This window comes from Polyodon spathula, chromosome 25 (genome assembly GCF_017654505.1).
Source record: "Polyodon spathula isolate WHYD16114869_AA chromosome 25, ASM1765450v1, whole genome shotgun sequence".
Taxonomy (NCBI): domain Eukaryota; kingdom Metazoa; phylum Chordata; class Actinopteri; order Acipenseriformes; family Polyodontidae; genus Polyodon; species Polyodon spathula.
Window position 1 is genome coordinate 8,772,353 of NC_054558.1, and position 68,435 is coordinate 8,840,787.

At 43.5% G+C, this 68,435-nt stretch overlaps 8 protein-coding genes across 9 annotated transcripts in view; 4 read left to right on the forward strand and 4 right to left on the reverse strand.

Annotated features, from left to right (window-relative positions):
- LOC121299501 (BEN domain-containing protein 6-like) overlaps window positions 1-4,585 on the forward strand; it is a 4,634-nt gene extending 49 nt beyond the window's left edge. Inside the window, exons 2-7 of the mRNA XM_041227247.1 lie at window positions 210-353; window positions 1,329-1,427; window positions 2,399-2,567; window positions 2,742-3,004; window positions 3,107-3,299; window positions 3,847-4,585. Coding sequence (XP_041083181.1) covers window positions 210-353; window positions 1,329-1,427; window positions 2,399-2,567; window positions 2,742-3,004; window positions 3,107-3,299; window positions 3,847-3,974 — 996 coding nt within the window. The 3' untranslated portion in view covers window positions 3,975-4,585. The remainder of the gene's footprint in view (window positions 1-209; window positions 354-1,328; window positions 1,428-2,398; window positions 2,568-2,741; window positions 3,005-3,106; window positions 3,300-3,846) is intronic.
- A 3,068-nt stretch (window positions 4,586-7,653) lies between these two features.
- Window positions 7,654-21,751, forward strand: LOC121299910 (bcl-2 homologous antagonist/killer-like). Its single transcript, XM_041228137.1, has 6 exons — window positions 7,654-7,824; window positions 11,660-11,769; window positions 18,933-19,068; window positions 19,394-19,537; window positions 20,326-20,506; window positions 21,384-21,751. The coding sequence occupies exons 2-6, from the start codon at window positions 11,691-11,693 to the stop codon at window positions 21,486-21,488; spliced, it is 645 nt and encodes a 214-aa protein (XP_041084071.1). The 5' UTR covers window positions 7,654-7,824; window positions 11,660-11,690; the 3' UTR covers window positions 21,489-21,751.
- A 495-nt stretch (window positions 21,752-22,246) lies between these two features.
- Window positions 22,247-30,404, reverse strand: LOC121299909 (UNC5C-like protein). Its single transcript, XM_041228136.1, has 8 exons — window positions 28,884-30,404; window positions 27,589-27,892; window positions 27,034-27,296; window positions 26,639-26,739; window positions 26,481-26,537; window positions 25,978-26,072; window positions 25,298-25,411; window positions 22,247-24,734 (listed from the first exon to the last, which is right to left on the reverse strand). The coding sequence occupies exons 1-8, from the start codon at window positions 29,278-29,280 to the stop codon at window positions 24,410-24,412; spliced, it is 1,656 nt and encodes a 551-aa protein (XP_041084070.1). The 5' UTR covers window positions 29,281-30,404; the 3' UTR covers window positions 22,247-24,409.
- Window positions 30,405-31,313: 909 nt separating this feature from the next.
- Window positions 31,314-34,359, forward strand: LOC121299911 (translocator protein-like). The gene is made up of 4 exons (XM_041228138.1): window positions 31,314-31,413; window positions 31,892-32,066; window positions 33,111-33,249; window positions 33,597-34,359. The coding sequence occupies exons 2-4, from the start codon at window positions 31,894-31,896 to the stop codon at window positions 33,765-33,767; spliced, it is 483 nt and encodes a 160-aa protein (XP_041084072.1). The 5' UTR covers window positions 31,314-31,413; window positions 31,892-31,893; the 3' UTR covers window positions 33,768-34,359.
- Window positions 34,360-35,145: 786 nt separating this feature from the next.
- On the reverse strand, window positions 35,146-37,500 carry LOC121300224 (ubiquinol-cytochrome-c reductase complex assembly factor 2). The gene is made up of 4 exons (XM_041228721.1): window positions 37,292-37,500; window positions 36,005-36,079; window positions 35,776-35,845; window positions 35,146-35,348 (listed from the first exon to the last, which is right to left on the reverse strand). The coding sequence occupies exons 1-4, from the start codon at window positions 37,427-37,429 to the stop codon at window positions 35,251-35,253; spliced, it is 381 nt and encodes a 126-aa protein (XP_041084655.1). The 5' UTR covers window positions 37,430-37,500; the 3' UTR covers window positions 35,146-35,250.
- A 1,985-nt stretch (window positions 37,501-39,485) lies between these two features.
- LOC121300223 (inositol hexakisphosphate kinase 1-like) lies at window positions 39,486-48,155 on the reverse strand. 2 transcript variants are annotated; one of them, XM_041228719.1, is made up of 6 exons: window positions 47,986-48,155; window positions 46,542-46,825; window positions 42,805-43,003; window positions 41,927-42,108; window positions 41,259-41,434; window positions 39,486-40,845 (listed from the first exon to the last, which is right to left on the reverse strand). In XM_041228719.1, the coding sequence occupies exons 2-6, from the start codon at window positions 46,738-46,740 to the stop codon at window positions 40,423-40,425; spliced, it is 1,179 nt and encodes a 392-aa protein (XP_041084653.1). In that variant the 5' UTR covers window positions 46,741-46,825; window positions 47,986-48,155; the 3' UTR covers window positions 39,486-40,422. The 2 variants fall into 2 exon arrangements, with proteins under 2 accessions (XP_041084653.1, XP_041084652.1); XM_041228718.1 differs by having other exon boundaries at window positions 41,927-42,111.
- A 3,799-nt stretch (window positions 48,156-51,954) lies between these two features.
- On the reverse strand, window positions 51,955-60,388 carry LOC121299951 (LEM domain-containing protein 2-like). The gene is made up of 9 exons (XM_041228220.1): window positions 59,673-60,388; window positions 58,268-58,308; window positions 56,271-56,346; window positions 55,701-55,777; window positions 55,438-55,517; window positions 54,958-55,088; window positions 54,438-54,539; window positions 54,231-54,333; window positions 51,955-53,789 (listed from the first exon to the last, which is right to left on the reverse strand). The coding sequence occupies exons 1-9, from the start codon at window positions 60,208-60,210 to the stop codon at window positions 53,642-53,644; spliced, it is 1,296 nt and encodes a 431-aa protein (XP_041084154.1). The 5' UTR covers window positions 60,211-60,388; the 3' UTR covers window positions 51,955-53,641.
- A 1,078-nt stretch (window positions 60,389-61,466) lies between these two features.
- LOC121299950 (sodium- and chloride-dependent GABA transporter 2-like) overlaps window positions 61,467-68,435 on the forward strand; it is a 10,133-nt gene continuing 3,164 nt past the window's right edge. The window contains exons 1-11 of the mRNA XM_041228219.1: window positions 61,467-61,958; window positions 62,629-62,829; window positions 62,941-63,075; window positions 66,004-66,144; window positions 66,429-66,516; window positions 66,620-66,752; window positions 66,888-67,022; window positions 67,222-67,325; window positions 67,617-67,741; window positions 68,008-68,120; window positions 68,266-68,403. Coding sequence (XP_041084153.1) covers window positions 62,634-62,829; window positions 62,941-63,075; window positions 66,004-66,144; window positions 66,429-66,516; window positions 66,620-66,752; window positions 66,888-67,022; window positions 67,222-67,325; window positions 67,617-67,741; window positions 68,008-68,120; window positions 68,266-68,403 — 1,308 coding nt within the window. The 5' untranslated portion in view covers window positions 61,467-61,958; window positions 62,629-62,633. The remainder of the gene's footprint in view (window positions 61,959-62,628; window positions 62,830-62,940; window positions 63,076-66,003; window positions 66,145-66,428; window positions 66,517-66,619; window positions 66,753-66,887; window positions 67,023-67,221; window positions 67,326-67,616; window positions 67,742-68,007; window positions 68,121-68,265; window positions 68,404-68,435) is intronic.

Consider the following 68,435-nt stretch of genomic DNA (forward strand, 5'->3'; position numbering starts at 1 on the left):
CTACAGCACCACTTTGTGCATTGTCTGTACCGCTAAATAATGCCCATTCAGTTTGATTTCAGAGTACCATATTAAATGCTCTGTTTTTTTAAACCGTGTCTATGTAAAGGTGCAAGTGCAGTTGTTTGTGGGTTGTGTTTTACATTGTAGCCGTGCAGAGCCTCTAAGATGCAGGCTGTTGTCACTTTATTTCTGTTCTCTCAATACAGATGAGGGACGAGGAAACGCGTGCCCAACAAGAAGTCACAAAAAACGACTGCCAGGGAAATGCCATCACCCGCCCCGCTCCTGAGGGTGCAGCGAGGACGCCGTTTGCAATGACGTACTCGGACACGGACAGCGAACAAGAGCAGGTCGGGGAAGCTAGTGCTGTTGTGTTTTTTTTTTTTTTGTTAAAAACAAACTATTGGATTGGAGACAGAACTGAATACGCGGCATGTCTGTATATATAAATATGTATGTATATTTTAAACGCACGTCTCCCCCTGCAGTAAATCACTGCAAAGCAGCAGCGCCATTGCAGTATTTTTACAGGGGAGATGGAGCGCACAGTATTTACTGCAGTGCCGACTACAGTATTTGTGAATGTACTGCAGTGTGAAGTAAACGAGCCTTGTGTGTGCACCGGGTCTGGCAAGTCACCGCCTGTCAGCATGTTTATATAGTGTAGTGGGTCTGTTTCACAGAGTGCTGTAGTAAAACTTTAGCGCAGTAGATACACTATCATCACGTTGTAGACAGACTTGGTGTTTTGTTTTAAGTTGAAACTGCGTGTTACATGAATAAAGTAAACAGCTGATAAGGATGCAGTTCTGAACTACAAATTGACCAGTGCATTTAAAGAGAGAGCAATGCCATTATGTGTTTTTTTTTTTTTTTTTTTTTTTTTTTTTTTTTTTTTTTTAATAATTAGAATTGAATTCCTACTTGTTTAGCTCCTGTCACCAGAACACGCTGAGCTAAGTTTAAAATACACTTTACACTGATTTTGTTAATGCTAAACTTTTAAAATGTTAAATTCCACAGTTCCGCACTCAGACCTGTCAGTTTGTTTTTATTAGGTGAGGTAGTTTTCACCTAATAAAAGTCCAGCAGTCCAAAAAACTGGAAAAAGGAGAAAAAAAAACTGTTTAAATAAAAATCTGATTTTAAAACAAATCCTTTTTTAAATTTTTTTTTTTTAAATTTTTTATTAAAGATTGCCAACCCTGCTGTGTGTGGGATGGGGGATGGGGGATGGGGGGAGTTGTGTGTGTCCATTGCTTGTTTTTGTTATTCATACAACAGCTGTGCTTTTCAGCAAATGTTTTGCTTTATTCTGTCTTTAGGAGCAAGTGTTAAAGAAACCAAAACCTGATCTTGCCATGCCAGCCTCCTCTTCTGTGAATATCTTGACCCAGCTGAAGCTGTCTCTGGAGAAGGAGCAGGTACAGTTCACCCTGCCCAGCCCAGCCTGACTCCCGTGGAACAGCGTGGAGCTGTCCAGCCCAGCCTGACTCCCGTGGAACAGGGTGGAGCTGCCCAGCCCAGCCTGACTCCCGTGGAACAGGGGGTGGGTGGCGCTGCCCAGCCATTTGTGGTTTTAGATTTAAACCTCATTAAAATCTACACTCACGCCGACAGGGAACAGAATCTGTAATGGCAGTGTATCACAAAACCACCCGTTACATTCTTCTCCCCTTTAACCTCGGCGATCGACTGCAACCAGTCTGAGATCGGGTCACAGCACCAGTGTAACAGAGCAGAGGCTGGGTGCAGAGCAGCGACCCCACGCACTGCGAGCCAGCGTCTTCACCACGATGCAGAAGAGCTGGCCCCGTCTGCATGCACAGTTTTAGAGCATTAACCGCATCTCACAACACTGCTACACCTGCAAAGAAACACTGTTTGCAATAGGGGTGTAATGATGCAGTACTGTCACAATGCGATAAGTGTCACAATATGCATGTCGCAATACTTCTAGGATCATTTCTTTGAATGAGTTAGGGAGAGTGTGTTCATACCAGCTATAATACAGTACACTTACTCTTCATTCAAGAACCACTTGGACCTTCTGTGTTGTGCTTTTGGTCCATATCACAATACAGATAATACATACCTCTATTACAATAATCATGTAAAGAAAGCATCTCGATTCATCGATGCACCCCTTGTTTGCATAACAATGTTACAATAACGCATGATATTGGAGATAAAAAAGAAAAAAAAAAACAAGCCATTGCAACCAGGAGATCAGAGTCGAAGCATGGTGATTCTCTCGCAAGTCGTCAAACAAGTTCAAGTCTTTACCAAAGTCTTCCATTCAAACATTTTCCTTCGTGTTGCTGGCAGTTGTTGTCACATTCCCGCAGTATCCCGGGTGAGCCTGGAGTGGTGGCTGATGTCATTCTCATTTCAGAAGGAGCAGAACAGCCACCCCGATGGGGAGAGCGAGGGCGAGGACGAGGACCTGCTGCACCACAAATCCAAGGAGGACCTGATCGCTGAGATCAAAATCCTGCGTGCGAAGCTGGCTCGCTCCACCAGGGAGACACGCAGGCTCCGGCAGTCCCTCACCATGCTCCGAGGTGCACCTCGACACGCTGCAGCAGCACAGCAGAGTAGAGGGGAGGGGAGAGCCCAGGATCACTGCAAAGTGTACTAAACTGTGACTCGGACGTAATAGCAGAGGGGTGGCAGCACTTTCCGAACCCTGGTTCCGTCCCTGATGCTGTCTTTATTGTTTGCTGTTTTTATTTTAGTGTTGCCGAAGGCAGTGAAGAAGTTCACGAAGCTGGTGGATAAAGCAGAGGAGCTGCTCAAAGTGCCTCCACCTCCTGGGTCCCAGCACACAGCAGACTCCAGAGCACCCGCTGCTGCTCCCCCCTCGCCCAGCCCCAGCTCCTCCACCAGCAGCCTCTTGTCAAGCCTGTCCCCCACTGGCAGCAGGATCTCCAGCAGCTCTCTCTTCAGCAGCCCGGAGAGCCCCGTGCACGAGGGAGCAGAGCCCCCACAGAAGAAATGGGTCGGTTCACAAGATCTCAACAGTTTCACCGTGCAGTGAGGACTTGTGATGTTTTGGGATTGATTGATTCATTTATGTATTATTTTATGGTTTGTTTTCCAGTTCAAAATCGAGAAATGGCAGATTGACCGCTTCAACAAATCCACGCCTCAGAAGTTTGTAAACGACCTGATGCAGGCGCGCTACACGATGGAGTTCATGGCGACGCACAGCGTGACTGGAGCCAGATCTTCCTCCTCCAAGTTCAGAGAGACCAAGCCTGCCATGAACCGGGCTGAGGTGCAGGAGATCATAGGTGACTGTCTGCCTTGCTTCTGAGAATCATACCTGCTGTATCTAGTGGCCTCTTTAGAATGTACTTCTAATAATACATGTAAATCTATTTCATAAACCGGTGGTATCTAGCACACTCTGAAAACGAGCTGACGCTTGTGTGATATATAAAAGCTGCATCTCCCTGGTATAGTGGGCTGATAGCAGGCGCCTGGTACTGCATGCTTCCACACCACACCTCTATCGCTCCAGGACAATATAACCCCCTTGGCAGAGTCTAGCGCATTCCATCCAGGTTCTACACCTTACCTGTAATGGAAAGTGTTACACCTGTAGTTGTAATAACAAAAGCTTTTGAAAGGAGCTGACAAAGCGAATCCTAGCCAATGCTTTACAGAGCACAGAAACCAGGACCGGAGCGCACAGCTGGAAATGAGACACAGAGAATGGGGAGGGTTACCTAGCCATGTTGTGGAAGGATGAATCATTGCTGTCCTTTTCTTGTTTCAGGGCTGTGTGCATGTGTTGTGCGCGGTTCTCACTGACGTTGTGTGTTTCTTGTTCCGCAGATGTTACCAAACGCTTGTTTCCTGACGTGACCGACACAATCGTGAGAAGAATGATGGGTCAGAAACTCAACAACTGCACCAAGAAGTATCTTTCGACCAGAATCAAAGTAGAAATCGTATCGCCTTAATGTTACAAATCGGTTTTGCTGTTGCTGATTTTTTTTGAAAGAGAGGATGGAGTGAAAATGTAAATTAGTGTTTTTTTTCATTTTCAATTTCTACGATGTGTGTGTTTTATACTGTAGCTGTTTTCGTTCTGATTTAAAAAAAATCGAGCATTAGTGTTCAGAAACTAAAGAGCTTATTAGAGATGGCAGTGAAATTTATTAATCCTCCGTGAGAATAAAAGTAAATTTCTTTAAAACAATATTCTTGAATGTCATTTTGGGGTAACAAAACTGAATTCCCAACACTAACTGGTAACTAACAGAAGAATCATAAATCCATATGATTTTTTATATAGCTGACTAAAAGGCAAAGAGTTAGTATTGCTTTAGTGCGAGAAATTTAACAAAACAGGTCCATTTAAACTGAACAAAGTGCTGCGCTGGAGAGGCCGAGAGTCGGTCCTGTCTAATGAGAAAGATTGTAATATTGAAGAATAGTAAAATAATCAATATGTATTTCTAAACGGCATAAGTTTGATTTAACAACCATTTGTTATTAATCGTTTTAAAAAGCATTTGTGTTATTTCCATAAATAATCACAAGACTAAATGTCAGGAAACAAAATGTGTGTTGTGTTGTTATAACTTGATTCATTTTAATTCATTGACATGTGTTTTAAATAATCCTTTGAATGCTTTGTGCTGTGAACATTTTACCACCTTTAGACTACTGTAACTCAAGCATTCCACTCGGTATGCATTAAGCATGTCCCAGAATGCACAGAATTCCCCACGGAAGGCTTCGGACACGTTGGAGCTCACTTTGAAGTTCTTGGAAACCCAGGAACTGTGGGAGGAGTACACAGGCCACACTGCTGGGAACTGCTGGTGGAAGCAGATGGGTGCTGCTTCCCTAGGATTGGCTGAGGCATTGCGCAGACCTGCTTTATCATTGGCTAAGGAGTAGAAGTCTCCCCTATGACTGGTGGAACGGGGTCTTGATAGCGATTGGTGGAGGAGTGGAGCAGCTTTCCTCTACCAGTGCCATGATAGGTCTATGGGTTGGGGTTGCCATGGTGCGCAAGGCTGCCCCAGAAACTGGGAGGTGAGAGATGTTGATGAGGCTGCTGGTGCCCCACAGGAACGGGGGCTCGGACCCGTGGCATGTGTGATGGTAGCAGCAGGTCTTGTTGCCCCAGACCCTGGCTTCAGAGGCCAAGTGGCTGAAGGCGTAGAGCCACATGGATGCTCCTCTGAGCTTCACAGTCCTCGCTGCTTGCCTTGTCGGGCAGGCTAGAATGTAATCGATGGCTACCTGGGAAAGAAGAGAGCCGACCTCATCGGGTCTTGCTATAGCTTTTTCATTTCTATTTTTTTTTTTTAAACCCTCTCAAAGCGCTCTCCTCTCCATGTTGGTCTACAAGTATAGGGGAACAGTTAGAAAAAATAGGGAATGCAAATCAAAGTGCTGTATTCATAAATAATGACTGTGCTTCTATATTCACTGACATGCTCCCTGCTTTCGAAGGCTTCTTTGTATAAAATAGCCTTTCTCAGCGTTTAATTTGGGGTTCCCTTTTTGCTGACCCATAGCAGTGACCTGGCATATGCTGCACCCCTCCCCTCCCTACCTGTGACAGCAGGAGCCGCAGGTCCTGGCCCTGGCCCGGGGGCTACCTCAGCAGCAGCAGGGGGCCGTAGCCCTTGAAGATGTTCACGAGGGAGCCGAGGTAGTGTGCTCTGGACACCTAGTAAACAAACAGGTTCCCTTCCTCAGAGGTCATGCCTGGAAATGAATGGGAGGAGGCAAGTGGTGACTGCCCAGTCTCGGTCTTGAAAACGTACACTGCCTGGACTGGGGGCAGGCACAAGTCAGAGTGCTGCACCCTGCTGTTACTGCAGTGGTAAAGACACAGCAAAGTGAAAGAAAAGGTTTGGTAAATGTTGTTTAAAAAGCATAGGTAGCAATGGCAAATGTAATTGTGCTAAATGAAAGGTTGAAGCGTGTGGAATGCAATGACTTCTTGTAGTTGCGTGGTGTATCTGCAGGGGAAGAATCACAGTGCAGGAAAGCAGAGTGAACATTCCCCATGCAAAGCCTTATTATGGAGCAGGCAGTTTGCATGCGATTTGCGAATATTCACCATAGGAAATGTGGACATGGGGAAAGGGGCTAGCCAATGCCCTAATTAAAACCGATATTGCCAATATTGATAAATCTTTATTTCATTCAGATCCTATTGATAAAACCTGAAGTAATTAGACAATGTAAGGGGGTCGTTGTCACGTATCAGGACTGTTGCAGGCTGTGTTGTACTTTCAGATCAACACCAGCAGATGGCAGTGTAATGGTGAATACTAGTATGTACAATCTTCACGTGGGCTGTCAGTGTGGGACTACACACACACACACATTAAAACTGCATTTTTTTATAGCGCCGCCATAGCTTTAATTTATAACAGATATAGCTGCGCCATAATTTTGATTTAATTCAGGCATATGCTACATAAAAATATTGTAGTTTCACTCGCCCTGTTTACGAAACAAACCCTAGGAGCTATAGAGGTTTTTGTTAAATTAAATAAAGTTTTGCATGCATGACCGGACGCAGCTTTGCTTCAGAGCACCGGCTCACTGGATTCCGCTCCCAGCGGTTAATGCAACTCGTGGAGGCGCCTCTTACAAAATCCAGTTTTGCATTAAGAGCTTAACTGGGTAATAAAAGCAGTCTTTGTGTCCAGTCTAATCAGCTTATCTGAAAGCAAAGTCCAGATACAATCAAACCTGTTCTGTTTGCGCAAGTGCATCTCCAGTAGACCCTAATGTGTAAAGATATTGCTACTGACCAAATCGGCAATTTTTGTAATAGAATACACAGGTTTGAGTAACGGAGTGGGCTGGAAAAACCCAGCCCCCCCCCCCCCACTCTATAGTGTTGTATGATTAATTTGTACAATAAATTCAGCAACAGTAATTATTTTAAAGTTAGGTTAACATTTATATTTACAAAATTAATAATTCGTGTAAAATATTCAAACTTAATAAACAACATTAGTATTAACAAAATAATAATAAATACAAATACATATTGGTTAAACTCTCGTTAATATTAAGCTTGCTTTGCAGTAGTGTATTATTTTTTGTCTTCAGTTGTTTGTATACGTTATATCCAGTATGCTTTATTGATAAAGCAAGAAGTGAGTTCAGAAGTTGGAAAACAAATGCGCCAAACAAATGTAATACAACTGGAGATCCAGCTGAATTACTGTTTTAAGAGACACCACACCCGAACCCCAGCGTTACAGTGTGGGGGATACGCGGACGCCGGTGTAGGCCTGAAACGAAATATTTCTCACAATTCCCGGATTCAAAGCGCATCCAAAGCTGCAAATAAATCGCCTCATTTCAACACAGTGTTAATGTTTGTATGTGTGCTAGTAAATGTACATGCAATGTATTATAGCAACTGAAAATGGATGTGTTTGAGTGGAGTTTTTGTTTAATAACCGATTTTACCAAATAATAGCAAAACCGAAACCGAAACCGAAACCCACACACACTGAACATTTTATAATCGATATATAATCCTGTAGATGGCGGTGCGCACAGAAGCCCAGCTCAAGCACAGGCTAAACGACCTGTCTTTAAATGCCACGGGGTCGTTGGCTTGGAGCAACGCGTCAGATCAGCATCATCTTTACAAGACTAGCAGGAAGTAATTAGACAGCAATCGGGTTTCAGAAGCAGTTGACAAGAGGTGCCCAGTGAAAACGGGAAAAGCAAAACCGCGGACAGCAATCCTTTGGATCTGGGAAGGATTGTAAAGAAAATCGCGAGGTTGACGAACCATTTTGCGGGGCTCTGTCTGAGGTGGGTGATCTGAGAGCGATCTCGGTTTGGGACGCTTCTTCTTGCCGAGCGGAGCACAGTTAGTTATTTCGGTGCGATTCTGGAAAACGCTGGTGGGTGCACAGCAGCGGTAACACTTACCGATAGCAATGCTTCAAGTCTGCTGTGTTTTACATGACAACCTGCCTTCTGTATGTATTTCTCTGTTAATTTATACACGCTGACATTTTTAATAACTTGTAGAAAAGTGCGGACTGATTTCGCGAGTTCCGGTTCATTCAGTTGAAATGGTCTGTCTGGTGTTTTGTTGCTGACAGCCCTGTGAAGTCAAGCCGGAGATTCCGGGATCAGATTATAAAATCTAAGCTTGCTGTTTTTGTGTTTTGATGCTGTCCAGCTTTGATAACACTGTACATGTCTGACTCAGCCTAGTCGGGGTCGAGGTTTGATATCTTGGTACTGACCTGGCCTGGCCTGGGCTCCGACGCCAACACCGTTCATCAGCGCATTATTTCATTTATAGGCTATTCAATTAACTCTGCGTTAGACGAGTAATATTTGATCTACCTTATGAAGAGGTTGACTATTTATTTATTTATTTATTTATTTGTCTTTTATTGGCGCTTTATATTTTTGTGATCGTGGACACATCTGTATGGCGGAGATGTGATAGGTGTTACAGAAACGTGGTTGTCTGAGAGTGATGGGGACGAATATAATATCTGTGGGTATACACTGTATAGGAAAGACAGGCAGGACAGAAGAGGAGGAGGGGTAGCGCTACACATAAGAAACAGTCTTGAAGCCCAGGTGTTAAACCTGGACAAAGAAAATAAAACCGAATCAATATGGTTCAGAATAACGGACAAAAATTAAAAGGGCATAATAATAGGCGCATGCTATAGACCGCCAGATTCAGACGGTGAGCACAATAATCTATTATACAATGACATTAGAAATGTGTGTAGCAAAGGAGAAGACATACTAATGGGGGATTTCAACTTCCCCCAAATAGAATGGGAAAACCCGGTGGGTAGCACGAAGGATGAAATAGAAATGGTGGAAATGACAAATGACTGCTTCCTAACACAATTTGTCAAGGCACCGACTAGAGGGGAGGCATGCCTTGATTTAGTCTTTTCAAATAAGGAAGATAGAATAACTAAAATAGAGCTCAGAGAACCACTGGCAAACTCAGACCACAACATGGTCTCATTTGAAGTGTTTTTTAAAACCCCAAAAGTAATGACTAAAACTAAGGTTTACAATTTTAGAAAAGCAAACTATGAAGGTATGAAACAGAGACTAACAGAAGTAGATTGGAGTAAAATAGAGAAAACACCCACAGAAGAAGGATGGTTGTTCTTCAAAAATGTAGTACTAGAGGCGCAAAACAATTACATCCCTAAAGTAGACAAATCTAAATGTAAAACTAAATTGCCAAAATGGTTTAATAGATCAATTAAAAAAAATATTCAGCGAAAAAAGGCACTTTACAGAGCATTAAAAAAGGACCAAAAAGAAAGTACACAGAAAGAGTACACGGAACTGCAAACGCAAGTCAAAAAGGAAGTTAGAAAGGCCAAGAGAGAAATAGAAATGAACATTGCTAAGGGGGCTAAAACCAATTCCAAAATGTTTTTCCAATATTACAACAGCAAGAGAACATTCAAAGAGGAGATTAAATGTCTAAGAGATACAAATGGCAAAATCGTAGATGAAGAAAAAAAAATAGCAAATATATTAAATGATTACTTTTCACAAGTTTTTACAAAGGAAGATACTGACAACATGCCCCACATGTCATCCAGTTCCTATCCAGTTTTAAATAACTTTAGCATAACTGAGGCAGAAGTGTTAAAGGGACTAGGAGCTCTTAAAATAAACAAATCCCCTGGGCTGGATGAGATCCTCCCAATAGTACTCAAAGAAATGAAAGAAGTAATTTACAAACCGCTAACCAAGATCATGCAGCAGTCTCTTGACACAGGGGTGGTACCGACAGACTGGAAAATTGCAAACGTAATACCGATCCACAAAAAGGGAAACAAAACTGAACCAGGTAACTACAGACCAGTAAGCCTGACTTCTATTATATGCAAACTTATGGAAACTATAATAAGATCCAAAATGGAAAATTACCTATATGGTAACAGGGTCCTGGGAGACAGTCAACATGGTTTTAGGAAAGGGAGATTGTGTCTAACTAACTTGCTTGATTTTTTTGAGGATGCAACATCGATAATGGATAATTGCAAAGCATATGACATGGTTTATTTAGATTTCCAGAAAGCTTTTGACAAAGTCCCGCACAAAAGATTAATTCTCAAACTGAACGCAGTTGGGATTCAAGGAAACACATGTACATGGATTAGGGAGTGGTTAACATGTAGAAAACAGAAAGTACTGATTAGAGGAAAAACCTCAGAATGGAGTGTGGTAACCAGTGGTGTACCACAGGGATCAGTATTAGGTCCTCTGCTATTCCTAATCTACATTAATGATTTAGATTCTGGTATAGTAAGCAAACTTGTTAAATTTGCAGACGACACAAAAGTAGGAGGAGTGGCAAACACTGTTGCAGCAGCAAAGGTCATTCAAAATGATCTAGACAAGATTCAGAACTGGGCAGACACATGGCAAATGACATTTAATAGAGAAAAGTGTAAGGTACTGCACGCAGGAAATAAAAATGTACATTATAAATATCATATGGGAGATACTGAAATTGGAGAAGGAATCTATGAAAAAGACCTAGGAGTTTTTGTTGACTCAGAAATGTCTTCATCTAGACAATGTGGGGAAGCTATAAAAAAGGCTAACAAGATGCTCGGATACATTGTGAAAAGTGTTGAATTTAAATCAAGGGAAGTAATGTTAAAACTGTACAATGCACTAGTAAGACCTCATCTTGAATATTGTGTGCAGTTCTGGTCACCTCGCTATAAAAAAGATATTGCTGCTCTAGAAAGAGTGCAAAGAAGAGCGACCAGAATTATTCCCGGGCTTAAAAGGCATGTCATATACAGACAGGCCAAAAGAATTGAATCTGTTCAGTCTTGAACAAAGAAGACTACGTGGCGACCTAATTCAAGCATTCAAAATTCTAAAAGGTATTGACAGTGTCGACCCAAGGGACTTTTTCAGCCTGAAAAAAGAAACAAGGACCAGGGGTCACAAATGGAGATTAGACAAAGGGGCATTCAGAACAGAAAATAGGAGGCACTTTTTTACACAGAGAATTATGAGGGTCTGGAATCAACTCCCCAGTAATGTTGCTGAAGCTGACACCCTGGGATCCTTCAAGAAGCTGCTTGATGAGATTTTGGGATCAATAAGCTACTAACAACCAAACGAGCAAGATGGGCCGAATGGCCTCCTCTCGTTTGTAAACTTTCTTATGTTCTTATGTTCTAAATATGTTTAAACGTGGTAAAGTAATCTCTTAAAACACTTGCACAGAAACACATTGTGATTGTGAACATATATATATATATATATATATATATATATATATATCTATATCTATATATATAGATAGATAGATAGATAGATAGATAGATAGATGTATATCATATGTGACAGGCTTAGGTATAAACACGTTTCTGGTCCGATATCAACTTGTTTTAGTGGTAAATGTTTTAAAATATATATAAAAATTTTCCCCGATTGACTAGAATTTAGTTATCAAATACACATGCTTATGTTGACGAGCATTTTGAGAGCAAAATAATCCATTGCTAACTCCCCACCAGATTACCTTGCCTTTCAGTTTCACACAGGTTCAAGCAGGACACACGCTGTTTTTGTTCACTGTAACAGTGGTTCTAAACCCCTCTCCCTCTCCCTCCTGCAGGAGAGTTATTTTGTTTCTGATTGGTAGAGCCATGGCTACAGGGGGTGGTGAGGACCCCTTCAAGCCCAGCCCGAACAAGGACAGTAAACCACCGCACCCCCCGGTGACAGGTAAGCCTGCCTCTGTTTATAAACTTTAGGAAATGATTGAGTGCAGTGACATGTGTTCTTGCTCGCTGTGCAGCCACTAGCAGGGCTTTCGTTTGGGGTAGAACCGGGTGGAAATAACACTCCTATTGCAGAGCAGTTTACCCACTCCGAGCTTTTACTACCAGCTTGATTAGCCGCAGCGTGTAGGTAAAAAGCTCTTTTTAAACTCGAACAAAACCAGGAATGGATCATACTGCTGTGCAGTGGGAGTCTTATTTCCAACCCTGTAAAGTAAGGCTGTTCTGAACCCCATAACCTGATTCCCAGCCATGGGGAGCTGGAGAAAGGCTGGCTACCTCAAGCAGCCTCTTCTTGAGTAGTTGGCTGAATAAAATGACTGTGTTTGTGCTGCGGGTGTCACTTTTCCTTTGAGCGTTACTGGATGTGTGTTTTTCAGTCCAGTTTCGTATCAGACAGCTACACTCTGAACTTGTTTTATTGATGATATCTTCAGTGCTGTTATTGGTGCTGTGTGTGCCTCTAAATATACCACATATCTTGCTGAGGCAAAGCTGCGAGGTTAGATTCCAGCCCCATCAGATCTAAAGGATTCACAAGGTTAGCTCACAGTGAATCATTCCTCGCAGCACTGAGCTGCTTGTGGTTTGTAAAGCCTGCTCTGTACTGTGTGGCCTTTGTTTTTCTTGCTTATGTTGTTGACAGAGTATAATTACTGTGTGTGACACACATGAGCCTTTTGAGGGCAAAATAACACAAACTACAAAACCTAAATTTCAATCGCGTGAATTCATAAATTTCAATGACGTGAATTCATAATGAATTGAATTACAGTTACAGTTGATCCCAGCTTCATGTTAGATGGCCAGTGATTGTGACTGGTTTCGTTAGCCTCGCTGATCCCGGCAGTGATCTCCGGTAGCTGCTTTGTGAAACACTCAAGTGTGGGGGTGTGCCCTCTCTGCCCTTCACACGCACCCCGCCTGCATTGCCCACAAAAACCACAACAAGCCAGTGTTTTCATTGAATTATTTTCGTTCACATTTTGTATGATTTGACTACGAAAAGTACATAACAGTAAAAACAAACAAAAAAAACCTGTTAAATTTAATATTTGTGAAATATTTTAGTCTGCTGATTCAGAGGACTACTGTATATACAGGAAAATGAAAGGTTTACACACAGGATATGGAACATTGACAATCTGGAGAACAAGAACTAAACCTGCAGCATTATGTGTGTTAGTATGTTGGGTGTAGCGTGTCTCATATCCCCTGTCTGAAAATAAATTGCCAAATAAAGACACAAGTCTATGTGTTTAACAAATAATCTGTCGCGCGAAGACTATTATATAGCATGTCGCCTCATACAGTTTGCGCTCTGTGATAATAATCCTCTTAATAAACGACCCCACATGTGACCTATTTAGTTGTAAATGTGTGTTTATGTTAATGCAGGGGTAGAGAGAAGCCTTCCATTGCATAGAAGTTTGATCCATTCCTGGTTTCACTATGAGTTCAATAATACACACACCTGAGCTTGTAAAATACACACTTTGCCTAATCAGGCTCAGAGTGAAACCTGGAATGGCCAAAACTGCTGTGCAATTGGTATCCCATTATTTGGCATTGTTTGTTGTTCCAGCCTGTCTCTCGCATGCCATTTTAAGAGACTGGAAGCAAGCCCCACAGCAGAGCTGGGGTTATTGCTGTTCAGTGTCTTTGTATGAGTCATTATCATGGTTTCGATGAGTGTTTACTGAGTCGCTTTGTTTAACAAAGCTGTATGGAAGTCTGCCACTTGTTTACTGTGCACGGTATCATGACCCCATTAGTCTGATTCACCATCTGAGGGCTCTTCAGGTTCCAGGTTCAGCGAATCTGTTGAATGTTGACAAGCTGGCTGCTGATTTCAGTCACATGAAGATCGGTTGACTGATTTCAGTCACGCGAAGACAGCCTGGCTGCTGATTTCAGTCACGCGAAGACAGCCTGGCTGCTGATTTCAATCACGCGAAGGCGGCCTGGCTGCTGATTTCAATCACGCGAAGGCGGCCTGGCTGCTGATTTCAATCACGCGAAGGCGGCCTGGCTGCTGATTTCAATCACGCGAAGGCGGCCTGGCTGCTGATTTCAATCACGCGAAGGCGGCCTGGCTTGCTGTCACTCAGACATTTCTGTGTGGAAATCTTATTTAGCTCTTTACTGTGGAGTTCACTGGATCGTATGTTTTTCATTTGATCTCACATTGACTCCCTTTTAAAAACCAAGGTATTTAACAAACAGCAATGCCATTAGTTTTTATTTAACTCATTAACTGCCATTTTTCTTTTTTGAGGACCGGCTACTAATGTTTGGAGCATTTTTAACTGGCATCTATCTACCTGTTCATTTTCTCTCTAAATATATTGTTATGGTAACTTACGTTAAGTTTGTGAACCTCAAAGGTTAAGTCTGAATGTAACTGTTAATTCTACAATTATAGCCCTTCAGGTGCTTTTATGACGCCTGACTGATACATTTCTTGATGTTTTCCTCCCCACAGTGATGATAAATCTGCATTAATTACACTATGTAACACAATTTTTGTTCCTGGGTAGCAAGTGTTATTTCCTAATTGCTTATGCCTCAAAAGTATAGAAAATGGCTATTATTCCCCACAAACTTTGCTTTTGTGACCAGGACAGGTAAATTTCAAAATATCACTATTTCCAATGAGAGAACTATACAGTACAGTATAATCAGATTACAGTATAATCGTAAATCTTGAAAAACTACTTGCTTCTAAATCTTTTGTAGTCATTTTTGTATTAGTTTAGTATAAATACATGTTAATTTGGATTCATATGTTGTTTTTTTCTGACTTTATGTGAACGAAAAGACACAAAAGCTCCCGTTTTCTCATTGGAAATAGTGATATTTTGAAATGTACCTGTCCTGGTCACAAAAGCAAAGTTTGTGGGGAATAATAGCCATTTTCTATACTTTTGAGGCATAAGCAATTAAGAAATAACACTTGCTACCCAGGAAATAAAAAAAAAATATATATATATATATATTGTTACACGGTGTTATGTGTTGATCTTCATAGCCGGCATGGAATTTCACTGCTGTGATTAGGACCCAGCACTTTGTAGCCAAAAACAAAGGATTAACAATATATATTGATTTAGAATGTATCAAATTACATAAATACAGCTTGTGTTTGGATTTTTTCAAAGAAAGTTCATGTGGTACTTTCTGGGTTAAGACACTAGTGTTGTTTGTTTGTTGTGTGGTGCTGGACCTGCGACAGACGGAACTAGTTGCAGATTGTGTGTGTGTGGAGTTCCTGTATTCGCATTTCTGTTTTTAACTGTGCAGTTTCTGTTTACAATAACTGAGGGATCTGCTGTAGGGTATGGAGTCTGACATCACTGTCTCCTGGCTAGTGCGCTGTGAAAGGTGGCTGGCTGCTGCTTCTGTCCAATCATATCACTTTAAGGGAGTGGCTAATAATGTTGCTATGTGGTAACCAGGGGGATGGAATGAATGTCTCCTGACAACAGTGGAACCCCCTTCACAGCTTCCTGTCTGGCCCTTGCTGTAGAACCCCCTATTCTAATGATGTCATTCCATGATGTCATGGGGATTTCATTTCAAGTCTTCATTGGAGACAGATTCAAGGCTTGTTTTTTTTTTTTTTTTTTTTTTTCAAGCTTGCTTGCTCACCTTGAAAGATTTTGAAGGCATTTCAGTGAACGTATTGTTTGATTGTGTGCTTATTCACAGTTGACATTTGAATTGCACACCTAAGAAGCGATGACGATTGTAAAAGGGTTGCTATTGACTTTGAATGATTTGAGAAGGGCTACTTCTATACCCTTCCTTGTGTTATAGGGACCTCCAGTGGTGGTTCTTGGCATATCATTTGATTTATATAAAAAAAAAAAAAAAAAAAAAAAAAAAAACGATGCAATACTGTATTTGCTGAGTCTGATTTACCATTCAAACTGAGACCGCTAAAGAAACAGCTGCTTCTCCAGTAAGAAAAGCAGCACTCATCACAACCCTAAGCAGCAGCTTCTTCACTTGTTTCACATTGAACAGCAAATGAGTCCGGCCAGCAGTGATGCCCCTCGCCTGATTGCCCGTGCCTGCTTTCAGCGGAGAGCCTGGCCCTGATAACTGTTTCGTGCAGCGCTGTTTCTGAACATCCCTTTTCAAGGCTGTGTTGTCTTTTCCCAACAAGAGTGTGAGATGTACTGTTGAAACTTGCAGAATAAACCCTTCACCATCAGTTTTTCTGATCTAGTGAGACCGCTCTGTACTGATGAGCTGACAGATAGAACTGCTTTTTAACAAGTATGTGTGATATTGTGGCCCCAGTTAAAACTGGAATGGTCTCTTCCATGCAAACTGCACCCAGTTGCCTGTACAACAAGGGAATGTTGCAAAGTACAGTGTGGATGGGGGGGTGCTGCTGAATTCACATTCCCTGTGAGATTTAGAAACAGTATCTATTGAAGTACAATGAAGCTCTGAGGACAGCCAGGCGTTTCTATTTCTAGAATCTTATTGATAATAAAAATAACTCGGGGGTAACTCAAACCCGTCGTCGGCTGCACTTCCTTATAAAGCCTCTCCCAGTAAGTGTGAAGAATTTCTTAACTATTTTCAAAACAAAGTTATTAATAGTAGGGATCTAATTGCTGGGGGTGGTTCTTATTTGAAGACTGATTTGGCTCCGGTATGGAATTGTTTTCTTTTGATTAAGGATTTGAATGGTTAGTGATGCAGATGAAGTGCCTCTTGTTTCTTAGATCAAATTCCAACTCGATTCCTTTAAGATGCCTTTAGTTATCTGTGTAACAATGCTCTTACTTTAATAAAGAGACCTCCGTCAACCAAAATACTTCCAGCTGCCTTCCAAACTGCTTTGTTTAGCCTCAAAATCTACTTGGATCGCACTGTTTTGAGTTGTATTAGACCCATTGAACTTGCCATTCTTAGCCAAGGCTCTTGAAGTAGCAGTCAAACAACTCGAAAGATTTCTGGATAATGGCAATCGTTTTGAAAAGTTTCAGTTGTGGTTTTGATCTGCTCACAGTGCAGAGACTGCCCTTGTCAGAGTGGTGAGTGACTTGCTGACGAGTGTGGCTATAACTCTGTATCAGTTTTGGTTGTTTTAGACGTCAGTGCTTAGTTGGTACTGTGGTTCGTTTTAATTGATCTTCTTGAAAGCTGGACTGGCCAGACTGGAGCTGTGCTAAACTGGGCTAGGTTGTATGTAATGAAAAGACAGTACTTTGTTTCTTTAGAGGAGTTTGTGTCAGGGTTATTTGTTGTTATTGTGGTGTCCCCCAGGACTGATAAGTGAATTCATGCTTTCGTTTCATCTAGACTTGACTACTGCAGTGCTTCATTTGCTGGGCTTCCCCGTCATGCTGTATCCTGTTTGCAGCTTGTTCAGAACGAACAGGTTCATTTAACTCCTGTGCTGGCCTCACTGCACTGGCTTCCACTGCACTTTAGAATTGCCATGTGCAGCACTGAATGGCTTGGCACTGTCCACTATAAACCTGCTTCCATTTTAAGGTCAGATAACGCCGGCCTTTTGTGCCTCCCAAAGGTAAAATTGAAAAAGAGGATTAAGTCATACTGCTCCCAGACTGTGGATCTCATTGACCTTTCTGTTAGTGATGCTGCTTCCGTCAAGATTGAAGACTTCCTTTTTAGGGGTGGGGTTAGAGTACTCTCAACAATTACTCGAGCATTAATTTATTACTGGAGTACTCGAAAATTGGTTAATAATATAACTTCAAGAATGTAAGTTCAATTTATTGCCGCAACCCCGTCACAGTTCAGGTCGGCAATACTCTCGTTTGTCGTTTGTTTTTCATGATTCGTGAGGTGCCTTCATTTTATCTGTATTGTTCCATGGAGGGAACCGTACCACTAGTTTCGGTAATGTGGGGGTGTATGTATGTGAGTCGTGGTTGGGTGCAGACCATGTCAATAGAGCACCTCTCCCCACCCCCCGTGAGAGTAGTGGTCCGCTCTCTTCTCTCTGTGAAGTGAGCGAGTTTTTAGGATGGAGACAGGAGGAAGGATTTATTGTTTTTGTGGTGTGGTCCTGACCCAAACACGGACCTTGTTTAGTTAATAAAGTAGTTTTGTTAGTCCCTGAATCCCGTCTCCTTCTCCTGCTTTGAACGTCAAGGCTAGGGGTCGTTACAATGTTTTATTCACGTGTGCCACGTTAACACAGCAGGCTGCTGCAGCGAACGACCCACACACGCAAGAGAGACGCATGTTACTTTCGTTTAAAATTAAAAACTACTTTCGTTTTGCAGTGTTGTGCACATATACCTGTTTACACGCTATTTTCTTAATGTTTATTTTGTTTTTCGTTTTTCGAAGTAGTGCTTTTATATGTGGCAAGTTAAATAACCCCTTTCGTGTTTGTGTTAATTACGGTGTTTCAGCTGTGCAGGTGTTTATGATGTGCTTGAATAAAACCTTTGAGTTCTTGTATCTTTGTCTTTCATTTTAATATTGGCGTTTAAAATGTACCGCTGTAATGACTGCTGTCGGCAGTTTGTATCCGCGCCTGTTCTGCTGTTAACCTGTGGTAATTATGGCGGATATATGGAATAATATTGTCTGGCATTAGGTTCGAGTACTCGAGCACTAAATCACTCGAAACATCCCTACTCCTTTTATAGTTTAGACTTTAACGTGACTTTCAACTAGCATTGTTTTGATCTTTTTATCATCTTATTTTTATAATGTGTTTTATTATCATTCTTAGTAAGTTCCTGTTTTCTTATTGTTGTTTTTTTTTTTTTTTTTTTTTTTTTACTATTTATTGATATAATAACTTATTGTGAGTTGTACTACTTCTTTATTGCATACTTTCTGTTCTAACATATGTGAAGCGCTTTGTGATACTGTGGTGTGAAAGGCGCTATATAACTATACATTGAAATTGTATGTATTTTTCTTTATGGTATTTGTTTCTCTAACAGATTTAAATCCTGATGCAGTGCAGTGTGTCATTTTAACCCCCTACAATAATGTGGCCCCTCTGTGTCTGAATGCATGTGGTTTTCTTGAGATATTGGGACTCATGAGCCCCCCGGGTACTCCATCCATTCCTGATTTGATTGCTTGTGTTCCCTGCAGAGGAGCACGTGGTGGAGGAGACGGAGGGGGTTTTCAACAGCTACGTCTTCTACCGATACCACCAGGAGAGAGAGCAGGAGGGCAATGACCTGCCCAGGGACCCCGAGATCATGGCTCTGCGCCCCAACGGTGCCAGGTACTGCGCCAAGCCTTTCTCGGTGTCGCAGTGAGTTGTGATTCACATACCCATGTCGCTGGATGACGAGCGGGCATAGTGGAGGAGACTGTACGCTTCTGGGTTGCTTGTCCGATTGGGAACAAGCTTGCTGTTTTTGAGGGTGTGTTCAGAATCACTGCTGGTTTGCAATTTGTTGCATGAAGTTATTTAATAGGTTGGAGTGATCTTTCTCTATAGACCTCCGATCCTATCAGTGGAGGTATCATAATCCTTCATTAGATTCCCTGTGAGCAAACCAGACGATGAATGTTCCGGTTCTAATGGCGTCTCCCTCTCTCTGCAGCACCACAGCCCGGGTTGGGCAGCAGCTGGCTCTTATTGGCGATGACATCAACAGCCGCTATGACCTGAACTTTACCAACATGCTTTCTCAGCTGGCGCTCACCCAAGAGAACGCCTATGACTACTTCTGCAAAATAGCCAACAGGTAAAGCAAACCAGGAGCAGGTTCACCTGGAGCACTGCTCCCTGTGGAAACCCAGCGTGCCAAAGCACACAGACCCTCCCGCTGACTAACTGACGCCTGTCAGACAGCACTAACCTCTCCGAACGTTTCTCCAGGTCTGTGTGGTTCAGATCCCTCAGATAAAAAACCTGGAAGTGGTAACTCTTTAAGAGTAAGCCTCGTTGAAAAGTATGTGAATAACGAGCGAAGCTGATCTGTCCCTGAGAATGTGTAAACGAATCACTTGGTCGGGTGTGTGTATCTAATGTTTGCCTCTGTTCTCTCCCTCTGCCTGCCTGGTTTGTCTCTCTTGTCTGTGCTAACACTTCACTGCTCTAGCAGGGATACTCTTGCAGGTAAATAATCGCTGCAAGTTTAATAGACTTTCTTTTAACTTGAAAAGGACGGAGGTGAGGGTGGGGGGGGACCCGATGGATTTCTCTTGTTTTTTCTGACTTCAATTTCTATGCTAAATTCCACTTGCATGTCAACTTAAGTCTCTTTAAACCCTATCTTGGTGTTGTGCATTGTTACATGGATGGAAATAAGACTCCTATTGCATAGCAGTTTCACCCATTCCAGGTTTTACTAAGAGCTTGATTAGCCCCAGTGTATAGATAACAAGCTCAGGTGTGTCTTACTGTTAAACTCCTAGCGAAACCATTGATGCATCAAACTGCTATGCAATGGGAGGTCTGTACTGTCCTGTTTGTTTTCCCTCAAGCCATACCCGCTCTCACTATGTGTGTGTGTGTATGCTCTTTCCCCAGCCTGTTCGACTCTGGGATTAACTGGGGCCGGGTGATCGCTCTCCTCAGCTTCGGCTACAGGATGGCACTGCATGTCTTCCAGCAGGGCATGCGAGGGTTCCTGAGCCGCATCGCCCGCTTCATCGCCGACTTCGTCTTGCGCAACCGCATCGCGCAGTGGATCGCGCAGCAGGGCGGCTGGGTGAGTGAGCGGGGCAGGGGAGGACTCCAGCACAAGCACACTCGCTGTACCTCTAGGATACAGCGCGTCCCAGCTGGTAACTACTGCACTTGGAAACTCGGATAAAGAGCGCCACATGTCTTTTTACTGATTGTTAATCTATTTATCTAATATTAGTTACTTTTTGGAAAAAATAAACAAGCTCATCTCGTTGCCTTTTCTCCGCTGTACATCTGTATTGGTGGTGTTTAGTTTTACAGTTCAGTTCAGTTCAGTTTCCGTAAACGTGAACGTGATTTGTATTTTCAGTCAGCATGACCGCCGTCAAACCAAAAACAACGGCTTAGGGCAGTCCTTAAAGACATAACTGCTAGTGTCCTTGGAGACATGGAAGCCCTGGACACAGCTCTCATTGCATGCGTGTGCACAATCAGAAAGAACTGGCTTGAGTACAGAGCTTAATAAAGTCATACCAGAGATCCCAACAGGTACATAAACAGCTGCTTCTTCAGTAACCTACTTCTGATGCACTACAACAAGGACTGTTTACAAACAAAAGGTTTGAAATAGTTTGACTGAATGTACGCTTTGAAGAACTCAGATTGCCTGCGGACGAAAAATACTGCAGTGTAATTGATGCATGTGTATCTACAAAATACCTGTGTATATTACAGCATGTGAAATCATTTCTCTAACAGTGTTTTATATGCATTATAATTATTTTCCATCTAAAGCTTTCTGTTCTCTTTTTTAAAGACTTTTTTAAAATTAAGTAATAAGTAAGGACGTTCGATTGGTTTTCTGAAGAAACGAGTAACACGGCACTTAAAAAAATTACGTACCCAACACTGGACATGTGAATGTACAGTAAGAGTCTCTCGTTCTTCCTCTGCTGCAGGTGGCTGCTCTGGACCTGGACAACGTCTATCTGAACTACATGCTAGTGCTGGTGGCCGTGGGGCTGGCGAGCCTGTTCATAGTGAGACGCTTCTTCAATTCGTGATGGGACTCCAGCCACATGCTGGCCACCACGAGCCAGAGAGCCAGCACCTCCACCAGGGGCAGTACCACCTCAAGGAGGCGTGGGGGGAAGAGAGAGAGAACATTTGCAGGGACTGTACCACTGGGGTGGGAGGAGATGATGGACAAAACACTACCTGGAGGATATTATAAAAATATATAAATATTTAAATGAACTGAAAAATCATGTTCAGGGAAAAAATCACAGTTTTGTGCACAGCTTTTAATAAAAACATTTTAGATCCCCCCCCCCCCCCTTTCTGTTAAAACCCTTTTGCAAGCATGGCTGGTGCTCTCAGCGGCTAACACTTTTTTTTGATCAGTGCTGTTTGGAAGTTCTCTGACTGACCAGTGTGGTGGAGCTGTGCTCAGTCACGCCCCCGGATTGAGAGGGGAGGGACGAGACGATCGAGTGCTCAGGATTCCTCAGGAACGTCACAGCAGTCTTCCAGCTGACCTTCCAGCTGACCATCCAGCTGAAAAATGTTTAGGTGAATGGCAGGACTCTCCAGAAACACCCTTGTTGATGTCATTACTGCTGCTAGGGCTGTCCGTTTTCGTTGTCTTGGACTAGTTTTTGAATTTCATGTCTTTTTTTTTTTCTTGCACAATAATGACATAGTGAGACGTTGATTTGCCTCGACACTCCCTTGGCGTTAGTTGTAAGTTGCTTTGCTGTCGTACCTCCCTTCTTGGACCCTCAAACTGTAGTCATTCCTATGCAAGGGGTCGCTGGCCGCACAGACGCAGTCATGCATGTTTTCAGTTCTCTTGATAGTCTGTCAGTTTTACTGGTTCACCGTACTTACCTCACACCCCTGCAGCCTGCACGGCAGTATTGGGAATGGTGCTTGTTGCAAACTACCATGTACTACCTGGCTTCAGTGCTGTATTCGAATGGCTATTAAAGTACAGGATCTTCTTTCATCCTGCCGGATACCTCATTGTTGGAAGCTAACAGTACACAGCCTCCCACTCCCCAGTACACCTCTTATGTGGTGTGATTAACACCAATGGCATTGACTTCCAATGCCCCATTCCGTTTGCGCTGTTCTATTGTAACTGTTTGTTATTTTCACTGTTCAGATATAATGGGTGCAGAAGAGAACAGTGCTTTATAACTCGGGGACCTAAAACAGCGTCAGGTCATTTTAAAACAGGCAGGCTACTTGCTTCCAACCACATTATTTGAGAACCTCAAATCTGTTTGAATATTGATCTTCAGACCTACTACACTATGCACCCAGAAACTTTGTACTGTATGTAAAAACTATCTGTAAAAAAGACTTGCACTCAATGTGCAAGAATGCTAGAATCAATACTTTAGAAGTGCCTTTACAGGTGTATTGCTGTTGGTACTTCCTTTAACAGAAACCATTGGGTAACCTTATGTATCACAATATTGGACCAGGCGATATCGAAATTGGACCAGGCGCGTTCCCAGAGAAATAATTCTGCACTCAGACGTGGCACAGCTTTACGTCTTCATGCAAATGCAACACGGCCAATCATTTGCATAAGTCCTATTTACCTGTTACTGAACTCAAAATGCAAATACCCAGGAAAAGACACAGTTGGATCAATGGATAGATAAATAGATAGAAAGAAAGAGGGTGGGATTGGCTTTGACTGAGCTGACGCAAGTGTCATTAATACTTGGCTTTCTATTGGAACAAGGTGATGGCTACTGTCTGGTTTAGTGATGCAGAAGGAAATAATGCATGTGTGCGTCTTAATAAAGGGGTCATTGTCAGATATTTTAAAATGTACACTTTTTTGGAAAGTGAGTGTTTTCAGATCCTCCAAGTACCTACATGTGGACACATTCATGAGTTGTTTTGAGTCTATAAGCCATGGCTACACTAAGAGGTTACCGGTGGAGCATTTTGGGGGGGGGGGGGGGGGGGTTAACATGCATTAACTTTAGGAGGAGTGTATGGTTTTAATAATGTGAAGTGGAAAGCATGCCTGCAATCGAGGGGGGCTTCACTCTCTAGGGATGGGGCTACAGATACTGCACTTTCCTTTTAAGATCCTCCCTGTGAAAAACTGTATGGTTGCTGTCCTAGCTCTGTTTAGGGTGGTATCAATTCTGTGGTATTTCTATGAAATATTTATCGATATTCTTAATGCCTTCTCCCTGATGGAGGTCAATCAAGTGAAACTAAAGAATTGTACAGGGATCTTTTTCAATGTCTCAGAACCAGAAGTGTGCTTACCAGCTGTGCAGTATATCTAGATTTTGTTTTCTGGTATTGGAAATACAATCTGTCCTGTTGACCTGGGATTGGAAATATACCATCTCTTAGATCGAATGTTTTTTTTATTTTTTATTATTGCTTTTTAAACATTATTAGGCTGGGAGAAATTGCTAATTGGATGAAAACATACTTGACTGTTAATTATATATGTGCAAAACAAAAAAGAAATTACCGTTCTCGTTCAACTTGTGTTTTTAACCCCCCCCCCACACACACATCCATACATCCATTCCCTGAAAGCCGATATTTAATGTCATTAATTTTGTAACTTCATTCTGCATTCAGATACTTGATAAGCATGCTGAGTTTTTACATTTTACACAAATGCAAGAATTGAACAGTCTCACGCTCCAGTTCATTCATATACACCCTGAAAGTGCTTGAAATGAACTTAGACTGTGTGTGCTACTCCCTGCAAAGTGAGGGAACGCATTAGCGCCTGTGTGGAGCCCCCAGAGCTTTAGGAAAAGGACTCCCCAAGAGCTGAAACTCGCTCTAGGTCACAGCTTTACGAAGTCCCAGCCCTTGGCTCTGACACGGTATTTCCTTTTCCCCCTGGCACAGATTCCCATGCTGAAATGCTGCTGTGCCTTGCCATCTGAGTTCTTTTTGGATACGCTCCCCCCCCCCGGCTCATGTTCACCTAGGCAGCCTCCTCCCTCTCCATGGCTTTGTTGTCGTAGATGTGCAGAATTAGCTTCTCGTCTTTGCTGGGGAATGCCTGGACCCCCTGCCTCTCCTCCAGGGAACCGCAGTCAATCAGCCGGCTGTCGCTCACTGACTCCACGCTGACTTTCTTCTCCGCGAGGCTGGGGCTGGGTGGCTGCCCCAGGTAGCCCTTGATGCAGGCCGCACAGTCCAGTCGCTCCATAGCCACCATGATGTCGTGAAGCCCCTGCAGGCTGCCGTTCTGCTCCTCGTAGATCTCCAGAGCTGCAGCCGCTGGGCTCTGCTGACACGACATGAACCTGCCCGCGAAACGAGAGCACGCAGCGGGTTAGCAGCTCACACGTGCTATAAACTGTATAGAGTGCGTTCGGAGTTAATACTGTAGATCTGTACAGAAAGTCAACTCCGAACATACACTACTTAACACAGGAGATTTGTTAACTAATCACAGCCCTGGAAATGCAGCCTCTTTGTAATGTGACATATTCCCATATAAGACACACAAACTACCCATATAATATTACTGAATATTATATGCTGAAGTCGGCACGCAATATAATCAGAAGTAGTAACCCATTGACTTGCCAACCACTCTGTTTATTTCAAAGCATGTTAATATGTTAATGTTAATAAAAAATACTAGGGACTCAGAGTACCTGTTAAAAGGTTTAAAAATATATCATACAAAAATGATTAAAACATTTCAGTAACTGGAGGACCCTGGCTAAGGTAGATGTGTCACTGGCTAACAGTGAAAACGGAAACACTCTGTCCTTGAGGGTTAAAGGGTGAAATGAGTGGAGAGAGCTGCAGTATTCACGCTGCCCCACCCCTGGAGCTGCAGTGAAGGACTCCCTTGTACCTGATCTTCGTCCCGCAGAGCCCCAGACGAGAAGCCAGTTTTGTCCAGTCGTTCCCGCTCACCGTGCTTGGCTCCAGCAGCATCTGCAGCTGGTCAAAGAGCTCTCGGGGCATCCTGCCAACGAAATGCGGTCCTGTTAACAGAGGAGCAGAGGCAGCCGCACACAGCACCGTGAAGGTGCACCAAACCCCAAGACACTTGGGGGGATGATAATAACTTCACAGAGCAATGTGCTACATATCCAGCCGGGGGTGGCAGTGCACTGCGTTCTTTTTTTTTTAATGCACGACAGGGTGACCCATGAGTCATACACAATGCATCACGCTGACCAGGCTGTTAAATTGACAGCCACACCTCATCTGCATGATGCGGCAGAATGCACCTGAATTCTAGTAGATGTGGTATCACTGTCAAAAGCCAGCAGGACGGGTTATTTATTAATGCCATGCAGCTTATTGTGGGTATTACTGGTATGTCTAAATCAGCTTTGTCTTTTAAAAATATTTTTTAGACTGTATTTATGTTTCTCTTCCACAAGGGAATCTGGCCCTTTCATTTGCTGCTCCACAGTTCTACATGCAAGCATATGTATATATCCGCTCACCAAGAGACACACACATCAGCTGCCAGCCTCATGGTTTGAGTCTGCCCCAGCAGTGGCAGTGAAAGGGAAAGCTCACCTGTTGCAGTATGGCTTTGGTGCGATGCTTTCCACGTGGCAGCCTGTCTCAGACAGGTGGAAACGAAGGATCTCAAAGTATTTTCCCTGCTGACCCTGAGGATTGAGAATGCAGCGTGAGTGACCCAGGCAGACCACAGAGCTCCTTGACTTGGAAATCTAGGTTTCGTGTCATTTTAAATGTTTTGATTTTAGCTGGTTCTGTTAAGAAGGTATCACCAAAAAACCTTATTCACATATCTTACTGAAACCATGCAATCTGAAATAGGGATAGAGGAATAGCGTCTTCCTCGTGCTAGCGCTTGCAATGTTAATACCAGTGCGGATTGTAGAGAATGGTATTCCCCAACATGGGGTCTATTGAGTCCAGACTAACAGCCCTGCCAATGCTGCGTGTAACAGATGGGTGTCTCTGCTTTATTTGAAGCGATTCTGCTTGCGCTACAGCGAGGTCCCATTGTGAAGAGTGAGCCATTGTGGAAGCAGCTGGAACGTTGCACTCACATGCTGATAGGTGTGCATGGTCACTATAATCTCACTGGAGTCTTGGGTGCAGTCAGCCTGCAGACAAGAAGACCAGACGTCATTTCCATGCCTGGTGGGTTAGTCAGTCGCAGGTGGAAAGGAGACAGTGCTGAAGAGTTGCTGGAGAGGGGCAGTACCTGCTTTCTCTTGAAGCAGAAGGAGCGGAAGGGACACCTCCCATGCCAGATGTGCAGGAAAGGGACAGACTGGCTGGCACTCTCGTCCACGTTCTCCCAGCCTGCCATGGCACACAAACGGGTTCAAAGCTCAAATCTCTCTCATAATTACAATATCAATTAACATTTATTATTTAAAAAGAATAGGTTTTTAACTTTTGAGATAATAAATAATAATGTGATCAATTGCGATCAATATTGGGATATTCGGGAAACGGATCCAAGAGGTAGCACACAGTAATGAAAATAATTGCATTACAAAATATCCTGTATGCAATATTAGCTCAGTGATCCAGACTTTAATATCAATCAACAGCCCATTCCCTTGCCCCCTGTCAGCGGCTGCAGCAGCTCACCTTCTGACAGGTACTTGAGGACCAGGAGCATGTCGCTGCTGGCGCTGGTAAAGTCGAAGAGCTGGACCGGACCACAGAGCCGGCCCAGGAAGGGCTCCTCATTGCAGCGTGCCCACTGCAGAGCGCAGGGGGTGTTGTTGAGAAAGTAGACCCGGATCTGCTGGTGAGTCTGCTCGGCAGCCAGCGGAGAGGAGAACATGGCCAGCTGGAGCCACTTGTGTGCCTCGGTACTGTCACGCGCTTCCAGGACAGCGGTGTACAGACTGCAGAGCGGGGAGAGAGGAACAGAGGGAGGGTGAAAGGACAGCGGTGTACAGACTGTTGGAAAACACTTACAAGTTGAACTCTACTAATATTTCTAATCTCGACACGAGAATTTAATTTTGCCTTACGATAAACAAACTATAATGAATAATGAACCTATAAAGAAAACCCATTTTAAAATGAACAAAGACATGGGGCTAGATTGCTCGCTGTCTCTCTAGTAAAAGATATGGGGCTAGATTCTATAGTAAGAGGCAGTACAGGGCGGGGGTGCAGAAAGCTGTATCATACCTGAAGTGTGTAAGTGCTACCTGGCACTCATCGCGGGTGATGCAGGTTTTGGTCTGGACTCCCACCTCGCCCCACCTCTTGAATGGGAGCAGGGCGGTGTCGCTGGCGTAGACGTGCACCTGGGAGGCGTTGCCACCGCAGTGCTTGAAGGACAGGAAGCAGGGCCGCAGGAACGAAGTGCCGTGGGGTCCGCAGTACACCACCGGGCTGAGCAGGGCCTGGGAGTGCTGCAGAGAGGGGGAGTCAGACAGGTCCCACACCAGAACCAGGGAAACCCGTTCGGTCCGGCCCAGACTCACAGCACCTAGAGGGGCAAGGCAGGACCATCACTGCCTGGGCTAGCAATGCACAGGGAAGCACAGGGACTGCTGGAATGGAGTGCAGTGGGAACAATATGAGCGGTACAGTAAACCAATGCACATTGTAACCCTTGCAGAGCCATGTGAGAACCAGCGGGTCGCTGCATCAGGAGCACTGTGAACAAACAGGCAGCTGCTTCAGTTCATAAATCAGATAGTTTCCTTACATCAGGATATATTAAGACATGCTTCAAAACTGCATTAATTATACCCCCTTCCCCTTCTCCCTGGTTCAAATCCCAGACAAGCAACTTAACCTGTTTAATGTGTTTCCTGGCACAAAGTGTTTCCCTAATTTTTCTCCATGTGGGAAAAGTTGTTTCAAGGGCTTTTTACCCAAAAACTTTTAATTGACGAATCGTAAAGCAAGCCATTGATGCAAACATTTTGAAAAGAGCTTCAAAACCCCCCCTCTCTCCTCGGACCAGGCCAGTTCGTTTAATGGTTGAAGGGTATGTATAATACAGTCTATGCATGCTGTAATGGGTGCTGACCTTTACGTTCAATGAATTGTACCTTCTGCCACCCACCCCCAAGCCAAACAGACATTGTTTGCAGGACTAAACACAGGCTGTGCAGAAAAGCTACTGATTAACATTATTACTTAATGAGATAAGGCAGACTTTGAATGCATACTGTATGGTGCGAGATAAAGGAATATATTGCACAGCTGTGTTTTGTTTGGAGTGATTTCAGAAGGAAAGCTAAACTGCAACAGAAACCAAATTACTTATTCCTCGCTACTTCCACTGGGGTGCAGATTTCATCATGTTTTAAGCAAATTGCAGAATTGCAGTTACCGTTTTGATCCCTGCTGCTAATTCTCTGTGTTTTGCTACAACTTTCAACCTTCTGTCAAATCAAAACATGCAGGAGTAATTATTTGGATCTCCAGAGAGGCCCATGTCGGAGAGCATCAGTTTAACCCTGTCCTACCTGCTGGGATCTCCAGAGAGATGCCCATGTCAGAGAGCATCAGGCAGCCCCCCCTGTGGTCCACCTCCTTGGTCATGAAGACCAGCAGCTTCTGCAGGAGCGTCTTGACCAGGACCCTGCCCCCGGTTGGGGTGTGGAGCTCCCTGTAGAACTGCTCTACCTCCTGGCAGGCTATCTTGGGGCAGGGTTCATGTGAGAGCGTGTCCAGAACAAGGGAGCCCGGGTCTGCCTGTCCCTCCTCGTCTTCCTCCTGGGTTCCGCGGCAGCCATGGAGCTGGGGGCAGCGTGAGTGCAGGCACTTCATCAGGAGGAGGACCAAGGTCACAGAGAAAGCATGAGCCACGATGGCCACCACCAGGCCCCCTTCACTCAGCCCTGGTGCTGCTGATACAGTCATCACCAGTCCAGTCCTTTCAGTTTCTCGTGCATGACAGCTGAAAGATTTGTGGTCGTGTGTAACGAGAAGGTTTTTCCAAACGTCAGAAATTAATTCAACGCTCTGAGGGAAAACAAGAGGCAGGCAGACAAAGGCAAAACAATCTTGGTTTATGACTGCTTAGAGAAGACCACGTGCCTAATTGTTCACAGCAAACGCTATGGATGCCCAACCAGTACAGTGGTCATTAAGGTAAGATTGGATCATGAAACAAGGAATGTCAGATCAACTGAGCTGCTTGGTGGTCAGTGGAAGTGTAATAAATCCTGGTGTGGGTGCAGATGAAGCAGGGGGTGTTAGGTTTCGCCCAACAGTCTAGGCAGTACAGATGTGACCCATGGGCCTGACCCTGAAGAACCCAATCCTCATCCAGGAGATATCTGGGCAGCACGGATCTTTGTTCAGTTTCCTGCCATTTTCACCGAAGCTGTAAGGCACAGTATTCCAAACAGGGCAAAACAAAACCGAAGTTCTTCCAAGGGATTGATTCGTTTTCATAGCAAACTCCTCAGTGCGCTCTCCAGGCTTGGTCTCCCAGTACAGCAGCATTACTCTACTGAGCTTGAGGGAGTGGCCACTGGGCTGCTATGTGTGATGGCTTTTGAAGCAGTGCATACGTGCTTGACGTCACGGCAGAATCACACCCCGATTCTGCAGGTGCCTGTGAGTCATTAATAAGTCCTATCTGTTTCCTAATACAAACCTTGATGATAGAAAAATATATTGTACAAAGCGCCTATCTCCAGGGTTCCTTCGACCAACTGAAACACACTGTATCCTGTACTGTGTCCTGGCTTATCAAGCAGCGTGAGGTTTCTTGGAAATGAACTGTTCAGGAGCATGGCTTCAAAAAAACTGTTTTTTGTGTACATTCTACGGCTGTCATCTTAAAAGCGCGCAGTGTAAACACCAGCTCTGTACTCTGTCTGTTATCTATGAAATGGTAACTCTTGCCAGAACCCCTTTTTGTTCTGCTGCAGTGAAGCTTGCTGGAGTCATGTGTAACCTCTTACTGCTGAAGGTAACAGCAGGGACTAGGTGTCTAAAACTGTTCAATTTCCTCAACTGTTAAACCTTAGGATTAAACATGTTTAAACTTGAACATATTGGGAATTTCTGAAAAAAGAAAGACCCTTACATTCAACTGTGATCCCGTGGTTAAAGTACAGGGCTTGTTACCAGAAGCTTAAAGGTTCAAATGCCACCTCTGCCACTGACTGACTCACTGTGTGACCCTGAGCAAGTCACTTAACCTCCTTGTACTCCATCCTGCACATGATATGTTAAATCAATGTCCTATTGCAAGTGACTCTGCATATAATGCACAGTTCATAGCCTACCCCTGTAAAGTGCTTTGTGATGGTGGTCCACTATGAAAGTCTCTCTCTCTCTCTCTCTCTCTCTCTCTCTCTCTCTCTCTCTCTCTCTCTCTCTCTCTCTCTCTCTCTCTCTCTCTCTCTCTCTCTCTCTCTCTCTCTCTCTCTCTCTAATGCTAGCACATTTAAGTGGATTAATCATTAGACACAACAGCATTTATATGTAGAAAGCTGAACAAGACTTGATAAATACTCTGCACACACCCTGCTCTATAAACACTACAGCTCACCTCTATGTTTCACATGCATATCTTTGACAATGGTTAGACGTTTAGGCAAGACCAGGGAGTTTGTGCACCTGCAGCTGAAACATACCTTCAGTGTAAACAACCTGGAAAGTCAACAAGGTGCGGTGTCTGAAGAAGCAGAGCTCGCAGGTAGATACACCTGCCCTTCAGTTAACCTCTGCGAAGCAGTTATGCAAAAAAAAAAAAAAACAATAAAAAAACAGACTGTGCTGTATTTAAGACTTAGTGCAGTCAGTTAGTTAAAAATAATGTAGTGCAAAGGACCTTTAGCGCACAAAATGTAACAATACATCATTATCTGGACAAAGTACACCATTATACAACATCGTCAGATTGACAAGCGTGTGTTTACAGCGCAACCACGCCTCCCTCGAACGGCGTACTGTTACACAAGCGAGGCAGCGACTGGAGGAACTGGGGAGACTGCTTTCGTGAAGTAGGTCAAAGGAATATTTGTGTGCCTTTTGCAGGTATGATGAATAAATTATTATTGAAATGATATGTTTTAAAAAGTATTATTATTATTATTATTATTAGTATTTAATTATACGCCTATTTCGTTGCGTCACCTTGATATTGTTTTGGCCAGTGTTGTGTAATTCCTGTATTTCATTTCCAGCACTGTAATGCATTGATAAGGAGTGCAGCTGACACCTATAAGCTGGGAGTATCCAGTCGTTTTGATCTTGTAGTTCAGAACAGTGTTTGTGTGTTATCGCGTTGTTAATGTGAAGTGGTTGCACAGTGCAATGCTGTGCTCTACGTAAAACAGTTAGTGCAGTATGAGTTTGTGGGCGTGTGCTTGAGTAATACATGAATATAGTGTGATCGTCAGATAAGAACGACAGTGAAGTGTGTGTGGGGGTGAGGTCCGTGTTAACACAGACGTTCACACTCTGCTAAGTCACAGATCGTGTCTCTGTGTGTGCCTGTCTTTATCCTCTGTAGGGATGTGGACTCACATTCTGGGATTCACCGCACTGCCCCATGTGGGTGGGATCGTGGGCTCTCTCTACACCAGAACAGAGGTGTCCACCTGGTACAAGACCCTAAAGAAGCCTGCCTGGTGGCCCCCAAACCGCGTGTTCCTCATCGCCTGGACCACCCTGTACACCGGCATGGGGTGAGCCGCATACCGAACCAGAACCGCAACTTCAGAACACACAATCACGAACTAGAAGAAAGTAGCGCTGCCTGCACCCAGCTCGACTGGCTACTTCACTTTCTTTATTGTAGTTGTACGTCCGATTGTAATTATTTTTTCTAATTGTAATGATTAACCCTTTCCTGCATTTCGACCTCATATGGGGACGGATAAAAAAACTAAAAAAAACTAACAAATTTCTGGGCTCTATATCTGACATATGAAAGATGCAAATGCATGAGATCCTCATATGAGGTTGACATGTTTCCCCATATAAAGGAAATGAAAAAAAAAAGGAAAACATTTTCAATGAAAAAATATATTATGTGTACAGAAAGTACCAGCTGTTTTCAGGATAGGGTTAAAACAGGTTATTCCTACAGTAAGGGGCTTTGTTTAATCAACAGCAAGAGATTAAAGGGATCGAAATGAGACTCTCATTGCACAGCAGTTTGATCCATTCCTGGTTTTACTTTGCGTTTCATAAGACGCACCTGAGCTTGTTACCTATACACTGTGGCTAATCAAGCTTGTAGTAAAACCTGGAATGTGTTCAACTGCTATGCAATAGGAGGCTTATTTCAATCAGTGCAGCACCAGGGAATCATCACGGATTACACCTGGTTGATGCAATCCAGGGCAATTCCAAGGTTCTGTATAATGCTCTTAAAATCCAGCTCTGATTTATCAGGATACAGGCTGATCACCTGACCCCTTCGCCCTTGGCTTTCTGGATAAGTGCGAGGTGCATTCTTAGTAGAGCTGGATAAAGGGTAGAGAAACACCATCATTTACATGCACTGTTGAGCTGCTTTTGTCTCGTTGCGTTTTGTTTTTCATCTAGCGCTTCTGCACTTCATCCTTTCTATCGTCAAGCTGTTAATAATAAATGTACACTCGTTTCTGCAATAAACAAAGAGAGCAGGGCTTTGACTCTATCTGTTAGAGTGCCTGTCCACTGTGGAACTCTTGCTCCTATTGAGAATTTGAGTTTTGTGATGTTGATTTCTGTCCTGCCCGCAGATACGGGTCCTACCTGATCTGGAAGGAAGTCGGGGGGTTCACCAGCACCGCCTCCGTCCCCCTGGGGCTCTACGGAGCCCAGCTGGCACTGAACTGGGCCTGGACCCCCATCTTCTTTGGGGCGCACAACCTCAAACTGGTACGAGAGACTTATGTTACATGACTAGCGAAGAATTACACATTTATGTGGTGCAGGAGCCCAAAGCAGAGCTTTTAATGAATTAAACAATTCTGAGTTACAAAATGAACAACTTGAGCTCAAGTGTTTCAGCACTAAGCAGCTTTGCAGAAAGTCAACCCTACTTATATGGGAATAAGTCATAGAAAAAACTATAAAAGGGCTGCATGGGACTAGAGAACTGGCCTTTTTCTCTTGACCTCTTTACAGGTCTGCAGTGTTCGAGAGACATTTATTATGTTGCTGACTTGTCTGGTTCTGCTCCTGCTAATGAATGCTGTTTTTCTCTGCTGGCATTACTGTCTCAGGCCCTGGTGGAGATTGTGATACTCTCCGGGACAGTGGCAGCCACCATGGTGTCCTGGTACCCCATCAACAAGACCGCCACCCTGCTCATGGTACCTTACCTGATGTGGCTCACCCTGGCCAGCAGCCTGTCCTACTGCATCTGGAGAGACAACCCTGATAAGGAGGAGTGAGGGGCCCAGGCACCCGGCCTCCCAGAGCCAGCACTGCGGGCAAAGGCAGGGGGTGTGGGAAGGCCAAGTGACCCCAGGGCCTTGGACTTCTCCCCATGCCCGTACTTGCTTACGCCACTTGGAAACGGCTGGCACAGAACAGGTAGAGAACCGTCAAGAGCCTTGTTTGCAGGCTGCTGTGGTTGTAATTAGAAAGTTGTTCCAACACGTCCCATCAATCATAGATTTGTGAAACTGGCCAGACACCAAATGGTGTGAGCAGTCCTGCTGGTTTCCTGAGGCTGCTGAAGTATGTGTTTGCACAAGCAAAATTGCCTTTTTTATGTAAAAATACTAAATGCTATGAAGTATATTTATTATTGAATGTCTTGCTGATCTCACAGCTGTGCAAAACAGAAAGGAAGCGGTAAGCACTTGCTTGCCTAGCCTCTCTTCACTTCATTGATAAATCTGAAGTTTGTAAGGATCCCAGGTTCCATGCTGGGACGCTGTGTGCTGCTTTGTGAACAGGACTTTCTAAACGGGGTTAGGAGACATGAGAGACGAGCTCTGTGCTTTACAAGGCTTTACTCTGTGTGTTATTTTCTACTTTTAAAACTAATAAAAGCTTTACAAAAAAAACAAAAAATAAGTTGTATTTAATGTTCCACTCGCAAACACACAGCAATGGGAATTCTAAGAAACCTCTAGACCACGCCAAATCTTCTTTTGTTTTCCTTGCACAGTTCCTCTTCCTCTGTACTTAGTTCAATAAATTAAACCCTAGTTTGACACGCACTGAAACAGGCCCCACGGTGCCACCCTCCTGCGGGCGTGCAGAGTGATCCCCAGTGTGGGTGCGGGTGCCTGATAGTGTAATCTGACTGAAACACACCCACACCAGCAGCCGACACCTCTGCACACAGGACACAAAACACTCAGCATGTGGTGAAAAGCCTCAGGCTAGCAATCTGGCTTCACTGCGTAATTAGTTTGAACAACATCAGGACGGCTTAGGTGTCCTTGGCTCACTGCGCACCAGCGACCCCTGAGGTCTGGCCGGGCGCCTGCGGGCTTGCCTGTAAGCTGCCCAGAGCTGCGTTGTCCTCCGACACTGTAGCTCTGAGATGGCTACATGGTGAGTCTGCAGTGTGTAAAGTGGGCGGCTGATGGCACATACTTCCGGGGACAGCATGTGTTCGTCTTCGCTCTCCTGAGTCAGCGCAGGGATGGTAAAATTAAAATAATTTAATATTCTAAATTGTGAGAAAATAAATAAATAAATAAATAAATAAAACATTGGTGTCTAAAGCTAATCACAGCCTGGACTGCAAACCTTGATCTGTGTTGTGTGAAGGAACACTTTTCCATGGGAGAGAGATTAGTGTAAAGCATGTGCTCTCATCAAAAGAAAAGATTTATTACGCTTAATATTTGAAAAATGGCAATATACAGGCGAGCAGTGCATACAACATGTGCGGTTCGGAAGAGCGAGAGTGTGGGGTCACTCCTTAGCGCCCTCTTCCGGAGCCTTCGAGGAAAACCTTTCCTTCAGCTTCGTCCAAATCCCCTTCTTCATGTCCTCCATTTGTTGCATGCTGTCTGCAAGAAGAAATCAAGAACAAACGTAACGCACCAGTGGCCTGCAAGCTCTCAAAACAAACAAAATGAAAAGGTCGATTCCAAGCGTTTTTAATCTCCAAGTAGACATTATGAGAGTTCCAAACACTAAAGTATTTCATTTTCTGAAATGCAGAGCTGTATACATAAATCTTTTTTTTCCCCCCGTTTAATCTTAACTTTATTAACAAGACTTTATAATCGATTTTCATTAGCCACACCATCACTGGCTTCTGGGCTTTGGTTATTTATTATCTGTAATAAATTAAGCACCCAGGTATGCAAGTACATCACTAGAGACTGAACAGTACATACTACTGCTGACCCTGCTTTCCGAGCGGTGTATCAGAGTGTTTCATGTTGCAAGCAGGGTTGTGGATCTCCAGGGTGCACAGACTCCTTTCCTTACCTGTGGCTAACACAACTCTGCACTCCTCTACCGTCACTCCTGTAAAACTGGTGTCTCGGACACGAGGGAACTGTGGAGCAAGACGGAAATATGAATATGTACAGCAAACGCAGGCATTATTTAACATGAAATATGAGTACACAATGCTCCCTTCTTCCCCTGTCGTTTTATAAAGGGTGCAAGTAACTCATTGTCAAAAGGATGATCACTTGCAGAAGACAATCCCTACCTTCTCTTTATAGACATTGGCGTGGATCCGAGCTAAGCTCTCATACATCTGATCACACTTCTCCGGATCTGCGATCTGAAAGGCAGAGATGGAATCAGACTCCTGCTGCAGAGCACTGCGAGTCGCTCCAGTTTTTATTACAAGCTGAATCAGGTACCTTTAGCTTCTTACAGGACCGCTATACTTCAGCTGACCCCTAGTAAAACCACGAAGGGTCCAGACTGCTTTCACTTCTGAGTTCTTTTTAACACCCCCCAATGAAATAGAGTCAGCAGAGCACAGGGTACGTTTCAGACTCAGAACAGGGAGCTTCATATTGGTGTGTGTCAGCGTCTCACTGGAAAACTCCTTTTTGTGAACAAACCCAATGTAAGCCCTCAATACCTGAACAGATGGGATGCAACTGATAACCTCCTACTGCTGCAAGTATGTTTGCAGGGGAGGGATAGAGAAGTGTGAATGCAAACACACTGCACAGTTGACTACAGCTATGGCCAAAAGTTTACTCTATAAAATTAACAGATTTAGCATCATAAAGTTGAAAGAAACCTGCTGAATAATGTTACGATAACATATTGAATTATATACCACGTTGTAGTTTCCATATACTTAACCAAAAACTGACATTTAAAAAATCTAACATGAAACACTGTACTGCCACTGTGGCTTCAGGTAGACTCTTGTGATATAATTCTGCAGTTGCTTGGATTAGAAGTTAAATAAAATATCTAAATTACGTTCACATCGTTTATTATTATTATTATTATTATTATTATTATTATTATTATTATGTCTCAATCCTAAAATTATTGGTGATGCAAACCTTGTGACCGTCGTTGATCTGCTTATTGATAAAGAGTAAGAGTAACTAAGGACTCTAGTAAACAGACGCAGATGAATTTGGGAAGTTGTGTTTGGGGATGCTCCTGGGACAGACTGACAAAATGAAGAACTAGAATCAGAACATTTGACAGAAGACAGACTAAACTGATTTTTGCAGCTGCATTGCAGCGCCCCGCGGTGTCACCCACGAAAACACCTAAAACATTGACAAGGGCACAGGCCGCTGCATCCCGTAAAACACAACAGGTCCGTTTGCACACTCACTGAAACGACAACCTCGCTTTTGAACGACTACAGTTTTTCCCCCCTTCACGTTTTCAAGAAAATAAATCTCAGAAATCAGAAAGACTGCGTGTTTGCAGAAAGTTACACAACTGCCACCCGCTCGCCGTGCTTGGTTCTGTCGCCTGGCAGGCTGATCAAGAACAAGCAAACCATGTTTACCTGCGTACTCTCCCCTTCGCGGAACGCCAGGGCCACCTTCTGCCGGAGAAACGTGGCGAGGTCCCGGCCCCGTTTTGTCTCATCTACCGGCCACTCTTCGCAGAGCCGCAGAAAGCGCCGGTAACGGGTTGCAGACATCTTGCCTGGCGTCAGTAATGAAGAACTGGTGCAAACAGACAGGGTGCAAAGTTGAGAGGCCAGAGGATATGCAACTGCGAGGGACTGTACGCCATTTTGACTCCTGGAAGCAGTCCTAGAATTCAGTTCGTTCCGTGTTACTGTTACACACTGTTAAAAATGCAAAATAAATTATAATAAAGTAAAAAATAACTGTACTACTACGGCTGCTAGTACAAATAATAATCATAATAATAACTGACCACCCAGTGAACCGTATTTTATCCCGTATTTCAAATAAAAATATAATTCTGCATTCTGTTATATTATTACCAATCCAGTGATATAAAGTTTGGTTAATTAGACAATGAAGTAATGCAGAATCCGACCCATGATTTACTGAACCAATGTGCTAGCGGAACTATTATTTGGAATTCATATTATTAGGGGCTAACATTAGCTGCAAGTATATACACTCACTGATGGGTTCTTAATTCAAGTAGAAAATTATATCATTTTAAATGAAGCAATTTTATTTTGTTCTATTTCTTCTATTGACTCAAAATGTAATTTTAATAATTTATATCTGAGCAATGATTGTCCAAAATGTTCTTGAGGAGGGGGGGGGGGGGATTACAAAATCTCCCCCAACCTCCAACCCTTGACCCTTGACCCCCGACCCCCATGCAAACTCTTTCGTGTCTGGGCCAGCATTCAAATTAACGAAACTCTGAAGCTATGTAATAATTGACCTAATAGCTGCTTTTGACACCATAGATCATGGCATTCTTCTTGACCGCCTTCAGAAGTATGCTGGGATCTCTGGAACGTGTCTCTCCTGGATGTCCTCTCACCTATCCAGACACATGCAGTCTATTTTTTATGCTGGACGCAGTAGTGTTGAAAAACCCAGTCACTTGTGGTGTCTCTCAAGGATCTGTTCTTGGGCCTCTTCTCTTCAACATCTACATGCTTCCCTTGAGTCACCTCATTGGCCAACACAGCCTTATGACGACACCCAGCTCTACTTAAAACTCGACCTTGTAGCCCCTCTGCCATGGTCCGGCTCTCAGCTTGCATTCAAGACATCGAGGCCTGGATGTCTGCCAGTTTTCTTCAGCTGAACACTAGCAAATCTGAACTCCTTCTAGTAGAATCTAAATATAGCTGCCCTGAACCTCGGAAACTGTCTGCTGCTGCCTTCCCCCACAGTGCAAAGCCTTGGTGTACTTCTGGACAGAAACCTCTTCTTTGATGCCCACATCTCCTCCGTGATCAAACCTTCCTTCTACCATCTTTGAAAGCATCACCAATGTCCATCCCTACCTTTCCCTCCTGGATGCGGAGATACATTGTCATGCATTTGTCTCCTCTCGACTCGACTACTGCAACTCTCTTTATGGTGGTCTCCCGGCACACACCATAAACCAACTGTAGCTAGTTCAGAATGCTGCTGCCAGGATCCTTACCAGTTGTAAAAAACGTGATCAGATCAGCCCCTGTCTTGCCCAGCTGCACTGGCTACCTGTAAAGTTCATGATTACTTTCAAAACTCTCCTGCTCACCTACAATGCCCTTCATCACACAGGTCCTGAGCACCTCCTCAACCTGCTGACCCGCTCTGTCCCTGCCTGCAAGCTGAGGTCCTCCGACTCTGGCCTGCTTGTTATTCCCAAGCAAAAGTGCACCACACTTGGAGAACGCTCGTTTAGCTTCATGGCTCCGATTCTTTGGAACTCTCTCCCAGCTTTGGTGCGTGATGTTTCCACCGTCACTCGCTTTAAATCAACCCTCAAGACCCACCTGTTCTCTCATGCTCCTTAAGACTGATATCTGCTATTAGCTGCTGTGTTGTTGCTACTGTATCATGTATTATGCAGTTTTTTTTTTTAACTGTATATCATGTATTATGCATTTCTCTGTATTTAAAGTATTATGGATTTTCTTGTTGTTACTGCATCTTGTAAAGTGCTTTGTGATGGTGGTCCACTATGAAAGCAGTGTATAAAATAAAAATTGATTGACTGATTGATTGATAATAATAATAAATGACACACTGCCACACACAGACTCTTGGTAAAGAATAATGTTTATTATCCGTTGTAACTGTAGATGCAGCATTGCTACTTTGAACTGTTCTCTTGCAGATATCTCTTGGAGAAATGTTATAAACTTAAGCAACATTCAGGAGCAGGTAGCTTCAGATAATATCCATTCCATGATCAGCAAGCAGATACATATATAACACAAGCAGATGCTTATAGCAATGGATACGATTATACAGAAAAACAAGCCCATCAGCACAAATCTATTAGCACCGTTCCTTTTTAAAACATAGAATATGCAGATTACAAGCTTCCATCTGCAATTCATTTACAAAATACTTAGCTGGAAAAAAATATTGATTGCAGGGTTATTGCAGTAATCTGGGACATTTCAACCTGGAATGTCCTTAGCAGTTTCATTGTGTTCCAACACCAAAATATTCCATGTATTGATAACATCTAAACAGGGCTCTGAGCAGTTCAAGTCAGTCAGTTTTAAACGAGATTTGATTTTTTTTTTTAAAGACTCAGATGTGCCGTCATGCTCTGGCATGGAGTTCCACAGCAGGAGCACACAGGAGTGTTATTGTTCTTCCAGCAATGTTCACAAGCAAGGAGCAACAATGGGGGAACCCTGAATCTTCCGGAGCTTTGCAGGGCATAAGCAGCATTTAAAATATGTTTATGCTAAAATTGGGAGCCGTTTGGCCCTGAAACACCCGGTAGAGTATTTGCTTGTGTCATGCACAAACTGCTTCCATGAACTGGTGGCTACAGCTTTTGAAAATGAGCGCTCAGCACATGAAACAATGCGCTGGGCTGCTGACATCACATCTACTGCTAAGTTGCCTTCTGCTGCTGCAGCCTCAAGTATAAAGTGACAGGGTTGCGAAGGCTGCCTGTAAGCCGCTGGGTCGAGGCGTGGTTTCCAGAGCACATGGCTCGCGAGATGTCCATTGCAAAGCTGCTTCAGTCTCCGTCCTTGATTTCCTGGAGCATATTAATCAGGTTCTCCACCCCGAAAATGTAGCCGCGATCGGGTCCCTCGTACGCGGAGTGGTTGGGTGTGGCACCCCTGCAGGTGGTGTGAGCGAAATCTATCATGCGGACGTCGACTCTGGGCGGGGTGCTGAAGGGGGACCGGCCCGGGCTGTTGTTCTTGCCCTCGTAAATGAGGAGCAAGGAGCTGGAGTAGAAGCGGTAGGAGCCCTGGCGCTCGATGACTGCCCGCAGGGCACTAAGCTTCTGCAGGACCGGCTGGAGGAGCTCCCTCTTCAGCTGGAGCCCGTCGTGCAGGTACTGGTAAAGAGCCTGCCGGAAGCCCTCCGCCGTCAGCGTCCGCCCGTCATACTTGTTCCTGCACAGGAAATGGCCGGTGGTCGCCTGGTAGACCTGAGGAAGACAACTGCTTAAGGTCAGACACAAAGGAGAGAGCACGGGAATCTTAAAGATTGCCACTACTGCTTTAGCATATCACTCCCCCTTATTTCTAATTAGAGATGTGCAAGGAAATCCGAGTTCTGCATTACCTTTGAACCCCTTCAGGTAGACCTACACAAGGAATTTGGCACTTGTGCAGATGATTTCTTCTTAAAATGCATCTCATTGCGAAAAGAAACTTATGGGGGCAAGTTTACCCCCGTTGTCTTCATATAAAAAAATGCACATCCATAAATCTCTATTTTGCCTATAAAAACTGTATTTTTTTTTGTGACTAAAGCTGTGCATCTTTTAGAAAGGAGATGTGTGTCTCTCAAGGGTGCCCCCCCCTTGCTCAGCTCCTCAGAGGGGTGTCTGGACTCTACCTGCATGCCGCCCAGCCTCAGGCCCAGCGAGGAGGAGGTGCTCTGCTCACACTTCTTCATGTGGCGCCTCTTCTTCTCCTCTGAGGCGTCCTCCCCGTGCTGCCGCGTGCCCATCTTCAGGTCCAGGATGCAGGGCAGCTGGAACGCAGATGCCACGTTCTCCAGCAGCAGGAATTCTGAGGCTGTGGTCAAGGAATATGGCAACGCTGCAGTGCCCTCTAGTGGAGCTACACAGAATGGGTCTCACCCGCAAATCAACACCAGGGGCTGGTTTCACAAAGCAGTCTGAGGTAGCAGTCTTCTAAATCCAATTCACTTCCATTAAAATAACAACAATAATAATAATAATAATAATAATAATAATAATAATAATAATAATAATAATAATATCTTTTAATCTTATAGACTTGCTAAGGAGTATACTTTTATGAAATAACAATGCAAGCTATCAGTTCGATAGTGCAGACGGTTCTTTGTGAAACGAAACACTTTGACCAGGGACTGGTCGAATGTTAAAATTTACCCCCCCCCCCCAATTAATGGGGGGTAGATATAAATATTATATATATATATATATATATATATATATATATATATATATATATATATATATATATATATATATATATATTATGGGTAGTGTAAATCGAGCAAAGGGCTCAGGATACTGTAGGGCGTGTTGTCTTTGCTGACTGAGGACATGCGTGTGAGCTGGGCGCGGTGGCAGTGAAGCCCCCAGGGGTTGTGGCTGCTCCTCTCCGGAGTGGCACTCTCATTCCCGTTGGAATCCTTCGTGTGGAAGGAGGTGTCCTGCTTCCCCTTCCCCGTCTCCGTCCCGCACACACTGCTTCTGCTGGGAACAACACGGTAACACCCACAGCTGAATTCATGGCAACACACACTGGCAAGCTTACTGGCAAACAGTGAATTGGGCATCGGTGCAGAAAGACGGGCCTCGCTCTACCTGGTGCAGAAAGACAGGGCCAGTGTACAACTGTACTACATTCTTTTGAACATGTTGTTAATGTACTGTTACAGTGTCATATATAAAGTGATCACTAAATGGTAATAGATATTATTTTGCATTGCCTCTTAATGTGGCTCCACTTAACAGAGTTTCACTAGTGTCCTGCATCTGTACTGCTAATGCTCCAAATGAAAGTTGTTTGTTATCAGAAAGACAAGGCTGGATTACTTGCTCAAGACAGAACTGAACACATGAAACGCTGTCTTGGAGCCATTGTTCTCGAGACCACATTTTTTAACAATTTCCTAAATGCGATTCTTCTATGGTCTGGACCCTAACCCTGATTTAAATCTTAAGCTCAGTATTGAAATTCTCTCAGCTTGCCCGTCACTGGAAAGCCCATCCATGTTTTAAATGGACTCTCACGACAGAAGTACTGTAACAGTGCATGGCTTCCTAATACTGTTCTAACCACGTTATCACTTGTTTATTTGAAGCAATTAAAATTCCATCCAGATTCTAAACTAAGTACTTCATTACGCTTTAAATGCCTTTGCCTCCTGGTCATAAAAAAAGTACCTGTCATTGCAGGTTCTGTCCAGCAGGGGTCCCTCTCGGGCTGGTTTGTGCTCTGCTGCACAGCTGGTCTTGGCTCTCTGTTGTATCCTCCTTGTTGCCACAGGAGATTCTTGGGCTGGGCTCTCATTGTCATTCTGAGGAAAGGCGACCAGGCTGATGTGCCCTCTGCTATCCTTCTCCAAGTAAACAGAGATGAGCCCTGAAGGCAGAACGAAACACCCACTCCCTTAGAGGGTTGCTTTATACTCCAGGACAAAAAAATAGTTTGTGTGTAGATCACCCTCTGCTGGTGAGACTGCTCTGAGAATCACAGGGATCTGGAATGAGCCCAGAGCCATCGCTGTCACATTCTGAAGAGCCTCCTAATAAAAGATATTTATCGCTGAGATGCTATAAGCAGAGAGAGGAAATGTTTACCGGTGTGTTGCTGTCATATAAAGCACATTGCGTGATGCTTTCAGACAGCAATATTGACCATTCGCTTAGCAACAGGTAACTCCAGCCAAGTTCACAATGTATCTTATACTCTAGCCCTCTTTATAATATATATCTGATCTGCTACAATGGGAGGAGGCTGCCAGTGGTAGAACGAGACCGCAGTGGGAACTTTGACAAACCAATGGCATCACAACGGAATGACCAAACCCCAGTGAAGTGAATTGATTACAGTACAATGTTACCACGTCAGCACCAGAAGCACTCCGTGCAGCTGTGCCAGCTCCGGGGTGCGAGAGGTATTCCGGGTATACCTTCTGTAGCCATGGCAATTCTGTGGTCCGCGAAGGACTCTGCCAGGGTTTCTTCTGCTTGGAAACGTGTTGCACTGCACACTTTCTTCAGGTTTGTATGTAAGTTTGGTTGCCTCTGGTCACGCTCCTCCCATTGTATTTGCGTGCACACTGAAGAAACCTTGGTCTGCTCGGTCCATTATCAGCGGAGCATGCAGCTGGTGCTTGGTTTGAGTTTGACCAGGCTCACGTGAGGAGTGGGAGGCCATGGCAGGAAGGAATGTGGATCACATTTTATGATTAAGGGGAAATGAAATCTGAGCCCTGTGGTAAGTATGTAAGTTACACCCTGTTCAACTGTCAGTTCCCAGTTCTGTGCCCCAGTCGGTGACAATATTAGACTTTAACTCGTCAAAAATCAGAATCTACCATGTGCAGAAACACTGCATATTACCTTTATAAATATAGCCATAAAAAAATTGATTAAATGGAGAGTAAAATCCATATTCTAAACCTTAGTACCTCTGCCAATGTTATCACTCTTTTCAGTTGAAGATCTTTTTTTTTTCTTTGCTTTCATACTGTGATTTGGAACATGCAGATTTTTCAAAGAGAATTGCTGCTGCTTCCTGGTGCCCAAGCGCTCCAATTGTCTCGCAGCGATCAGACCATGTGACAGCAGCACCGATTCCAGGATGCAGCAGTTTGTCTAAAGTGCTGAACCGTTAGAAAATGTCCTGGATTTAAGAAGTCACAGTACCAAAGCACTAGGATATAAAGTAGCAGGAGTCTCCTGATCTGTACCGCAGCCTTTTAAGGGGGAGGTGGGGTGTGTGTGTGTGTGTGTGTGTGTGTGTGTTATGCAAGCCACACCATCTCTATCTCTTAGTACATGTGTCACAGTGGCATCACAGTGATAAGGGGCTGTACTGAATCCCAGTTCTGTCCTGGGGTCTAAAGAGGTTTTCTTTTGCTTTGATTACCTAGAAGGTCAAAAAGGATAAAGTTTCCTTATGTTTTCCCTTGACCAGTAATACTGAGAAGGGCGGGGGGGGGGGGGGGGTGGTCCTGTAATTCTGACAGCAACAACAGCTGTGCCCTGTCTCTTTCTCGCCTTACCCTGCGTCTCTCCTGGGACAGTGAACACACAGGGGCTGCACTTAAACAGGGACATGAGTAGAGAAAGATTGGGTTTCCTCTAACTAAACAACGTCATCGATAATCCAGCCTCCGCGCCAGGCCTGCATTCCTGTTAGTATTTCAGGGGAAACTCGATGTGGCCTGTGATGTGTCAGCTGCCCGTCCGCGTGAACGGGAGGCTTTCCTTTGGCCAGGGTAACGCAGGGCTGAGCCACAGGGAACAAGAACTGCACTTTCCCTTCTACCTGTCATTCAGAGGGCAACTCATCTGTAATAAAAACCCATTTCAAGGGTTACTATCAGTTTGGTGCTGGCTTCAGTGTTTTTCACATGTGAAAAATGCTGACTGTGCCTTTAAAACAAACAAACAAATAAATACTTCAATAAAAAAATAGCATGGAAATAAAAGGGGGGCTTATTAAGCCTTTGTTGTCTGTGGTGTGTTCTCTGGTCAGTTTACAAGGTCACTGTGTTAGCGTCCATAAATCCGTTGTGATGTCATTGCTGGGGATTCCCTAGCCTGTAGGGTATCTCTGCCTGTCACAAAAGTAATTTCAAAGCAGCAGCTGACATGTAAGGCAGGGGACGCATTGCAAGTGTGACTAGTATTCTAATGAGTATCTAACAAGGGTCTAATGAGGATCTAATGACAAGGATGGAACGGGACTGTATGTCAGTTTCCAAAGGGCCGGTTTGAAATGCATTTTGACCACTGAAGTATGAAACAGTATTCATCTCCCTGAAACTGGAGATCCCAAAGCAAATAAACATGACGCAAGTATCAGCAAATGGTCTTAGCGTTATTGTGACAGAGAGCGAGTGAATCCAAGTCATAAATCTCCGACCTGTGAGGGCGCTGTATAACAGGAACAGTGCGTCCCGGACTGGATGGGTCGGCCATCCAGAAAGGGGGCGGAGTCACAATACCATTAGTCATCACCGTAATGCGGTAGGCGATGTGGCAATCGCGGATTGGAGGATACGTGATTGCGCTCTCTACCGGAGGGGGTGTGACTGAGGGTACATCAGGGGATGCGGTGAAGCGATCTGTTCCTTTGTTAAGGTTGCGAAAGGACCTGTAAAGGAGTACCAGTGATCCGTGTTGTTTTGTCTGTCTATTAAATTGTCACGTTTGTCATTTAGAGACGGATAATATATCCGGGAGCTGTTGCTAAAAGCCAGCACCAAACCCTGCACTACTGTTGTCACCGTTATTGTGTAAATTTACCACTTGCACTAGGAGCACTCACTATTGGACTTGCGATCGTGTGTGTGTGTTAAGTGTGTGTTATTACTACTATTTCTGACTGGGCATTACACATTGGTGTGCATTGCCAGTCTTATTATTTAAGGCAATAATAAAGCTTATTTTCATCGTGGAACTGTGTTGGGTCATTATTCTACTGCACTGCAAACCACTTTGCCACAGTTACTGATTAGACTCCCCGCTAACAGAAAACAATACAACATTGACAAATACGCCCTATGATCCTGGACTGAACTGAGATCTGTTATTATAATTCATTACTATTATTAGTCATTTTGCAGACACTTTTATCCAAAGCAATTTAGACTGGAGGGGTGAGCTACGCATCTCAACTGCTGCTGCAGAGTCACTTACAGGAGGACTTTGGTTTTACTCTCATCTGAAGTACGGAGCACAAGGAGGTTAAGTGACTTGCTCAGGGACACACACAGCGAGTCAGTGGCTGAGCCAGGATTTGAATGTGGAACCTCCTGGTATCAAGTGCTTTTCTTTAACTGCTGGACCATCAAGATCTAATCAGTGTTATCAAGATTGTTCCAACACTTGGAAAGCCAGAGCTTTGAAAGCAGTGCAGTAGTCCGGCTGGCTGCACCATGCCCTACCTCTGTACTGGGGGGTGAAGGGCTTCATGTCAGCTGGCAGTGATTCATAGAAGACCTGCTCTTGGGAGAAGAGGGGCTTGCATATTGTGGTCTCATCGTAGTGCATCATCGACGTGTGGCCCCCCACCTGGTGAGCGAAGGGCTCCAGTCGAACCCTGGTCCTGGTCTTGTCCAGCTCCGCTCCCTCCAGCAGAACCATGCCTGCTTCGCTCTCCGTGTCTGGTCAGCAGGTCTGTCTGCAGGCCACTGTCCGGGAACTGGGACCAGCAGAGTCACACCACACACTGAAACACACAACACTGGAGTGAGAGCCCTGAACCTAACAGGTGCAGGCCTGTGTTGTTGTACCATCCTTTTCTTTGTATCTTTGCTTCCTGGTTCTTTCAAAATCATACAATACCTTGACCTTTCAACTCTGTTGTCTCCACTTGATTCAAGGTATAGTTTATTTATTTTATGAAGTTTGCGTTGTGTTCATTCAACATGCAGCTGATTCATTTCAACACTATATTATGCTGCAAAACAGGTAGAGCTAACAGAGTCACATGGTGATTTTTATGGAAGGAGGAAATCAAAGCCCATGCCTAAATATAGTGTTGGGCCGGTTCCTGGTACCTGATAGATCTAAAAACTTTGTCAGGTCTTAAAGGACCCCAACAATTCAGCATCAACAGCATGGCTAGGTAACCACTTCTAAAACCCTGGTCTGCAGAAGGATGCTAGGGAATTACCGTGAGCGTGCGATTCAGCAAAATCTCAATTGTTTTAGCATTACCGCCATACGTGAATATTGCCCTTGTATGTTACAAATAGAGTTTTCATCTGACTACAGGTTTGAACTGATTAAACCCCCTTCAAAACAACAAAAAATGACAAAATAGGGCCCTATAATCGTGGAGTGAGCTGAGATCTAATTGCTCCACCCGGAAAGAAGTTTGCTTGCTGAATATATCTCCAAGGATAACTGAACGACGCAAACAGCAGAGTGTTTCCACTCCCGGGTCAGTCAGAGCTCTTACACCATACTTATTTATAGTCCCGGTTTATTCAGGTACGGTTGGCAGGAGTGACTCCCACAGACTCATGGGATTCATCTGATATAAAAAGAGCTGGGATGTTCCTCGAGAATCAACAAGAACAGAATGGCATGTTCTCTTCAGAGCACGGGGCTACCAGTGCCACTGAAATTGTTTTTAGATATTTTATATTTTTATTTTGACAGCGTTTGCAGGTCGTTCGGAATGTGTCCGAGTTCTGTCGCCCTGGCGTCTGCATTTCAAGACGCATGTCTCTCTGTTTCTCAGTCTAACCGGCTGCCACCCTGCTTGCAGCCCTGTTATATTACACCATCTCCTGTTGCAGGTAGAGCCTACAGCATGTTCATTCTATACAAATCTCTTCAGTGTTAGTACAAAAAGGATCATAATAAAAATAAGAGAATTACCTTACTGAGTGTTTCAAGGTTTCCCTTTAGTGTCTCGACGCTTCCTGACGGATCAGAGATGTCCATTGAAGGAACACCTCTGCAGTTCAATGCTCGGATGTTAGCACTCTCAAGAACAGCCTCCTCACTTCAGCTTCCCCACTACAGTCTGTGCTCGCTCTACTAATCCTGGGAGGTAAGGAGGGGCTAATGTGCTGCCCATGACCGTCTTGGTAAAAGACACATGACACCAGGGGGGCGTTCTGGCTGATTCATGCAGTCTGAATTTGTCTTGAGTATCACTGTAGTATCTGAGGGGTTCTGTACCAATTACACGCAGACTGGACATCCCTCCTTGCTGTTCAGTGAGGGACACACAGACTGGATGTCCCTCCTTGCTGTTCAGTGAGGGACAAATAGACTGGACGTCCCTCCTTGCTATTCAGTGAGGGACACACAGACTGGACATCCCTCCTTGCTATTCAGTGAGGGACACACAGACTGGACGTCCCTCCTTGCTGTTCAGTGAGGGACACACAGAACACTACAAGGATCACCTCTATATCCTTTGCTGTGTTCTTTTGGAACACAAAACCCAAACTCCTAAAGTAATGTGTCTTGGCCTGGGTGTCAAAAGTGTGTTGAGACCAGAACATGAAATTCAAGACCCACAGTTAGTGCTCTTCAGAAACCCCAAACCTTTTGCCTCCCTTTAAAGCTAAATGCGTAACACTGACCAGCAGGGGATTATTTATAAAAAGGTCCAAAATTGTTCAACCTTCGTCAGTCAGAAGCACTAACATGGGACCCCCAATACATTAACAGGAGGTGGAAACATATGACATAAACATATATATATATATATATATATATATATATATATATATATATATATATATATATATATATATATATATAAACATGGAGCCATAGAGCCAGCTGCCCTAAAAACTCACTTCATAATACAGAGTTCCCTCTATTCCAGAGATCCCTAGAGTTGACTATCCCAAAGAACGAGACTTCCAGCCCGAAAGAGTGAGATTTCCAGCTGGTGCGCTGTGTCATTGCTCACGGCAGACTCTCTCACCTCTGATCCTTTGGGACACAACAGTCTAGGTTTTTAATCCAACCAGCACTTCACAATTTATTTTAAAATATACACTGCTTAATATTGCATATGAAACACTTAAATGTCCTAATTCATACTAAACTCTAGGGCATGTGAGAGATCTATATGCAATGCAAACCAGTGTAAAACACCTGTCTCTCAGCAGCACACTTTCTAATTACAGTCCCAAGTATTAAAATGGTCAGTTTGAGAAATAAACAGCTGACCCTGCTTTAGTACATATCTCAGCTACATTACTGCTTTTCATTATGATAACATCTTAAATTACGGGGCCTGTTTCTTTGGCTGAAGAGATATTATCAGCTCATCATCACATAACTAGGGAATCTGCTGTGCAGTTAAATACAGTAGCCTGTCCCTATCTGGCTGCGCTGGGACAGATATATAAAAGGGCAGATATATAAAAAGTCGGACAAATGAATCCTGTTTTAAATACCATTATACACAGCTGTAACAATTACTAAATTCACACACTTGTTTTCAGATTCAGCTTTTATTAGGGTGCTCCCCTAAATCCCTGGTCTAAAAGATACAGGGTATTAATGCCTGTGACAGAGCATCCATCTGCCGTGTGGGTGCATGCATTCGCTGCTGAGTGACAGGCAGGAGATCGAGATGGAGGGTGAAGTTGATACGCCCCCTGCTGGCGAACTGAACAACGCACGGAGCACAAACAACACAGTGTACGAAAACTTTAATAGGGTCTACAACTCTGAACTAAATTTCTCTGTTCAGTAATAATGAACTGCAGCAACTCGTCCGGCTGTCGGCGGTTTCGACTTGCTTACTCACTCTTCGATATCCAACCTTCGTTCTCGCTCTCTCCTCAGGAGCGCCAGGCACTTCATTAATTAATTGATCTAAATATATCAATAATATACATTTACACAAAACCCCGTCTTCATGCGCAGGGCTTCTGTCCTGCCACACCGCTGTACACACTTCCATTAGTGTCAGGTAATTTACAAAGTAGCAAAATGCGTAGGGTTACAAATTTAAACAAAACCTTCAATTGTAAGCAATTTTGCATTAGCGCTGCACACGTAGGTGTCGTTGGTCCTGGCAGATGAACGGTTATTGTTGATATGTGACGGGCGGACACACGCCGGTTTGATTGTCAGGCTTAAACACCTGACGGTAAACAATGTAACCGAATCGGTTATATCGGGATAGGCGCGGCTGCTAAAGAAGATACAACAGACGAAAAAAAATCTGTTGGTATGAACTCAAAACTTTATTCATCCACCCTGCGGTTTGACTGGCGATAAACAATGTCGGTTTATTGGAAAACCTTTTTTCAGTGCAATACGGTAACGTTTTCACTGCCCTACAGCCCAACAGTATAATAATTATCTTTATTTTAAGTTTTCGGGGCATTTTGTTAATGGCACGTGTGCCACACACAAACCTTAAGTGTATTTTAGTTTTTCTCTGTTCTTGTTCCAAATTACATGAATGCAACTGTTCATTTTTTTTTTTTTACAAAAATGACTCACACGTTTGGTCACAACTGTTGCATAAAACTGGAGTTCCCGTATTCTGCTGGTGTTAATGATGCCCCCTTATCATCATCAAAAAAAAAAAAAAAAAAAAAAAAAAAAAAGCGGCATTTGCAACCATTATAGTCACAGTGTAAAGCCCCGAAGACCCAGATGTGAATAAAACAGCTGAGTGGAATGTCAAATTGTGATATACTGATGAATCGCTGTATGCGAGAGATCTGTACAATGCACTAGTAAGACCTCATCTTGAATAACTGTACAATGCACTAGTAAGACCTCATCTTGAATATTGTGTGCAGTTCTGGTCACCTCGCTATAAAAAAGATATTGCTGCTCTAGAAAGAGTGCAAAGAATAGCGACCAGAATTATTCCGGGCTTAAAAGGCATGTCATATGCAGACAGGCTAAAAGAATTGAATCTGTTCAGTCTTGAACACAGAAGACTACGTGGCAACCTAATTCAAGCATTCAAAATTCTAAAAGGTATTGACAGTGTCGACCCAAGGGACTTTTTCAGCCTGAAAAAAGAAACAAGAACCAGGGGTCACAAATGGAGATTAGACAAAGGGGCATTCAGAACAGAAAATAGGAGGCACTTTTTTACACAGAGAATTGTGAGGGTCTGGAATCAACTCCCCAGTAATGTTGTTGAAGCTGACACCCTGGGATCCTTCAAGAAGCTGCTTGATGAGATTCTGGGATCAATAAGCTACTAACAACCAAACGAGCAAGATGGGCCGAATGGCCTCCTCTCAGTTGTAAACTTTCTTATGTTCTTTACATGTCTATATCGTCTTTCAGCCTAGATCCTCATTCACTAGGAGGAGGAGAGAAAAGGACTATGAAGAAAATGTCAATAGGAGGTTACAGTGGGGGCTGAGAATTTGTTTACAAAGCTTCGGATTACAAAAGGGTCCGGTCGGAGTACACAGCCCGTTACCGGCAGAAATAGAGATAGAGGCGGTGTACCATACTGATGCGTACCAGCAGCCCGAACACATGAGATGAACCTTCAAAGAGCAGGGTTCAAGTGAGCTGTTTCAACACCACGCTGAAATCATTCAATACTGAGGCAACAGCGACCCCGAGTGTCTCCTTTGCATGGCCAGCTGCTCGCTAGTATTCTGCCAGACAGAGTGGGGACAGGGTGAATAAACTCAGTTTAAAGGATTGATAGAGACCCCAATACCTGATGTGCCAGAATGCAGCCGCGTCTCCATAGCACTGTGTTAAATATGAGCAAATCCTAAAACACCTGGAACACGTGACATCACAATGCTATACTGGAGCCTGCAATGCAAGACTGTGCAGCAGTCCTTATTCACAGCGAAGGACAACGAGACACGTGGAACGTTTTGATTTTCAAATCTCTCTTTATTTAGCTGCATTTCACAATGTCGTCAAGTCTCAGAGACCTATTTGCACTCCATGCAGATGCTTTTTAAAAATGTATATACATTTTTTTTTTTAAAGGGAATATTGTTAAAAGCTGTTTGATCATAACACTACAAATAACATTGACATTAACAAATAAAACATTTGCATTTATTGAATATTTATTTTCCCTGCTTCCCCCTCATTTAGCAGTGGAACCTCCCAAATATATGTTATTCTCTCTGAAGAGTCTCTGTGTGTGACGCTACCAAGCCTTCTCCCTGTGCTGTTTACAGTGCATGGGTACAGGGTTGGAAGCAACACTTCTATTGCATAGCGGTCTCATCCATTCCAGGTCTTACTACAAGCTTGATTAGCCACAGTGTATAGGTAACACACACAGGTGCGTCTTATTAAGCTCATATTAAAACCAGGATTGGATCAAACTGCTATGCAACAGAAGTCGTATTTCCATTCCTGGAGTAGATGCTCTACTTGTCATAACAAAATATGTCTGTATTTGGCTGACATGAATTGCGTACACACACAAATATATATATAAGCAGAATGCATGTACAGCACACACTGTGTTAGTACAGTGTAGCTTTTGTTCTGTTTGCAGTCATTTTTTGAACAAGTAGAACACGTTGTAGCATTGTCTTGATGCTCAAGAAACAACCAGCCTTTAGGTTGAAACAGTTACATTAGTGTTCCAGCTTATTTCTTACTAGAGTGTTTACAAAAGAAAAACAGAGGCAACTTTGCAGTGCTGCAAACAGAATGAAAATGACACCCACGGTGCAATTACTGTGGATTAACCCCCACCCTCTAACAAGCCATCAACCCCAAAACTTGAGTCATGCAAAAGGGAACTATTTGGAAATTGGGAATAACAAATGTTAAAATCACAGGCACAGCATCGCAACATTAAAATGAGGATGTGAAACAATGTAATAATTAAGGTTTAAATCATTCTAACAGAACACACAGACTAAAGTAAACATTTGATCCAACTTGCAAACTTTTAACTGTCTAATCTAAAGAAAACCACAGATAAAAAACTTTTAAAAGTGGTGCACATGTGCACTGGAGTAAAAGGGTAGCACAGCCCCCTGCTAAATGTGCTCTGACCTGATCACACTCCCCGTCAGTCTCACCTGAGTCTGCAGTTGTTCACGCACCTACAGGGGGAGGGACAGTCTACTGAAGAGGGGCACGACTACTCAGACTTCTGGCTGTGGATCATTTCAACAATACAATCAACTGAGGGAAGTGCTGAAACCCAGGACTGGGTGCAGGGCTGCTGGAGTTTCTAACCCTGGAATGAACTGCACATTTAGGATCTTGTTAGAAAGGAGAACATGGTCCAGCCTTGTCTCTGAACCAGTACTGCACAGATGACTAGTCTTAGAGAGACTCTGACCAGGTCACTCTCTACAGACCCACGAAAGCACAGAGGCCTCTGACAGAGCTCATGGTGCAATAACGATCCTCAACTCTGCTCAATTGCAAGACTCAATTACAACAACAAAAATAATAATAACAACAACAATTATAATTACAAATTGTACTCAGACTCTTCTTGCACTGTACTGCAGAAAGCAATGTATTTTGGAAGAATACACTGTGTAAAAGTCCTGTGTCCAGGTGGGGTCAGGTGTGTCCAGGCCCCCTAGCTGGAGTCGGACAACTCCACGGGCTGGGTCCAGCGCCACACCAGGAAATCCTCCCCGGCGATGCGGTGTGTCTCTGTGCGGATACGAGACTCGTTTGAGGACAGGAACTCCACAGCCCTGTCCCAAATCCGCCTCATGCGCCTCCTGGGACACAGAACAAGAGAGCTGTAATGGAAACACGCCTTTCTGTGGAAGTGTGTGTCTACAGCCCTGGATCCCAATCCTGTCCCTCAAAATCCACTCCACATATTTATTCCAGCCAGGTACTGAATTAGTTAACAGACTCTTAACTGGCTCAAGTACCTAGTTGGAATAATACAGTTATTTCCTAATGTAGCTTTAAAACCAAGACTGCAATTATCTTAATTGTGATGCACTAATTTTGCAATAGAAATTACGCTTTGATCCATTTATCAAAGGACACCTGACCTTCATGCAGCAGTAGAGTTTTGAAAGGAGCGAGCTGATGCACTTGGCGTGCAATTAGCCTCCACACGACACTCCTGCAGTTGTAAATGACACAGCAGGTCCAGCGTGCACTGTGATTCTCCGACCGAGCGTTTGGGTTGTATAGGAGTTACTTGCCTGTTCTGTGGTGGGATGAGGGAGTCCCGCACGTGAGGGATGGGTACATAGGGAATGGGCTCCAGACCCTGATCCCAGTCTTTATAGTGATCCCGGACCTCGCCTGCAGACAGACAGAGACGCAGAGGCATTCAAGGAACACACGAATACACAGCGTGCCTCGTGTGCCCTTGAAGACCGTTCCCACCCCCGAGCGCGCCCCCCTACCTATGATCCTCTTCACCAGCTCGTACATGGCCTGCTCCTCCTCCTGCAGCCTCCTCCAGCGGTAGCGCAGCAGGATCAGGACTCCCCACAACACCCCTAGAGCTGCCGGACACAAGGGCACAGCAGTTTACTGGACTGCATTACAGTGCACTGGAAAGCAGCGCAGGGTTGCAGTTTAAGACTGTATGCATTTCCACATGCATTTCAGATTCCTTTCACACGTTTTGCAGATATCGCTCTCGTCACAGGACCGCTGTACATTCCACATGCACGGTAAAAAAGTCTATTGCTAAAGTTTTTTTTTTGTTTTTTTTTTTACAATCTGACAATTTGGTCAATTTATTATATAAATACATTGTTTGCTCAATAAAGCCTACATCGTAATTGGAACTGATGAAAAAGGAATGGGAATTGATTTTAAAAAGGAATTGGTAAAACAGGAATTTACCCCAGCCCCACAGCAGAGGTACATCTCGGACCATGTTCAGTTCTTTATTAAACACTGAAGCGTGATGCTCACCAAGGACGAATATGAACATCCTGCTCATGACGCTGAAGACGGCCCTGCTGAAGCGGCACATGAATCCCATCTGGGGCTGACTGGACTCCAGGCACCGCACTGCCCCGGGGGCACTGCCCGGCTCCACCACCCTGCACACAGAGGCACAGTTGACCACCACTCCTTTACTGCAGCACTGCCCTCCCAATCTCTGCTACGTGTTGTTATACTGAAGACAGAGGCTAAAGTAATTAAATATTTAATAATAAAAATAAAAAATAGAATGGACTTTCTCTGTTCTTTTGTATCTCATGTGTGCTGTTTTGTTTGGTCATGTACACAGCCCTGAAGCAAAGGGAGCAGTGAGAAATGCTTTTATTTACAGTGTTGTTAAAAGGTCCACGCTGGCAGTCTGCCACCGGTGGAATCGAAAGGTAGGCTCTGGGAATAGCACCAGCCTTGCACTGCTGAACGCTACCTTAGGGAAGGTGCAGAACTCACCTGATGCCCAGGTCTCGCTTGCTCTGAACGATCATCTGAAGAGCCGCTTCAAACCGGTCTGTGTAGCCCCCGTTTAAAATCTAACAAAGTCAAGAGCACAGATTTAATTCAGGCTCATGTCTGCACAAGCAACGAAACACAGCAAAAACACCACAGTGCTCTTATCAAAAATGAACTCAAAACCAGAACAAACAATGGTTGCTATCAGAAGTCATATCCCACCTAAGATTAAACAAACAGATAATAGGAAAAAAATGACTCACGGCTAAATAACTTTTGGCATCATCAACAGAAATACATTTACTCTTGAGGTCTGATGGATTTCCACACTCAAAGTCACCTGGAAAAATATATATAATATATATTATTATATATACTACCATCAATAACAACAACAATGTTAACAATATAGCTTTCAATAACAATAATATAATCATAACTAACTGACACGCCCCTCATGGGGAGAACTCTAAAAACATCACATTTTACCAGAAGAATGTATTTGTTTGCATTCTGGCTCTGGGGTCCAGTATATACACATTGCGCTCTGCTGTAGATTACAACGTTCACAGACTCTGCAGTATACAGCACATGACCATGGCACTGCACTGTCGCTCTTCCAGTCCATTCCAAACCAGGGCTATGTTTCCAGCTGGGTCTAATAACTGGAAACACGTTGTTTCAATGAAACAATTAAAGAGCTGTTTGCCACAAGGCTGGGGACCCCTTAATGCAATAGAGGACAAGGGTCCTGGACTGAAGAGAAGTGGAGGAGCCCCGAGTGGGTACCACGACAGCGGTAGGGTCCCCGGGGTAGACAGCCCTGTACCCACCTGCCACTTTGGCGAGGAAGCTGTACAGCTCAGACAGCAGCTGCATGTGCACCTTATGCTCCTCTGCTCTGCAGTACTGCAGGGAGAGAAAACAGAGGGGGGGGGGGGGTTTACAAAACAAGACAGGCAGGACTAAAGAGTGCATTGCCCAGTCACCTGTGCTCCAGTTTTACCAATGAAAAAACAAAGCCATAGGATCATTAGAATCATAGTAAGAACTCTCTGCAGGTCCGCATGAGCAGGGACTGTTCTGAGTTGCTTCTTTTAACTTTCATTTTATTTCCTCTCAACACTGCAGAGCGCTCTAGCAGTATAGGAAAGAGAACTCCACTCTCAACACTGCAAAGCGCTCTAGCAGTATAGGAAAGAGAACTCCACTCTCAACACTGCAGAGCGCTCTAGTAGTATAGGAAAGAGAACTCCACTCTCAACACTGCAGAGCGCTCTAGCAGTATAGGATTAAATCTCTGCATTTTTGGTATTATTATCAGAGTTGTATCGACTCGACTCGGAATCAAGTCGCAAAGACAGATTTCTGATCAATGAGAATAGTGATTTTTGAGTTTTGTCAGACACAAAAAAAACTAAACAACCACAACATGGCGAGTGCACTAAAAGTACCTGCGGTGTGGAGTTCACTTTTAGTAATGACATAGTGGACCGGGAGAGAAACAGGCAGGCTGCATCCTGCCAGCACTGCAAAGCGACAACATGAATAAACTGCATTCACAACACAGCACCGGTAACTGCCACAAACTCATACCGGTAGCTTTTTAGCTTTTCAACGGCTAAAATGAAAATCTGAAGTCACTAAAAACTCAATGCAACAGCGGTAGTTTTCCAAAATGAGGTAGTCGATATTCGATATTAATAAAAAAAATAATGCCAGGGCAAATTAAACAACATGGCAGAAAAAGCACTGATTAGAAGTTATTTTTCAGGTTTTGTTAGCACACAAAGATAATGAATGCATGGAAAATGTTTCTAATAAAAGTACAATTTTGCCTAGTGAAAGCCTGAAATGTCAATAATTTGGTTAGTATCTGGTGCTCACTAGTCTCTTTATTTAATGTATGTGTGGTTGTGTGTATTTTATCTATATTTATGTACACATCATCTACAATGTGGGTGCTTTGTAGCTATTTCAAAATTCCCCTTTAAATCCAATTCTGAATAAAACATTGTTTACAGCACACATTTGTTAAGCTAAAGCAAACTACTAAAAAACTACAAACGTTTGGAAGTTTACCTAAACTAATATTAGGAGTCCAAAGTCAGTGCTAATCAGGGTCTGTGAAACTAGAGGGTTATGTTTAAATTCTTAGTTAAAGACTTTAACGTTTAAAACATTTTGGTTTTTGTTCTTTCCAGTTGTGTCTTATACCTTAACAACCATACACATTAAACCTGAACTGAAAGTTTGATGTACACGTATATTAAAGGTGACCGGAGAAAAAGTAAATTTAATGGAAAAAGACACTCCACAGCTCAGCTTACATTAAGAGGAGAGCTATGCAGTACAGATTCTGTTACCTGTGAATTATTCTTTGTTTTGTGGTATCATTCATTACTAAACACCCAACTGAGCACAGAGAAAGGGATCTTTATACAGTGGAAACATGTTCTTAGGAATAGATCAACGAATCAAACTCACAGAAATGGAAAGACGAAAACAAAGCAGAAACTGCGGACTTGTCATCAGTAGGGCAAGCATGACCACATTATCGTGCCTAACTTTGTATTTTTAACAGATTTGTTTGCTTACGTATAGATGGCTAACCTCTGGTAAAATAATCTGATTAAATCAAGACATCTTAAACTGTGAGAACTAATGACTCGACTCGAGCTTGGCATGTCAAAGACTTAAGTCTAGTCCCAATTTTGGTGACTCGTTACAACTCTATATATATATATAATATATATTATATATATATTTAATTTTTTTAAGCCACTGAAACTGTTTCATTAACTATCCCACGATAGTCTCGAACACTTACTGTGTCGGTTTTCCCCTTGCAATCCACAGGAAGCATTTTAACTGAGAAGAAGAAGAAGAAGAAGAAAATAACCCTCATCAAAAAATGAATTTAAAGGCACACTGTAACGTACAAATCTACTCACCTGCTGTGTGGCTGAGTATGCTTAAAGTGACCAGTCCCACTTTTGGAACACTTGTCCCAGTAAGGGACTTTTCTTGGGCCGCTCATTCTGTCCCATTCCCTCCTCCCCAAGCATCGTTGTACCAGTAACACAATATTGCATTTCAATGCAGGCTGGTGTTACTACCATATCTAACTTATTACAGTAAAATGACACTTGATGTGACCAAAGGGAAGGTTGAATGAGTGGCAGCATTAAAAAGCGACTGGACAGCGGCGTGCAAATCTTCTGGTGCTTTCTGTTCTAAGCGATACCGTCAGCATGTTAAAAGGGGGATTTGGAAATACTATTTGGAGAAACTTAAATGGTTTCCCTACCTGGATTACTGTTTTCCATGCTTAACTAGTACTTCAGATGGAAATCTCATCAGTGGAAAAGTGGGGAAGCTTATGGGTGATTCAGTGGGCTGCACTTACTGCACAGAATCACAAGACAGGATATTTAACACGTCACCACCTTTAACAGTAATAGTTTAATAGTAGAAAGTGGCTGAAAACAAATGTCCTTGTATCTGTTAATCACAGCACAATCCAAGCAGAAAACGCAATAGGAAAAAATATACAGAACAAATACCATGGCATATTAAACTGGCAAGAAATTAAATGCTGTATTTTGAAAAAATGGATTCTCTTAAATAACCATTTAATAAGTATAAGTATTGAGATGTGTAATGTTTTCATACAGGAAGGGCCTGGTGTACAGATTGGACACTGGAGGACAGCAGAGAGAGAGAGAGAGAGAGAGAGAGAGAGAGAGAGATAGAGGAGAAACGGAAAGTGAAAATCGTAGAGAAGGGTCAGTTTCTTTGGCAGAAAACGGTCTAGATTTACAGCAGTATCAGCAATAATGCAGATTGTGAATGGAGAATCTTGGAATTTTATATTTTGAACTGGTACCGTATAATATAATAACTACAGTTGCTGTGTGAAAATGAAATTACAAAAGACAACAGGCCAAGTTAGTCCACTGTGAATATCACTAGGAGCGTTTGCCTTCACTTTCAATATGACATTAGATAAAACAATCCCGAAGTGAAAATAAAAACACCAGAGCTTCCCCATGGCTTGGAAAGTATTCACAGTCTTTCCATACTGTCCCAGACTTACAAATCTTCTCACTAAGTATGCTACTATTTTAAATGGTACTGAACACAAGCACTGTACACTTGCATTGCACGACCGCATACTGACACTTAAATTAACGTTTAAATTACCGCAGAGCGTTATTTTAAACTGCACTTACGATTATTTTCCACATCTTTGTTTTGCCCCAGACCCACGGTTTTCACATAGACCAGCCAAATTATAACGGCGGACAGGACCAGGGTGCATGTAAGCAGAGCCAGAGAGAGCTGGCGGTCTAGAAACACGTTCTGCTTCACTGTGCTGTCGCATCGCTTCTGCAAATCCTCCTTTGTGTACGAGGTGAAGTTGACGTTGTCCGCCGGACGAGCGCAGTGCAAATAAGCTTCATAATCGTCGGATTCGTCGCTGTCCTGCTGGTTGAAGCTTGAAGTCCGGTATCGGTGGCTGGGGCTGGCGCTGTTCTCTCGCAGTCTCAGGCTGTCGTGCCTGTGTTGGGTTTGATGCTGCTGGCTGCTCAGTACATGCTTGTGAGGTCTCTGGGTTCTGGCAAACCTCGATTTACTGTAGTTTTCGGACGCCAGCTTCTTGAGTTTGTTGAGGTAAAGCTTCCTGGTGCTGTCTGAGATTGGACCCGGGCAGAACCCGAAAGATTTCAGCTCCCTTCGAAGTTCATCATCGGGTAAAGCAGAAGCCATGATTGGAAATCTCGGGCGGACGTTTCGAGGGATTAATGTGGGCGCGCATTGACGCCATGTTGGGAAGGGCAAATTAAAACGCGGACCTAGTCGATAGAAATGTTTTCCAGTGTAACACAACACCCGAGGCGAGACACGTTAATGGACACATCATGCACCGCCTGCTGTGTATTAAAACCACTATGATCTTAATGTAATTCAAATGTTTACCTAAAAATCAAACACATTTTACAAGAGGAAAACCAAGGAATGACAAGGCGAAACGGGTTACTGTTAAATTCATGTTTATTGTTTTCAAGACACAGAAAAGTATACTGAAAGTATACGGAATATATATATATATATATATATATATATATATATATATATATATATATATATATATATATATATATATATATATATGCTTTTCTTAAAATCATTTCTTTTAATTTTTTAGATTCTTCTTGCTGCTGATGTGCAGACGACAGACGATGTCACAGGAACCCATCTGCAGTGATGATAAAGCTTATTGAGCTAGCAGAAGGAAAGGTGCACATGTTAGCTCTGGCTGTGGCAAGCAGGTGAAGTGCCTCAGGGTGTCGCTGGCACTTACATATGCAAAGCATGCATTAACAACACAAGCATGCACAGCTGGGTACTGGTTTGATTTCTGCTTTCAGCTACCTGAAGGAAGCAACTCGTTTGTCATTTCCTTAAATCAGCATAGCTAGCCAGTTCCTAAAACCAGTATAACCTCCTTCAGACCGATGCTAGCCGTTTCTGACAGAAGCCCTCTCTCTCTACACTCTAGACCAGTATTCCTAGTAAGCCTCACCTTTCCCACCTTCCTCCAGCATCTTGTTCAGTATCTCCCCCCCCAGTGCCGCCCCGTACTTGTGAAACTGCCGCGGGCTCAGTAGAACAGTAGAAACAGTTGTTTGAGCACTCCCAGGTTGTTCGTTTCTCATTCTGCAACTCTGACATAAAAACGCAGTAATTTAATGTATTGATGTAAATGCTTTCAAAATGTGCGCCAGTCCCTCCCTTGCAGTCCCTCTCCCTGGCTCAGCACTTTGCTACATCACCATCATCCTCCTCATGTCACTGGGGCTGAAGAAGCTGAGAAATCCTTCAGTCTGCTCTGCCAGCATGGCCACCAAACACACCACCAAGAGGCTGCCAATCAGCTTGCCGTGGAGGATCGTGTCGCTGCAATGGAGAACAGCGTGCATAAGAAACATGTCAAGGAGTCATTTGGCTGGGTCCTCAAAGCTGTTTACTCTAAATCATTAGCACAATGTTTTCACAAAGAGAAACACACCCAATAAATCTACCAAATATTAAGCTTTTTCTTATTCATTTTAGAGGTTTAATTGGTGCCTCTTTTTCATTCAGAAAACATTGTGCTTATGACACCTTGAAGAATACAGTCCATTCATTTCAACAACAACTGTCTTTTCTGCACGGCCGCTGCAAACCCAGCACACTGTTGCTACATTGTGGTCAGAAGTGGAGGCAAGGCAGGTACCCTGGCACATACCCGGAGGCTGGCAGGGGAGAGTGTACAAATGCAAAACTAGACTCACCTGAATAATTGGCATAGGCACAACTAGATTGGCCCAGCATCGATGTTGAAGCGTTGGACGAAATTGCCATGAATTGAAATATAAAGGAAAGCCTGCTTGGACTCTTGTCTTACCTGATTGATCTGCATGGGAAGGCTTAGGAACTCTGGACAAAGGGATTGTGATGCAGAAGCTGAGCAGGTCTGTACCCAAATTGTAAGCAAGAAAACGATCTTAAGTATACCCAGGTGTGACTGAACTATTTTAAATGCTTGAAGCACAATATGATATGTTACTGAGTAGACTGATGCCAACGACAAGATTGTTTTTGCAATTCTGCACCATGTCACATTTATGTAAGGCATGATCAATCAATTAATCAATCAGTTTTATTTTTTTTATAGCGCGTTTCCTGTAAAACATCTTCAATCCCTGCACATAGCTTTACATTAAAAAAGCAAATTATATATGTACAGTAGTTTACACTGCATTGACATTATACACTACTAGATCCAAAATTGAACTATGAAATTACAGTTCTCCTATTGCAACACTTCTCTTGTGTAATTTTTCTTGTGCACATTCAATACATTTTTGGGGATAGGAGGAATCTTTCGTTCTCCATTGCTCTAGGGCCAAGCATTGCACAGTATTGCATATATATTTTAGACTCCACTAAACAGCAATGAAAAGGTTAACAGCAATATTCACGTTATTTAAAACAGTGTTAAAAAAATGTAAAACAGTGGCAAGTGACAACCAATCTGCTTTTCATTTGAGCCTCTGGTTCTGACAGAAGGCAAATTACAATGACAGGTTGGTAGCAGTTGGATAAAAAATCATCTGTAGTCTAAAACACATTTTACTGCAGGCAGCATGGAGTGTGAGCTTCAGGAAGAAGTTAACCATGGTTTCACAGACCAGCAGCACAGCCCTGGAAAGAACAGGGTGAAAATACAGACAAGGGGCCAGTGGGCAAGCAAAACGGAGTTCATCCTGGCTGTTGCTGGGCAGATTGTCGGGCTGGGAAATGTGTGGCGGTTCCCCTACCTGTGCTACAAAAATGGAGGAGGTGAGTGTTAAATCTTTGTGTCATTATGCCTGTATGCGAAGGAAGTCTAAAAGGGGTTTATTTATTACAGCATGGCAGTGAACATTTGACCTACCACATTGTTTCAAACAGGCGTGTTCTTGATTCCCTACGTGCTGTTCCTGGTGTTCTGCGGGATACCTCTGTTCCTCCTAGAGACTGCTCTGGGGCAGTACACCAGCCAGGGGAGCATCACCGCCTGGAGGAGAATCTGCCCCCTCTTTGAAGGTGAGTGTAAAGATTACAGTTCATAAAAGAACTGTCATTGTAACTAACTATAAAGGTGTAATTTTGTGTAATATCCTGGAGCTATAGCTGTTGTTGAGTTACAATATAACCCACTAAGATAAGAAATCAGTTTTATAAAAGTGCGTTTTTAGTCTTGACTTGAAAACTGTAACTGTAACAGCTTCCGTGACAAACGAAGGCAGAGCATCCCATAATTTCGGAGCTCTACAAGAAAAAGCCTTCCCTCCTCCCTTGCTGCTTTTGTTGATCCTAGGAATAACTAGCAGCCCCGCATCCTGTGATCTCAGAGTGCGGTTTAGAAGATACAGGGTCAGTAACTCCTGCACATAACTATGTGCTAATCCATTGACGGCCTTGTAAGTTAACAGCAAACCTTAAAATCAATTCTATACTGCACAGGGAGCCAGTGTAAAGAGGCCAAAACAGAGGTAATGTGTTCACGTTTTTTGGTTGTAGTCAGAATTCTAGCAGCGTTATTCTGAACAAGCTGCAAGCGGGATAGCACACGTTTTGGGACACCAGAAAAAAGTGCATTACAATAATCAATTCTAGATTAAACAAAAGCATGCATTAGTCTCTCAGCATCAGATACAGCAATAATTGGTCTCAGTTTGGCTATATTTCTCAAAGGGTAAAAAGATACTTTAGTAACTTCCCTAATATGAGTCTCAAATGATAGATCAGGATCAAAGATGACCCCCAGACTCTTAATTTCTAGTTTAAGTTTTGATGAGAGACTGCAAGGGTCAAGCTCATGTAATCCCACATTTCCTTTTAGTTGGTTCTGTGCATAACCTCTGTTTTATCTGAATTCAACATTAGAACATTCTGTGACATGCAATGCTTGATACCTGTAAGGCAAGTAGCTAATAACACCCAGGCAGAAGAAATTCCTGGCTTTAGGGACAAATACAGCTGGGTGTCATCAGCATAGCAATGGAAGTTCACTTCGTGTCTGCGGATAATGTCACCTAACGGTAGCATACATAAAGAAAACAGCAAGGGACCTAGAATGGAGCCCAGTGGAACCCCACAGCCAACTTCTGATAATGCACATTTTACCTCCCTGTGACAAAGTGCCCGCCCCTGTGTGTATTTTCTGTTATATGTTGCGTGTGATGTGTTAATGTTGGTGTATAGTCATTGGTACACAGGATATAAACGGGTCTGTGTAACACGAGTGTTTAAAATGTATATTTGTATTTAGGCTCGAGGATTGCACAGCACTTCACGTGCAAGTAAAATGTAATATATGAGCACAGGGAATTGCACTTTATTAATTCACGTGCAGTTGTACTGAGACTCCAATTGAATGATTGATTAGCAGTCGAGTCTTGGTACAGCTGCATAAAAGCAGCATGTTTTCACTCACTCTGGGTTGTGTGTTCGGTGAGTGGAGAATAGGAGAGAGAGTAGGAGAGCTATAACTTCAATTGCTATTGCATGCTGGTGGGACCAGCACGATACTTATTTACTTAACTCACCGTGTTTGTTTGTCGATCTGCTCACCGTTTGTAAAGTGTTAGTCCATTTTTGTTTGTCTTTTTGTTTTGGCGTAGAGTGCTGTGTCCTGTTTTCTGTTTGTTCAACCCTTTTATTTACATTAAACCAGCGCAAGCAAGCGCCATCATCATTTCACATCATCTGTCTTTGTGTTCATTCCTTTTCCTGGTTCTGACGCCGCCCACTTCGGCTGTCTTTGTGACACTCCCCAATAGAGAAGAACTGAAAGCTATCAGAGAGATAGATTTGAACCAGGACAGGACAAGGTCAGACAGACTGTGCTTTCAAGACGATTCAGTAGGATGGAATGGTCTACAGCAGGGGTAGCCAATACATGGATTGCGATCCCAAAAGATTTCTGATGTCTGGTATTTTATTTTTAAAGAAATGTAAGAAGTCATTGCAGCTGCGAGGAGCCAATGTCAAGGGTAGGACTATTAGAAGAAAGATTAATTAATGAATTTATCTAGGGTAGCAAAAAAAAATCTAGGATCATTTGTATTTGTTTCAATTAAATTAGAATAATATGATGATCTAGCCAATGCCAGAGCCTTCCTGTATTTAACCAGGTGGCCCTTCATGTGATGTAATGAACGTCTGGTTTAGATTCCCGCCATCTCCGTTCTAGTTTACGGCCCTCATATTTCATCTTAAGAGTTGTATCATTAAACCACGGTGAGCTTTTTTTAAAAGACACATTCTGAGTTTTGATTGGTGCTACAGTATCTAAGATACCAGTCAAGGTGGTGTTGTAGGTATTAACCAGCTCATCTACTGATGAGGACTCAGAGAGTGGTGATGAACTCAAGACATCAGAAAGCTTAACAGCAGTTGAAGAATTAATTACCCAGGATTTAAATGTACGGTCCACAGTCTTTGTAGATACTGTCAGATTCACCTCAAAAAGAACGGCAAGATGATCAAAAATAGTAAGATCTAGGGCTATGACGTTCTTAACAGCTAAACCATGAGAAATGACCAGATCTAAAGTATGGACACAATTATGCGTAGGACCTTTCACATGCAAAAATTCCAAGGAGTTAGAATCAGAATCAATGTCAACATGAAGGTTAAAATCACCCAATAAAAGAATCCTATCATTTGACTGTAAGTATAGATAGCAGATCCCCAAATTCAGTCAGAAATTCTGGGTTTGACTTAGGTGGTCGATAAATAATTACAATATGATCCGGTAATGGACTGTTTAATGTCAAGGTCAAGTCACTTCCCCGCCCAGTAGAGCGAGCTTTCTGGAAAAAAAGAATAGCTAGGTGGAGAAGCCTCAATCAGGGAAACATTGTCATTCGCTCCAAGCCAAGTTTCACTTAAAGAGAGAATACCAATGTTGTAATCCTGAATAAAATCATTAATTAACGGAGCCTTGTCTCTTAACTACCTCTTCAGGTATTGGATATGCCACCCAGGTGATTATTGGCTACAGTGTTATAAGCTACATCATCATCCAGGCTTGGGCTCTCTTCTACCTGTTCCACTCCTTCAGCTGGGAGCTTCCCTGGGCTAGCTGTAGAAACACCTGGAATACAGGTACACCAACAGAGGGCAGCGAGGAGATCCTGGAACAGGCAACCACAGGAATGGGAAATTCAATTTCTCTGGCAATTGTGGATTATTATTGAACATGAAGATGTACATGCTAAAATATCACTGGCTTATCAGTTGTTTTTCAGTATACCAGGTAGCAATAGCTTCTTAGAAGTGCAACTCTTTGCAGCTTTGCTTTTTGTAGACGTTTCCAAGTCAGATACTGTGGATGAATTCCATCCTCTTTTACAAAGTTAACTTGTTCTATTATTCCCTGTGACTCTTAGGTACCTGTGTGGAATTTGATAAGCATAACATCACATCCAATGGGATGATTCCAGAAAATGCTACATCACCTGCCACAGAGTTCTGGGAGTAAGTAACACAGGGCGCCTGGAGAAGCACTGATAACAATGTTAAGCAGGAATGAATGTGTGCAGTACCACCTCCCTGACTCTGGGTGTCCTGGTCCCTTTAGGAGGCGGGTGCTGAGTATATCTGGTGGGATCGAGGAGGTGGGCAGCCTGCACTGGGAGCTGATGCTGTGTCTCCTGTTTTGCTGGATTATCTGCTATTTCTGTGTCTGGAAGGGAGTCAAATCCACAGGAAAGGTAAGAATCTGTTGCTTACATGGGCTGCAGAGAACTGAGATTCTGGTCCTTAAGTGAAACCAGCCTGCTGTAGATGTTATACACACTAGAGGAGCATCACATCATCAGACCTTTAAGCCTTTTCCATCCCCACAGGTGGTGTACTTCACGGCCACGTTCCCCTACCTGATGCTGGCTGTCCTGCTGATCCGTGGACTCACTCTGCCTGGAGCCGTGGACGGGATCATCTTCTACCTCTACCCAGACCCAGCGCGGCTCGCAGATCCACAGGTACTCACCTTCATGTGCAATGATCCAAGGCACATTCCTTCTCTCAGGTGGTGGTTTTTTGTCCTTGGGAACCTCTACAATTTCAACAGGACCACTGCAGAACATGCTAAGTTAGCAAGTGGCACCACCACACATGCATTCATTTATAGTTCTGCAGTATCACAACTGTTTGTTATTTCCCTATTTGTGCCTCTGTTAGGTGTGGATGGATGCAGGGATACAGATTTTCTTCTCTTATAGCATTTGTGTTGGAGGTCTGATCACCCTTGGCAGTTACAACACGTACAACAACAACTGTTACAAGTAAGTAAGTCTTTTGTGGTAAAATAAGATCTGAGTACTGTAGTATTACTGTAGTAAGCCTTTTCCTTGGTAAACAAGAGGCAAGTAGCATGTCAAGGTCTGAGTACTGTAGTATTATATCAGGTAATCACTTTTATTTAAGCATTCATGTTAAGGTAATTGCTTCCTGTTTCAGCACATAAATCCTGGAATTAAAATTTCACCAGGATTGAATGTGCGTACAATTGAATTCCATTCAAGCATGGCTTATTGGCATGGAGAATACAGATGATACCGTCTGTGTGATTTCAGGGACTGTGTGTACCTGTGCCTCCTAAACAGTGGAACAAGCTTTGTGGCCGGGTTCACCATCTTCTCAGTGCTGGGCTTCATGGCATATGAGCAGGGAGTGCCCATCTCGGAGGTTGCTGAGTCCGGTATGGAGTGGTTTATGACTCTGGTCTTAATTGCACTTGAAGACATTGAGAAAGATATTTGGTCCAAAGTTTCTTTTAGTAGTTATAAAGATACCTGAATTAATTTATTAGTAATGTTTCTACAATCCTTGCAAAAATGGCAAACAGATTAAATAATGACCCATAGACATGATGGAAGTAATACATTTCCAGCAGGTTGTGGAAGATGTGGAAGGAAAGTTATTAGGACAGGTGGTTGTGTTCCAATAATGATTGTTCTTGTGCAGGTCCTGGCCTGGCGTTCATTGCATACCCACACGCCGTGGCCATGATGCCACTCCCTCAGCTCTGGGCCTTCTGCTTCTTCCTCATGGTCTTCCTGCTGGGGGTGGACACTGAGGTGAGTGAACCAGCATCTCCAACTTTCAAACTGGAGCTCTGGTACCATCCTGTTACCAAATCATACTCACAAATGAAATCAAACACTTTATAGTTTGTGAACCACACCTTTCAAAACTACACTCTCTTCTGTCTCTCTCGTGTAGTTTGTTGCCCTTGAGAACCTAACCACATCCATCTCCGACATGTACCCCTCGTTCTTCCGACAAGGTTCTCGTAGGAAACTCCTCCTGCTGTTCATCTGTGTTATCAGCTTTCTCATCGGGCTCCTCATGGTCACAGATGTGAGTACTGGGTGATGGTGGTGATGGAGGTT

Coding starts and splice junctions, on each gene's coding strand:
- LOC121299951 (XM_041228220.1), bottom strand. CDS start 60,210: ATGGCTTCTGCTTTACCCGATGATGAACTTCGAAGGGAGCTGAAATCT. Junction 56,347..58,267: donor GCAAGGGGAAAACCGACACA/GTAAGTGTTCGA, acceptor CTCTCCCTGCAG/TACTGCAGAGCAGAGGAGCA. Junction 54,540..54,957: donor GATGTTCATATTCGTCCTTG/GTGAGCATCACG, acceptor TGTGTCCGGCAG/CTCTAGGGGTGTTGTGGGGA.
- LOC121299909 (XM_041228136.1), bottom strand. CDS start 29,280: ATGACTGTATCAGCAGCACCAGGGCTGAGTGAAGGGGGCCTGGTGGTG. Junction 26,740..27,033: donor CCTCAAGTACCTGTCAGAAG/GTGAGCTGCTGC, acceptor GTGCCATGGCAG/GCTGGGAGAACGTGGACGAG. Junction 25,412..25,977: donor CCAAAGCCATACTGCAACAG/GTGAGCTTTCCC, acceptor TTTCGTTGGCAG/GATGCCCCGAGAGCTCTTTG.
- LOC121299910 (XM_041228137.1), top strand. CDS start 11,691: ATGGCTACAGGGGGTGGTGAGGACCCCTTCAAGCCCAGCCCGAACAAG. Junction 19,069..19,393: donor CTGCGCCCCAACGGTGCCAG/GTACTGCGCCAA, acceptor CTCTCTCTGCAG/CACCACAGCCCGGGTTGGGC. Junction 20,507..21,383: donor TCGCGCAGCAGGGCGGCTGG/GTGAGTGAGCGG, acceptor CCTCTGCTGCAG/GTGGCTGCTCTGGACCTGGA.
- LOC121300224 (XM_041228721.1), bottom strand. CDS start 37,429: ATGTCTGCAACCCGTTACCGGCGCTTTCTGCGGCTCTGCGAAGAGTGG. Junction 36,080..37,291: donor GCGAAGGGGAGAGTACGCAG/GTAAACATGGTT, acceptor TCTGCCTTTCAG/ATCGCAGATCCGGAGAAGTG. Junction 35,349..35,775: donor CAGAGTTGTGTTAGCCACAG/GTAAGGAAAGGA, acceptor TTCTTCTTGCAG/ACAGCATGCAACAAATGGAG.
- LOC121300223 (XM_041228718.1), bottom strand. CDS start 46,740: ATGGTTCTGCTGGAGGGAGCGGAGCTGGACAAGACCAGGACCAGGGTT. Junction 43,004..46,541: donor CTTCACCCCCCAGTACAGAG/GTAGGGCATGGT, acceptor TTCTGCCTTCAG/GGCTCATCTCTGTTTACTTG. Junction 41,435..41,926: donor CAAAGACAACACGCCCTACA/GTATCCTGAGCC, acceptor CCACAGCCTCAG/AATTCCTGCTGCTGGAGAAC.
- LOC121299911 (XM_041228138.1), top strand. CDS start 31,894: ATGTGGACTCACATTCTGGGATTCACCGCACTGCCCCATGTGGGTGGG. Junction 32,067..33,110: donor ACCCTGTACACCGGCATGGG/GTGAGCCGCATA, acceptor TCCTGCCCGCAG/ATACGGGTCCTACCTGATCT. Junction 33,250..33,596: donor GGGCGCACAACCTCAAACTG/GTACGAGAGACT, acceptor TTACTGTCTCAG/GCCCTGGTGGAGATTGTGAT.